Raw genomic sequence first — 72089 nt, 5'->3', positions numbered from 1 at the left:
AATATTTATGAGAGAACTTCATAATTCCATGGGAAGTAAGGGAATACTCAGGAAGTTTAAAAATCCCTATTTTCATATATTCAAACTCAAGTTTAGATTTTAAAATCACAGCAATTTGATTTAATTTTAATGAGATTCAAGGATATTTTAAAAATCGGTAAGGGCCTAGAAATGGCTTCTTATTAGATGATAAGCACATATTAATGTGACTTGATCCACTATAAGTTTTCCTAGTTCAAAATAACCCAAATGCAATTTAAGCTCAATTATACATGAAAATTACTCAAGGAATGTAGAGTTGAAAATTTTTCAATAAATTATGTATAAAATTGAGCCATTCCACCACGTTGTTGTCACAAACGCAACATGTCAAGGACACCACATTAAGAAAAATTGTGGATGAATATAGAGAAAACAAAATATAATTAATTCCAACTGCTTTTAGACTCCCATTTTTTTCTGCCTGATTAAAATTTAATTGAAATAAATTAAAAATAATAGGAAAAAAATTGCCCAGCAACCTAAGCTTTGTGCACTTGCTGAAATTTTTTTCCTGTAGTTGTGTTGACTTCAAATGGATCAGAGCTGTAAATGTTCCAGCAGATAAACACGGCATTTTAGTAAAGACCTGAGTAGGAAAAGGTGAAGAGTTTAGTCTATCCTGGTAGAGCACAAAACACTTGGGGGGGATGCCCAGGCAGGAATAATGATGGAATGGAAGGAGCAGTGCCAGTCCAGCTCCTCTCATGCTGCCAGAGCCTCTTGCAGCAGACAAGGTGTGTTTCCAACTCAACTCACACACTCCAGGACTTCTTCCCACCCAGCCCAGCCTCTTGCAGTGAGATTTAGCTCTTGGTAATTCAAAATCAACACAGCTGATTCCACTGACACCTCTTTTAATAGATGGGGCCAGTCAGCTCTCCCTTCCTTCCTTATCAAGCAGAAGCAGTTCCAGGGGTTTGTTGGGACTCACTCTATACTTGAGAGAAAGAAAGAGCTTCGTGGCAGAAACAAAGCCACCTACAGTGAGGACGAGCTGCAGCCTAATTAAACTTTACTGTCCCCAAGTGCTTTCTTGAGAATAGTTGCTCAAAATTACCTAAACTAATCCACATTCTTAAAACCCCTTGAGGTTTTGTTTTCCTCTCATTTATTAGGATTCTACCTTTCTAATTCTCATGATTGTGATAATGTTGCCTTTGATTTATGATGAGGAATCTGCATGCAAAATTTGGCCACTCAGCATTAAGGCTGAAATGCTCGTCTTCAGACAGCTCTCAGCATAAGGGATGTTTTCATCTCCTGCCCACTAACATAATCACAGAGCTCTCCATCTGACAGCACAAGGAAATTGCAAGCTAAACTCTCTATTAAAAGTTTTTGAGAGTAACCAGAGTTAGGCAGGGAAAGCAAAAGTCCACATTGACTTGTACAGCAGATTCAAGGGCCCAGAACGAAAATGAAAAAACTTTCTTGTTAATGAGAAAATATAATTGTCTATTTATATAACTCCTTTTTTAATTCTAGAGAACCTCATCAGTTTGGGCTTGACCTTCTCTTTCTCCCTATTTGTTCACCACTTAAATATTTTCAGTGCAATGTCTCACAATTAAGGGGAGTGCAAAAGCAGAATTAGGCCATTTCTAAGTGAGTAGCAATCTAACTATAAATGAGTAATAATCTACCACTTAGAAAAAGCCTTTAAGAGGGCAAAAGAGCACTGCAGTGTTGTATAATGACTGTCACAGCTGAGTTCAGGACAAGAGGAGGAGATCCCAAACGAAAAAGGGAGAATTTAGGGGCATAGATAAAATGAAATAAGAAAAATGCAGTTTGGCTGTACTGGCATTTCAATATCAGCACGTAATAGAAACTCATTGGAAATTTTCAGGGGGATTTTTTTCCTTTGGAAAATGCTGATAATGTCAACATCAAAACATTTGCCTGGACTGTGTTCTATGGCACTGCCCTCCCCAGAAATCAGACAAGGCAGGGAATTCTGCCACATCCTGCACTGTTCAGGCCAGAGCTCACCCTTTGCCCAGCTGTGTTACTTCCCTGAATTTCAGGCACTGATCAAAGATCCATTCTGCATGCCAGAATACAGAATTACTCTTGCCTCCCTTTTCCAGGCCACCATTAAAAAAACTGTTTAGGTACTCACATCCCCCATCTCACATCATCACCACGCTGTCCTGTGCCATGTGGGCACATCCACATGGTTCCCCACCCTGCCCCATGTGCTCCAAGGAGTTCTGTATTCTTGGGAACAAACAGAATTGGCCTGACACTACAGAGCTGCTGGCCTGGAGAGTTTCATACAGATGGACAGAAAAGCTGCTTCTCAGTTACTGAAAAGTTGAAGGGAATTTTCTCCCATTTTAGTAATAATAAGATTTACCTTCACAGGAAATGTTGAAATTTATATTTCCACTACAAATTTTTGTTTGTTTAAAAAAAATAAAATATTATTTTCTGCAAGAATTATTTCTTTGGTCTAATACCACAAAATTGAGCTTCTGTTTTGCTAACTATCAAGTCTGCAGACTTTTAGTCTTTCCAGAAATTCAGAGACGTTGACAAATGTGTGTTTTATTTAACTTCAGGAACAGACTATGGGTTTTATGAAGCCTGATTGATGCATATACTTGGCCCTTGCCCTCTTGTTTCATTTCATTAGTATTCCTTTCATTTTCACATGGTTTTAATGAACATATCATTCATGGCCCTATTTTTATCACAGAACAGCAGTGGTATAATTTAATATATGAGTTTAATCTAAGATGGCTAAACCATTGCAGAAAAACTCAGGCTTCTTTTAGTTCATTTTGAGTGGTTTATTTTGTTTCATTTTATGTGAAATTGTTAGAAGTATTTTAATCTAGTTGACAACAAGCTACTCTTCTGAATAAATAATAGGGTATTAAATCTTTTGCTTTGCTGTAATTACACTGGTAGGGAATCTGGTTTATCTTATATGAATGCTGCTTTCTCATATAATCATCATTTGTGCTCCAAAATTTTAAAGAAACCTATAGATTCTCTTGCTTCCAATGATCTATTTGAGAACACTTGGCACTAGAAAATAAAGCAGCTGTAAAAATTTCTATTTTATCTGCTTGGCTGCCAATTTTCTCTTCAGGTGAATCTGAGCAGTCACGTACAGGATGGTTTTTTTCCATCTCAAACATATATGACAGTGGCCTTCTGCACCTTTTCCTAAGCAATATGAGATGTGTCTAAGCATTGTATTCTGCCCCTGAAATGTGGGTTTATACACAGAGGTAACACTTCGGCTACAAAAGCAAAGCCTGGTGCCATCTGCATTAATAATCCCCCTCCAGCCTTTGCTGAGGACCTCTGATGCAGCTCTTCCTTGTGCTCTTACAGCCTCAGAGTCTGGCAATTGAGAGCATAATGGAGAAGGTAAAGTGGAAGCAGTTGTGACTCTAACTGGTTTATGGACACCCCTGAGCCCATTCGGTTTGCTCACATAGAATGAACAATTTGTAGGGAAAAAATGGAGATGAGAGACAGAAAGAGGATAAACAAAGACTTATGCATCCAACAAACTAGAGGAGATTATTTTTCTATTTTTCAGCTGCAAAGAGCTGCATTCCACTACATTCAGTTTCTGCTTAGTGGGATTCTCTGTGTACTTTGATCAAAACCACAGGAAACCACTAAAAAGAATACAACTCTTTCCCAGCACCCCCTGTTGCTTTGACTGGCTTTGATCTATGAGGCAGCTGTTACTTGAAAACTTTAAGAAGCAGATGTGTAGTTAATAGCAAGGGAGCCAAAACTGTGAAACTCTGAAGATGTAAGAAAGAATTTTTGATGACTAAATGGACTATAACTTTATCTCTGCAAGACAAACACTAATATTTACTAATTTTATATAACATACCTGGCACATTAGGTTTTCTACCTAGGTCAGGAGGATAAATTTCCGTGGCAATCCCAGATGCTCATTTTGAATATCTGGGTTCTTGGGGAACCTGAATTTAATTTTCAGGTTATGAACTGACCTGAATATCAGTAATTCTCTTTTGAATTCTTCAACACACCAAGGTGTTGCAAACAGGTGCTGCTCTTTCCACTGAGATTTCTGACCCACTGTAGGGTTTTAGGCAGGTGATTTCACTTCTGTGTACCTCAATTTCCTCATCTAGATATTGAGGATCATCATACTTCTGTATGTTACTTTGAGATCTAATGATTGCAAGTGCTGTACAAACACAGTACTATTTTTCTAAGTAATATTTTAATTTTTCTATAATACCTCCACCATGTTAATCAAAACAGTTTGTTTTATTTCAAAGTGATAAGAGACTTAAAAGAAACAGGGCAGTTTGTGGGCATATGAGGTTCACATTTTTGTTATGTAATTATTTTTTGTATGAATTTATACATCTCTTTGGAGATTTCCTATATAGAAAGTCTTCCTGAAAAGTTCAGAGCTCTAGGCTCCCCTAGGTTGTAAATTTGTTTTATTTCTCTGTGCAACAGGCTGGCCTTTGGGCATCTAACAGTATTCTTAGGAGCCTGTTTTAATAATTTCAGAGCACTGATGATATTTTTAATATTTTTAAAGATGCAGGCTATGAAAAAGCCAGATATTTAAGTACCTAAAGAAAAAAAAATATATTGTGTGTCTCCAGCAGACAATCATCTCAGTCAAATTCTAGCTCTGAGTCAGGTGAGATTTGCTCCGTTCCTCCTCGAAGTCAGCGGAGAGGGAGATTTTGCCTATAATTAGATCCGAAGAGCTGGGCTCCTGTTAAGAGTTTGCTCATGAGCAGCAGAGGTGAGCTCTTGTTGTTGGCATCTTTGCTCTTCACAGCTGGGGACTGGCATTAACAAGATGTTCCAGAAATAAACAGTGCCCTGGTGACACGAGAGGGAGCAGGAACAGCAGCAGTGGTGTCCCAGGTAACCCTCCCCAGCCTCAGGCTGCACTGATCAATCAGCAAGGACCTGGAGAGCCGGCAGCCAGAAGACTTTGGCTCTTCATCCCTCTGTGATGATTTCCCCACTGCCTCATCTCTGGCAAGTTTTAGTTTCGACCTCATTAGATACGTGACTCAAAGCACTTAAGCATTAGAGCCCAAGCATACAAGCAATTAACAACAGATTTATAAATGTCACCGGCTGGTCCCCTCATTGTTGTGGCACACAAAAGGCTATTCTGAACTCTGGATTCCTTAAGGCACAAAATCAATGAGTAAAACAGTTTAAAAAATACGAGCCTATAGAGCTTTAAATCTTTGTGGTTCTTGCCAGAGTAAAATGCATTAGTTCCCTGGGGAACTGTGGGAATCACACTAAATTCCTCAAGAAAAGAAAATTTAAAAGCCCTCAGTAAGAACTCAGGAAATGCCACTTTGCATTTGATGCTTGGCCACAATAAAAATATTTATTCAGTAGAATAACTGTAAGAGAACATTTTAAGAGCTTTTCCATATACATTTTTCCGCCCAAACTTATGTCAAACTGTCAACCACCTGAAACACACATTACAAAAACAAGTCCAGAAAGTACAAGGAAACAATCCTTTGAGATACAGGAAACTTCTGAGTTGGAATTTTTTTTTTTTTTGCTGTTTCCATTGTGACATTTGAAAGTTCAGATGTGACATTAATGATTTGTGAGGGTGAACTGGCCAGCAACTCACAAATGGCTCCTGAATTTGCTGTTCCAGGAAACAGCAGGCAAAGGGAAGCAGCAGAGTCTGTCAAAAGTTCAGCTGTTTGATCTGCTGCCTGGTAAAATCTCCAGGCTCTATGCCCTGCTCTAACCTGTTTCTTATTACTTGTAGCTGAAGCTATTTTTGAGTTGGTCAACAATCATATATTGGGCTGTTTGCTACAGATCTAATTGAAATGATACTGGTACTGGATCTAGTTATGTTTTTTCCTTGGAAAAGTGTTTGCCTGATCTGAAATAGGGGTAATGTGGAGGCCACAGTGTGATACATTTCAGCCCTACTTTGCCACCTAATACCAGACTCCTGAGATTAGCTTTTCTCAAATGATTCTTTTGCTCTAAGCCACAGGCCTCAAACTCAGCAATGACCTGAAATGGCTGCTGGCTGAAAAGGTTATCACTGATACAGGTAGCCACTGCAACTGGGTTTTAGAGAAAACATTCAGTTTATACACAAAGGAACACCAAATTATACCTCATTAGTCATGGGTACAGTTTCAGTAAATGTTTTGAAATAAATATAATAGTGAGATAATGCATTTGGGCTAAATTCACTGCTGCCCCAAGTGCTGTGACTTCAGTATTGTTTGCTGTCATCAAATTCTGACCTTCCTACATCAGTATTATCAGAAGAGTTGTGGACAGTTATGTAGCTTTTGGAATCCATGGGGATTTCAGCATGTTTTGAGGAGAACACTGCAAAATACATCCAGAGAAAGATGACAAGAGAATGCAGAGGCCATTCCTTAACAATGCATCCCTGTTCAACATCACTTCAACATATCCTTGATCCAGGGGCTTACAGATTACACTGTCATATATCCTAATCTCTCCTGATTTCTTATGTCTTGTGTGTGCTGAAGTCCAAAGGTTCTGTTGTTACATCGGCCACAGAAGAGAGTGCCAGCCGGGAAGGAACTTCTCATGCTCAGGTGTCACGAGGGGCACATCTAAGCCACACTAAGAAATGGAGAGCAGTGAAACTTCTCTAACACAATGTTCCTGAACTAATGAGTCTGCTTGGGAAGCTGGTGTTCTTCATTACCTCAGATTTGGCACCTCACCAGTGCCAGATCCGTCCGTCTCGGTGCAGCGTGCACTGAGTGTCCAATGCTGGTCACAGTGATGGGTTCTCCTCACAGAGCACCAGCTGCCAGGGAGAGCTGCCTGCAGGATTTCTGTGTAAAAGCCATATCAAAACTGAAAGATATATCATAGATCAGACTGTGTATTGATGGGAGGATCCTAAATTATGCTACAGCCCATATGGAGCCATAGGGCAGGAGTTCCCAGGGAACTGGGTGACAGGAACCAACCACAGGTGTCACACAGTGTGGTCACATCCCAGGAGCAGCTGCATTGCCCCAGCTCTGTGTAAGCTGTGGGCTGGGATTTCTGTGCTGCACCGCCTTGAGGCACAGCACAGGAGTTCACCATTCCTTTTTCTCCCCTGGTGTTTGACAAAACAAATAATAGCTGGAAGTAAAATGGTTAGCATAGGTTTATTACCTTTGAGGGAAACAAATCACAAAAGGGTAAATTGAAATTAACTGGGTTGAACACAAGGTAAATCGATAGGATTATACCAGGTTCACAAAAAGGGAGGACTTTCTTCTATTCCGTGACCTTTTGTGAGGACGAGTTTGAGGAAACACACAAGAATGAAGAGAGAAGATTCTAGCTAAATAGCAATAATCAGATGTTTTTAGCAGGTGCTGTAAGACCTAAACAGTGAGATTTTGCTACATGGATCCTTTTTTTCTCTAAATCCAAGGATGGACTAGACTAAGGCCAGGTAGATGCAGGTGGCTATGGGCACCGTTTCCAAAGCTCAGTGGCATCTCATTTGCTCTGGTGGGAATACAGAAGGAAAATTTCTTCTCAACAGATAACTCATCTAAGAATAACCCCTCAAACAGATTTTCAGGCTTCTTTTTGTATGTAGATATTAAGTAGAAGTAGTTTATGACTACTGAGACAGATTTCGTTATTAGGAATTTGCATTTTAAGTTGAACTGAGCTCAAAAAAAATTCCCTCTAAAATATTTTCCTCTATTTTTAATTCCCATTTTGAATTTTAAATTCTTGATTTCAGGTCACCATCTAGGGCAATTTATACTATGGCTTCACAATGTGTTGTAGCAATGACTACAGCTGCAAGCTTGCCAGACCTATTGCTGCAAGCAGCAGTTGCTGCAGTATCTACTCTATTACTAAAATCTGATTGAAATATGAACTATGAAATGATGACTATGAAATATAAAATTGTCATCTGTGCAGTGAATCATACTCATTTTCATAAATATATCTGCTCATATATACACCAAAATCGCGGATGTTTCCATTCCTGAAATAAGATTCAACTGCTATGATACCTTTTAATGTAGCCAAACAGTTGTTTGTTTCCTGAAGCTAATGGTGAGTCAAGAGTAACATCAAGATGCAGTTTGGTAAATGGACGAATGCTGGGTTAGAATAAGGTGATTAATTGTACAGCAGAGGTCACTTGTAGCTCCTGGGAAAATACAGTCACTAAGAACAAAGACAAAGAAATAAATCCCATGTTAATGAAACCTCCCACATGTGCTTTGGATGCACTCTGGATGAGTTATGGAAAAAGTACAGAAAGAAACTGGGAAGCAAATAGTCTGCTCCTTGGAGGTCTCAGAATCTTGATGAAATGCAAAAAAAAATGAATTCAACCAGGAAAAATGCCAGTTAATCTCAAGGAAAAGAGTTCATGTTGTACATACTCACTGTGATGGACAAATCTGTGAAGGAGTAACATGAAGGACTGAGAAATTGTTGGAATGCCTGTGCTCATGCAGCATGAATAAGGAGGCATTGCTCATCTCCATATAACTGGCAGAAGAATACATGGGTTTCTAGGTAGCTCACTGCAACAAACATTCAGTGTAGGGCAGAAATAACTACAGAGGGATTTTTGTATAGACAAAAAGGGAAGGTTGGAATGGATCAATATTTATAGGCTGGTGAAAAGAAGGTTAAGTGGTTGAAAGCAAAGAACTTGCCAGCAGTCTACAAATGGGAAAGCAGCAAGAAAGGAGAGGAATTTTTTAGAATGTTCTAAGGCAGAAAGAAGGAAGAAATTAAAATTTAAGCTGAATACTATGATAAAAACCCTGATACAGAAATGAACTTGTAAAAATCTCCCAGGGAACTATTTGAACCTCATTGCTTGAAGACTTAGACAGTCTTGACTAAAGATATTCATTTCCATTAGTATCAGGACATGACCTTCTCACCAATTCCCATTAATCTGCGTTGTGTAAGTGCCTTATGAGGCAGCAGCAAGGACTGGGCTGGCTGTTAATGCTTGGCTGGGGGAAAATAAACTCCAAATAAACACCAAACAAATGCAGTTCAGACCCATGACAGGGCCTGGGACCAGTCCTATCTCCCAGATGAGTCTGTATAGATCTACGCTGAGGGAGTATCCCCCAAAGGCTTTGAAATTCATAAGTCATTTGTATTAGAATAGGATCTACAGTAATTAACTTCCCTATCTATAATAACTCCAAAGTGAAATGAGATTTGAAAAATAATGTCTGTCTTTCCTGTTGGTGAGTTTGCAGATTGTGGCTTTCCTTCTGGATTGACTTTTTGATAACTCAATGACTTTCTGTCCTGGTCCTCAGGGATTTTCTTCATGGGAGCACTAAGTGTCTCACTGTCTTTGCCTGGGCTTCAGACAAAGCTTCTGACTGTCACTGTCTCATTCCTCTTTTTCCATACTGTGCCAGTGGGACCATCTTCACCAAATAGGATCAGTGAGTTCCTTGGGAAGGAGCAGTCTCTCTGTGGGCTAGATGGGTCTGTCTTGAACACTCTTTTAAGGAATATTCTCAGACTGAAAATGCCCAAATCAAACATTTACTGTCCGTTGCAACCTCCCGTACTATCATATCCCACCTCTAGTTCAGGCAGGTTCAGATAAAATTAAAAGCCTCCAGATTGTTTGGTATCATATGTGAAAGTAGTTGTAACCTCAAATCACAGATAAAGCAGATAAAAAGTATTAAAGCCACTGCTGCACCTGGCACTGACAACTCTGTCGGAAGACACAGTTAGGTGTGTCACCTAAAGATGAATCAAACACAGATTTCCCACAGGAACCTTTGCAACCTAATAAGAAACATAAGGTGTGGGAGGAAGTGTTTGCTGTTTGTGTTCACATGCCAAGACTACACTGCACGTTCACATTCACATTATTATTAAATGTAGTTAATAAAAGTCTATGCAATTATATTCAAAATCATTCGGGGTGAGCAGCACAGAGCAGTGCAAAAGAGAATCACTGTTCTGGTGTTTTTGTGTTCTAGACAGTTGAAGAGACTGTTTTCATAGACAGCATGTTTTTAGTTTTCCAGTGTGTTTTGCCCTGTAAAAATATCCCCTGGTTTGTTTTGTTGGGGATTTTTTTAATGTCACTGTGGGAGTACAGTATGTGCCTGGGAGCAAATAATGACTCTTAAGATGATTAACATGTTATTAAACTCTGGGATAATCGCTGTCCTGTCAAGTGTCAACTCATGCATTTCATCAGCCCCATGTGACAGTGCTGGACTGCTCATTGCTTTCTTTGACCTAAGGAGAGTATTTTTCATGATCAGCTGCTGAATGTGACCCGTTTGGAACTGCAAACAGCATAAAGAAAACAGAAGTGGGTAAACATTACTAAGTCACCCCAAAAAAAAATACTGATTTTATACCAGTTGAAGTATGCCTAAGCTGACTTTTCATGTGGTAACGTATGGGTGGGACAGTGAACAGCTGGGGCATAACAGAGTGTGAACTTTGCAAGAAATACAGATAATTCTGCTTTTCAGACTCCTGATGAGTCACATACAAGCACCTGCATGATGAAATGGACCTGTACCATCTGCTACAAGTGCTTTTGCGCTGGCCAAAGAGCTAAGCCTGAGTTTATGCCAGGGCCTTGAGTACATGTCCTTATGGAGTTTAGTTGGATGAGTTAAGGGGTTTAGTGGGCTGAGCTCAAGATCAGCTTCTTCACTGCAAAGAACTGCTATGAAGAAAACTAGAAGTGAGGGCCTGCCCCTGCTTTCCCTGTTAAGTTGAGGGTTTATTATAACTTTCCCCACATTATTCTTCAGCCCTGTTGCAGCTGTGTCTCCACTGAGCTCTGGCCTCCAGCTTGATCCTAGACCCAAACCCACGGGCTGGCTGTTCAGCTGGAGCTGTGTCATCACTGAGGGGCCACTGGGCAACCACTGGGCTGTGTCTGACCCTGATCACTGTTCCCAGCCCTGACCCTGACACTCCTGTTTTGCCCACCATCTGGGTCACCTTCTCTTCCACACACAGGTGGCCTTTGCTACTCTTGCTTTGTCACTGTTCTGATTTCATGCATCTGAGTAACTGGGTTAACTCTGCTTGGTTTGGGTCTTCCAAGTAAAATAAGTGAAGGGCTGTAATAATTGCTTTCCAAGCTCCATCATGTTGCATAGCCAACAGCTGAAATCAAACTTGTAAGTAATGGTGTATTTTACCCCAACAGAGGAGTGAGACCAAAGGCAGATAAAGATACCCTGCAAAGTGGTACATTCAAACTACAGTTCACCTGCTGAGAGACTTTGATTTCTACCACCCTGCTGCTGCCTCTTTTCAGCTGTGAGAGCCACTGTACAAGAGAACAGTGGCTTTCTCCACTGAAAAATTCATTTGTTTTGTTTTTTGGTTTTTTCCAGGGAGCCAGCATTTAATCACTAAGATGTCTTATGCTGCTAAGCTGTGTGACAGCTTGATGCACCGAGGGATGCTCCCTACCGAAAATGTAAACAATTTATGCTGTATATTTTTCCGCCTAAAGAATCTACAGATTTTTGCTAATAATGATTTTCCTTTTTTCTTGTTACAAAACAGTGTCTGCACTATTTCCAATTACAAAAAAAAAGTGTCTGCATTTCCATTCTGGTATCAGCAAAACTAAGCAGCTCTTGTACTCTTATCTTACTTTACAATATATTTTTCTTCTCTGTGATCAAAGCAATAATATGTTTTCTTTGGGGGTAAAAAAAGGATTTGTATATCCAGGCTGCTGCTATCTCTAATAGCTAACACGGCTATTAGAGACCAAAATGACAGTTTCATCTCCCAGCTGTGTGAGGTGCAATTTCTGAAGTTGAATACAGAGGTTTATGGGCCATTTTAGAAACCAGCAGGAACTATTGCTCAGAGCCTGCCATTATATCTTAGAGTTCCACAATAGCCCTTCGTGTATTCTGATACCTTCATTTGGTCTTACTGGAAATATTGTGTATTCTAATCTACGTTCCCCTATCCTTTCCCTGTCATGTCTCCTCCCTTTATGTGCTGCTGGTAGAGCACTTTGCCACAACTGATTTGTCAAAGACTCTCTATAGCTTCTCACCACCTGACCCTGTAAATTATCCATACAAGAAGGCACTTCTAGCTCTGTGTAGGGAAGGCTTTTCCTTTTATCTTGGCACCCAATGCCAAAATAACCCTCACAGTATGGGGAAAACCACTTCCCCCGTTTGAAATTTCCAAACCTCTTCTGGATTGCAGGAGCCAGAACTCTCTTTGGATGCTGAACATTATTTATTTATCATTTTTGAAGAAAAACTGTACTTCATATTTTTCAGATGTACTTTGTGATCACTCCTAACACAAGGTGGGCTTTTCCAGCTTTAAAGAAGTGAAGTGCTAAATTTGCATGATGAGATTACAAACCAGGTTAGAGACGTGAAAGATAAAAAATAATAGCAGGCTGCATTGGAGGACCTGACAATAATCTGTTTTCCTGGCTGCCACTAAAATTTCTCAAAGGCACATTCTGGCAGCAGGGGGGAAACCAGGCAGTTCAACCACATCAGCTTGACTGTTACTTTTCAGGACCAACCTTTTCCTGGGCTATTAACCTTCTATTTAAACTTTCAATTGCACATACAGTATCTGGCACTACACAGGCCTTACAGCATTTTTGAAAGTGCTACATAATTTCCTTCCAGCTTCTCAACTAAGGAAACACTGTATTGGAGCTTTGATTAACCGTCTCTGTCAGTGAAGATACAGATTAGAACTCAAGTAGCCTGAATTGTGCCTATAAGGATTTTGTGGATGCCTTTTTATAGGCAGTACGTTGACATTTTGTACAGATGGAAAAATCTGGATTTCTTTCTCCCACTTACTGTTCTCCTACGCTCATACACACAGTCTCTCATGTATATATTTGCCAGTTGTAGGAGGATCAGAACATCACAATTACAAGAGGGGAGTATTAAACACCAGTGGTTTAGATTTGTATGTTTATTTCTCACTCCCAATCAACTCAGCACAGAGCTACAGCTGTAATTAGTTGCGATAGCAAAAAAATTTCATTTGCATATGTAAGAACTTAATTTGTGGTATACTAATTATCATCCATTCTTAGGCCAGAATCACAAAGGTATTCAGATGCCTAAGTTATGGGTTTTTGACACCTTCTTAGGTACATTCTTTGACTTTAGCTGCCAATATCTTAAAAAACAGAATTTGGTATCAGTGTCATAAAATGTGCTACAAAAGAGAGATGCATGGAATGCATGCCTTGTATTTCAGGTTGTCTCTGTGCTTGATTTGGGACACAGTATTGGAGGTTGGGGTTTTTGGTTTGATTTGGGTTTTTTTGTAAGAGAGCAGTTGCTGTACTTTTGGCAGGGGTCCCTTCTGCTCTAAGTCATGCCCTTTACCTGCACATATAAATATCTTTATTTCACAGAAGTTGGGGTTTTTTTCACATTTCAGGCTCCCTCCTCCTGCTTCTGCTTTAGATTTTAATCTGTTTCAGAACCTCTATTCCCTGTGACTATGTATTTTGTTCAACTGCCTTAATAAGACAAAAATCAAGAGGAAATCAACAGCTGCGTATTTCTTATATTCCAGAAGCCCCAGTCAAACCATGCCTGGACTTTGACACTTGAATGTATTGATGTGTTTGGATTAAATCATAATTACAGACAGCAGGGCAAGCAAAGAAAGTTTAATTAACCAATTCCTGCCTTCCATACTTGACCTGAAACCTGCTGAAGTCAGTGGGAATCCACAAAGTCTCCATCCAAAATCCCTCAGAGGCACAAAACTGCCCATTAAAACCAGTAACAGCTGTTTTTGTCTCAGCCTTTGTAATTTCTTCACTGAGCCAAAAGGCAGACTGGAACCCAGGCAACAGGTTTTACTTACAGATTTTAAAAGTTTTATGACAGAAAATGGAAACCTCTATCAATAAATTACAAACCTAAAAATAATTATTAAGTTCAGAGCAGATATAATTTTTTTTTTCATGGCTCATTAATTTACTTACAAGTCATTCCAGCTTTCTGGATTTAACACTGTGAGGAATTCACCAAATATTTAAACAAATAAATATCATATACATACATCAGTTTGGCATTTCACTGTTCCATCTGGCCTCTGCTTTTGGTTGGTAGGAAAAACAAACCTGATCTGTTGAGAGACTAATGAATATCTACTTATGGCTGTTACTTACTGGAATTATATCAACCAGATAATTCTGTAATTAAATTCTCTTTCTGTTTCTAAAAGTATTTCTTAATCACTGTATTTCCAAACAATTCTTATTGAGATAAAAATTAATTGGAACTCATATCACACCAATTCAGCTTATCATTTTTAATGAGAGTTTCACCTGCTAAAGACAAAAATAATTTTGGTACATTTTATTTGTTTTCAAGGCATGCTCATGCATTAAATGGGAGCAAAAGCAAAGATCATTAATCTGTAGTGTGAATTTGTATTGCCAACTGTTTAGCTCTTCATAAGTTAATTAAAACAGTTTCAAGATTTTAGTTTTAGTGTAGTTTAAATAGTGACAAATTTAAAAGAAATAAAGAGGCTGCTAATTAGTTTGTGACAATGGTTACATGCCTGGTTCATTGCAAGCAATTGAGAAAACAACTTCTGATTTTTGTACATTCCTCTTTAGGCAGTATTTATTGCACATGTTGCGCAAATAGAATGTTAGAGAAACTGACCACGAGATACATAAATAAGTGGGTTGTTTTACCAGAAATAGAAGATCTCCAACTGGTTTAGATATTCGAAATATTTTTAGAGACTTCTTTGAACAACTTTTGAAAGTTCATACATGTTCTATGACAGTTATAAAGATGCAAATTGCTGGAAAAATAATTTTATAATGAAAACGTGAATACTCCTCTATTACAAACAAGAGACTTAATAACAAAGAGAAATTGCATGCCTAAAGATGTCCTTCTAGTACATGCAGCCTTGAGGCCAAATATTCACATTGTATTTTGCTACACGATGGAAGTGTTATTTTGGGCTCTAAGGATGTGATCTTCTCTGCTGACTGTAAAGTTTTGATGCTGCTTTAAGGTGCAATCACTCTAAAACTTGAAGTCCAGGATGACTCTCCCTTGCTGTAAAGAGGGAGATACTGCCAGTCTGTGGAGTGTTAGAAGCTGGAAAATCCATGAAAACCTCACAAAACCCTGTCTGCTCAGCATAGCTGCTGCCGAGCGCTCATGTATCACAGGAATTTGCTCTGCAGGCAGGATTTCTGGATGTATTGCAAGCTGTACAGGTGGGTGTGTACATATTGTCTGTGTCATGATTGCTGCTAAGTTGCCTGACTGGGGCTCCTGCCAAATAAGCAAACTTTCATTCACCACAACCTGGTTTTCAGATTTAGGGTAAAAAAATGTCAAGGGCAATGTTCTCTCCAGTAACCTTTTCAGTTTCACCTGAAACCTTTAAGCACTTTTCACTACTCTGCAGGCACAAAACGCTGCACTGGGTGCACAAGCTGAACTCACAGCATACAAAGGCTCAGCAGTGCCACTGCCTGCAGCCTGACAGAAACCCACAGGACTCAGAGGGGGGTCTCCATTGACATTTCTTCACCATTATTTTCATTGTACTCCAGCAGTGTCTAAGTGTCGATTCAGAGCCCAGGCGGTTCCTGCAGTCTGTCTTCACATATTTATAACATGCAACTGACTATTCTTTGTCTATGTGTTTCTAGAAATCTGAGAAGGTCCTTGACACCAAAAACAGGTGCTGAGCACACTCCAGATAAGTCTACATCACTGAAACCTTACTCTCTTACAGACTGTGCCAAAGCTGGACTGAACAATGAACTTGTTACAAAGGGAAATGTTTGAATGGACATGGTTTGGGTTGCTCCATCACTCTGAGTTTGGGGTTGTCTTCACACTTCCTCCATCATATTTGGTGATTATACCTGCAGACATTGTGTTTTCCTCACAGTAGGGCTATTAACTGGCTACCAGTTATTCTGCGCTGAAGGTCCCTTCATCAGTCTTGAGCTAAAATAATATCTTGGATATTGGACAGTGTCTTTGCTGCTTCATAAACTAGCAAGACTAGGCAGCAGGACTGCTTTTGGCAGAATTTTCCATAAATCTAACACAGCTGGAAGTACAACTCTTCATATTCATTCTCATTACTACTATGAGCTTCCTCATTCTTAGCCCAAAGGACACATTTAGTTGAATATTTCACTCCAGTTTGCAACAGGCTAAAATTTTTCTTCAGATGTACCCAAAATTTACAGAGAATAATAATCTGACATGTATGATCTTGAAGAATCTAATCTTTTTATCAGTGATAAAATGTGGCTCTGAGCACAAAATCCTTTCCTGCATGAGATTTTCTTGTAAGCTTCACCAGCGATATTGGACACTTGGAAACATTTGAGGAGCAGCTTGACCTTGTTGCATTCAAGCTGTGCTCACTGGATTTGAATGAAAATCTGCTTAGTATTTCACTTACCCGCTTTGAAATTCTACCATGCCTATCAGTGTTTGGGTTGTCCAGGGGCAATAGCACTGCGAGTCTGACTCTGGGTTCAAAGCCGACATGGTGTAAATTCATCATCTTTTTATTGTGGGAGTTAAAGGCTGAATGATGGATTTTGTGAGCTGCACAAAATTTTAGGAGTTTTAGGATGCACTGAACTGTCAGATGATCTACATCGAGTGTGCTCAGACAAGTCTGGTTTCAAAGTATCTGGAGTGTTTCTCCTCCAGCAGGATGAGATGTTGACTTGTATCGCTTTCTCCTGCAGAATCAGGACACTCCTGCCCACCCTCTTCTTTTACTTAAGCAGATGGGATCAGCACTACTCATCCAGACAGTTCCTAAATCAACGGAACAGAGGATTAACAGCGTATGGAGCATGCCCCCTCCTCAGACCTGGCATCTCCTGAGCAGTATATATAGCCCTGGATTTATTCCATATTCTTCCATTTATCATTATTCCTGCCTGAACTGTGGCAGCTGCTTTACCATTTTATCAAAAGCATTTCCTATTGGGTAACTGAAATAAAGCAAGCAAAGAATGAAAAGAAAAGCAGAAAACCCCCACCACTGAAAAGACACGGAGGTATTTTTAAAGTCACACTGAATATCCAGGAAGTAACCCGGGAGAGAAAAGGATACAAAAGCTTGTTTGTGCCCTGGGTGAGGTGGAACAATGTACAATATGTCACAGTCTCTTACATTGTTTCTCATTTCATTACTATAACCTGAAAAATAGGAACAAAATTTACAAGTTCATGCTTACATACTCTGCTCTGGTAAAGCTGTTTCTGAAGATGGAATTCTTTGGTGTAACTTAGTTTGCTTAAGATAATTTCAGAATGTGTTGGCCCCAGTTTAAGAATGGATCACTTTAAATATGAAATTAGCCCTCATGTTCAGGGACAAGTAATCTACCTTCTGTGTATTAATGTGTTATAAATTACTGAATTTCCTAAAATGCAATTGATTCTATACAAAGGAGAAAATGTCTGTAAGAAGAATCTGCTGTCGTAGATGTTTCTGCTTTGACAGTGATTTTTGCTGGTGTTGTAAGTCCAGAAGTTGTAACATAGGAAGTTGTAACACACTGAAAGTCTTTATTCATAATGTCTAATTTCTTGTACACTGTGTGGGTGTATCTGCACATGAGACTGGAGAAATGCTTACTCAAGCAGAGTCCATGCTTCAAACTACCTTTTTTTATTAATATTTTTTTTATTGCTAGCTCTTGTATTTGCTAAGCAACACCAATTAACTCTTACTCAAAATACCATTCCCTCAAATAAAACTGCTTCTATACGCAGTTGTGCCATACAGCTTGGGACACTGCATTTGCCACATGATTCACCCAGGAAAGGCTCCTGTCTGGCACTGGATCCGTGCAGGTGCATTAACCTTCCCATGTCAACCTCTGCCTAATTAGTCTTAATGTCTAGAAATTTCCATTTGGTGTTAACAGTGTTTTCCCACCATGGTAACCAGCAATCTAAGAGCACACCTGGTCTCATACAGATGAGGCAGACTTTCAATCAAAATCCTGGCAGCTGTTTGGTACATAGTAAGTGTTGTGCCTCCTTTATCTTCTTCTGTATTAAAACAGGGGGACATGAAATGAAACTGAAATATAAATTTGCCCTTCCAGTGTCTTCCCCAAGTCTGCTAAACCAGTGATATCCCTACTGGCTTTGAACTGAGCTTCTGAGACCAGAGTCTTTGATATGATCCTTGCCCTCTCAGTCACGCTGCTTCCTAGAGGAGTCCGTGTCCCTGATCTGCTGACAGCCAGATTGCTATTTTTTCTTCAGCATGTTACTGAGGGGAGAAGTGACATTATGCTGTTTGCAGTGGGATTTTCTCCCCCACCCACCTTTTAAAATTAATTATTAAATTCGATGCCAGGGACAAATTATTCTTGGGAGCTGAAAAACTGTGATCTTTCTAATAGGCTTGGATTATTTCCAGCTGGTTTTAAGCACCTTTCTCCATTAGCTGGAGAGGTGATTAGCATGAAGAGCCTCCTGAATGAAGTGTGTTTTTACCATCCAAAGTTAGCTCTGGGGAGCAGGGCAGCCGAGCCCGGCGCCAGGCCTGTAGCAGTAGCTTGGCTGTGCCCTCAGCCCATCGCCTTCTCGCGAGGGAATCGCCTGTATTCCCTGTTTCAGTAAAGCCAGGACATCTCTGCCCGCACACTGTGTCACACTGTGTCACCTGTGGGAAGTGCCGAGGGGAGCCTATCCTAGGGACAAGAAACCGGGATTAGGAACGCTGCGGAGCTGAGCCCCAGCCCCACACCGCTCTGCTGGCTCATGCATTCTCCTTTATTCACAGAATCACGGAACAACTGGGTTGGAAAAGATTTCTGAGATTATCGAGTCCAACCCGTGACCCAACACAACCTTGTCAGTTAGAGCATGGAAACAAGCGGCACATCCAATCTTTCGGTAAACACCTCCAGGAACGGCGGCTCCACCACCTCCCTGGACAGCCCATTCCAATGGCTAATCACCCTTTATACGAAGAAATTCTTCCAAATGTCCAACCTAAACCTCCCGCGGAGCAGCTCGAGGCCGTCTCCTCTGGTCCTGTCGCTGGCTCCCTGGGAGCAGAGCCTGACCCCACCCGGCTGCACTCTCCTGTCAGGGAGTTGCAGAGAGCGATAAGGTCCCCCCTGAGCCTCGTTTTCCCCAGGCTGAGCCCTCCCAGCTCCCTCAGCCGCTCCTCACTGGACTTGTGTCCAGCCCCCTCCCCAGCTCCGTTGCCCTTCTTTGCACTCGACTGCCGTAACTCGATGCCTACACGGCAGCGCTGGCCGAGCCCCGACCGAGAGCCGCCCGTGCTGTTCCAGGGTCACTCCCTCGGAAGCGAACAAGCCCCAGGCAGCGCCCGGAGAACGCGGCGGTGCCGCGGCTGCGCCTCCTCGAGCGACCCCGGCTGAGGCGGCGCTACCGGGCCCGTGACACCCCGGGTTCGGCCCCCGCGCTGTGCGCTCCGGGCTGGGGCCCGCGGGGACGCAGCGCCCTCTCCCGGCAGCACTGCCGCGGGCACGGGCCGCCGCTGCCGAGCCGGGCAGGATTCCCGTGGGGAAAATCTGTGTAATTTGCGCTGTGTGTCTTAATTACGCTCTCTTTAATTAGTCTCTGTTTATCCACTAGAGACGGGCCCGCGAATAGGGCGGGCAGCGCCGCCGTCGCTCAGCGCAGTCCTCCGGCCCGCCGGGGGCGCTGCGGCCGCCGGGTCCCGCCCTGTGCCGTTGCCCGAGCGGCGGTTCCCGTTCCGGGCGAGGCGGCGGCGTTGGCGCTGGGATGGATCGGGAGCTGCTCCGACAGGCGCTGAGCCACCACGGCCCCGCGCTGCTGTCGCTGCTCCGCGCCGAGCAGCACGACAACCCCGACTTCCGCGGGCTGCTGCCGCCGCCCGGGGCCGCCCCGGAGCCGCCCCGCGGGGCCCCGCCGGCCGCCTGGTGAGGGGCGCCGGGGCAGCGGCCGGGCGGGCCGTGAGGGGCCGTGGGGCGCGACTCACCGCGTTCTCCTTCCCCCAGGAAAGAGAGGGCGAGCATCGACACCGAGATAAAGCGCTTCATCGCCAAGAAGGCGGATCTGCTGTTCGCGCACTCGTGGAAACCCAACGGGCCGATCGAGGACACGATCGAGGAGAATGAGGGTGTGTGAGGTGGGGGGGTCACTCTGTAAGGGCAGCACTTGACTTAGCGGTACCTTTAAAAACAGGCTGAAATTTTTTCCTATTGATTTTTATAGGTTGTGTGCAGTCTTCCTGTTAGCACAAAAAAAATATATATATATTTTCGCGTGTTTTGTTGTCAAATATTTTGTGATCTCAGGATGTCGCTTGGACCTTTTGTAACTGGCTGTGCCCTTGTTGCAGAGTGTTACGCTGTCATGCCACCCCTGGAGAGGTTCATGGAGGTGCCCAGGGAGGAGAGGAGAGAGTTGTTCTTCCGCGACATCGAGCGTGGCGATATCGTGATTGGGAGGATTACCTCTATCCGTGAATTTGGCTTTTTCATGGTGTTGATTTGTCTGGGAAGTGGTGTCATACGGGAAATTGCAGATTTGGAAATCACTGTAAGATACAGTTTTGGTCAGTACTTCATTTTTGATGTGTATTAGTTGCCTCTTGCATCTCTTAATGGAGTGGAACGTGTAAAGGTGAAACAGCTTTGGGATGATGAGTAGAATCTGACTTTGTGGGCAGCTTGTGATAGTTCGCTCAGCTAGTGAACACATCTTGCTATGACCCACACTGTTGGGTTGAAAAGTTCATAGTCTGTGGTTGCATGAATTTTTACTTGAACCAAGCCATATTTTAAGAATCACAGTTCTGATGTGTATTAAGTTTAAAATAATCTTTTCTGGCTTGATCTTGGGGAGCAAGAAAACCCCAACCTTTTGGCTTCACATGTAATATTCCTGCTCTGTTCTGTTGCAGGCCCTGTGTCCTGTGAGGGATGTGCCTCCTCAAAGCAACCATGGAGATCCTCTGTCTTACTATCAAACTGGAGACCTTATTCGAGGTGAGTAGCTGCAGAAGTTATCAGGAATTGGTTGTTTAGGGTTTGAGCCCTTTCTGTAATTTTATCCTACCCTTTATTATTTCTGCAGCTGCGCTCAAGGACGTTGACCGTTACCACGAGAAGCTTGCAGTGTCGCTTTACAGCTCGGCTCTTCCACCCAAACTTTCCAGCACAAAACTGGGTGTGATCACTTCTGATGACTTCCCACTGCATTATAAGTAAGGATGTGCTGCTTGGCTGCACTTGCTGGGTGCAGTCAGGGTGTCTGAAGAGCATCTGTGACAGGCTGGCTGTCCCTTAAACTCGTCAGTGGGGTTTCTGATTTAATTGGATGATCACATCCTCCTTGTTGTTCTTCTCTTTAGCATACTTGTGTCTGGATATATAGGTGTCGTTGGCTTTTTAGCTTCTTTCCAAAACTATAAGGAAAGGAAAAGGCAGAGTGAGATACCTGTTGCTTTTGGACTGTGTTAATAAACAAATAAAAAAAACCCCCAAACCTTGGGAGACTGGAATAGGAATTCTTAACATTTTAAAATTCCCTTTAGAAGATGGGGACACAGCTATCTCTGTAATATTTGTAATGTTTTTATATGTCCTGGAGATACCGAGGTGGGTGCCCACATAGGTTTCAGAAGCTCATTTGGGGTAAAGGACATAAGGGTAGGTAAATAGCAGGAAAATACGTGCCTGTAGAAGAGAACAGTTTGTGAGCAGTAATACAGATACGGTATAGGCATTTTTGTTCTAAACATATGCATGATGAAATAGGGTGTGGAGCCTGAGGTCTCATTTGTGTACGTTGGTGCTGTTTTTAAGGCGAAGCCTGGAAGTTGCCAACACAGGAGAGACATTCGAAGAGGTTTTGCATCGTTCGCCAGGATTCGCTAATCCATCATTAGTTGAATATTTAGCAGAAAAACTGGGACTAAGTGAGTCAAATCCACCATCTTTGCTGAGAAGTCTTCAAATGTAAGTGATTTTTACATTGTTCCTCTCCTGTAGCTCTGTGGAGATTATTCTAATCCATTGAAATAGACTTGTGAGTTGGAATCCTAGACCACTTAAACCTTTTACGTTTTGACTTGCATGACTGCAGTGTACATGTCCTTAAATATTTAAAAGCAAACTCCTCTAGAGTAAGAAATTTGCATTTGAAATCCTATTGCTCTGAATAAGTGTTCCAGTTTGGCCAAATTTAGAAATATATCCTCTGAGAGAAGGCACAACCATCCCTCCCCCACCGGGTTTGGGAAAAGATAGATTTTCCTCGAAGGAAAGTGAAGGAGATAAAACTATTTATTTACCAAACACATGGGAAAAGGAAAATAATGCTAAATAATAAAATCTCTCGCTGTGGAAAAAAAACCTGGGAAAAGTGTTAGAGTCCTCCCTTTGGTCTCCTTGGAGCTGGGGCTTGGGCCGGGGCCAGGCCCTCTGTGCCCAGTGGAAAGTCCTCCCAATGTTCTCTGATGTTGAAGCAGTCCAGTAGAAAAGGGAGAAAATCCGAAATTCCAGGGAAGGAAAAGGAAAGTTCAGCTCTCAGTCTCTCTCTGGAGAAAAAGAAACTGAACCCTTGGCCAAAAGCTGACTGGAAAGCAGCAAGCCGGGTGCCTCCTCCCTCCCGTGCCACAGCTGGGGAAAAAAAGTTGCTATCTCTGTGTGGCCTTGAACAAGCTGCAAACTGCTTTGAAAAACTTCTGCTCAGTTTTTTCCTTCCCCCTCTCAGGCTCAGTTTAGAGGCATAAAAAGGCACAAAGTTAATTTCTGGGCATAGGGCAGTGACATGGGATACACATCATAAAGTCACCCCAAGACAATAAGCAACACACCTTAACCACACACAATGTTTGATATCAGATACTTAAGGAATGTACTGTGTAGCTTGTCAGCTTCGGTGGATTGAAATGCAAGATGTTTAGGTTTTAATGTCTTCTGACAGATGTTTATTCACAATGTTTATTTTAGTAATAGGTTTGACCCCTTTTGTAAAATGGAGTCAAATATATGCAATGATGTTATGAGCCCTACTTATATTAAGCCCAAAGCAGGTGTGGACTTTGTAGCTTTTGTTAAATCTACTGCAGTTGTTCTGGTTCACTTCAACACTTCTAGAATGGTTTGGGAAAAACTGGTTTCAGAAATATGAAAGAACAGACCTGACTGAGGGAGAGCAGTACGGCATGTACAAATAATATTTCAGCTTATTTCAATTGCACTTCAATACTGTAAGCTTAACTTTGTAGACTCAGCCAGCCAGCTTGATGTTTTTATTTGTTTATTCCTTAAAGTAAAAATTTCAGTGAAGAAGATTTTGCCCCTGCCTTGAGGAAAAAGCAGTCTGCATCTTGGGCCTTGAAATGGTATGTGATATTTCTTGTCAGAGCTTGTTCCTAGGTTGGATAGGGTTACAGGTTCTATTTCTTCAAAGTAAACACCCATTGAAACAGTTTTTCCACTGCATGTGTAGCGATGTAACCAGGATCTTACTGAAGGTAAACCTATCTGCCAAGTGGGAATGTAACAAAGTCCTGAGATCCAGTTCCAAAATGTGTGTCAGGTTTAAGGGACAAGTTCTTAGAATATTTATAATATCCTGACCCATTCTAGAGTTGAGGGCAAGGTTTGTGATAACACCAAGTACACAATTTTCTGTTTTATAATTGAGTGTTGAATGACCTCGTACTCATAAAGTCATTTAAGCCTCAAACTGTAGATGCAACAAGTGCACTTGTTGTCTTTGGAAAGTTAAATGGAACGGCAGCCCTGGATATTTGCTGTTGCTTTTACACTGTGCAGTGTATTTGCAACATCGATTAATTGCAGAAAAGGTTGCTTATAATGTTAAATTTTAATTTTTAAAAAAAGTCTATAGTGAACTGTTCTGAAAATCAATTTACATCAATTCTCTTCTAGTAAGTTAATCTCTTAGAAAATGTGCGAGAAATGTTCAGGTAATACGAAATGTAAAACCTCAGGATGTTTGTATGAGATGAGCTGGTTTCAGTGTGCACCATCTGCCCATGTCACCTTGTGCTGTCGCTCTAATGGGGATTTTTAGCTTTGGACATAATTAAGCCTGTTCAAGGTTAATGGTGGTAGGTCACTCATAAGTTTGTGCAGAAAATTGCTTAAACAAGAATTCCATAAATGAAAAACAATGTAACATAGTGGCACTGTCTGCAGAAATGCTCTCGAGTGCCTTAAGATTTTGGATTAAAGATAATACATTTTTGTGGAATTAGGTCACCTAATTGAAATGCCAGTGTAAAATACACAATAACAAGGTCAGGTTTTATTACCTGTCCCTTGTTTGTAATCATAATTTGTGAGTAACAGAACAATCTGCATAAACTAACTGTACATATATGTTCTAAATATTTTTTCTCCAGTGTGAAGGCTGGGGTGGATTATTTTAAGGTTGGGCGCCACGTGGAAGCCATGAATGAGTACAACAAGGCTTTGGAAATTGATCCACAAAATGTTGAAGCTTTGGTAGCACGTGGAGCTCTGTAAGTCTGCTTGTTTCATTGTTTATTCCACTTTGTGAAAGAGAAACATCACTGTTTCACATGCAATTTTTGTTGTTCTAGATATGCAACAAAAGGAAGTCTCAACAAAGCCATAGGGGATTTTGAAATTGCTTTAGAGAATTGTCCTACCCACAGAAATGCAAGGAAATACCTGTGTCAGACCCTTGTGGAAAGAGGCGGGCAGTAAGTGTTGGAGTTGTGGGTTTGGTTGCTTGTTATCAAGTTTTCTCATAGTGTTTTTTTAAATACCATTCTAGTGAGAACACAGAATGGCATCTTTCCTTCCTGGCTATGTGTATATAGAAAAAAAAGAAGTCCTTGGAAATAGCCCTCTTGTGTAATTGGTTTACACTTTGTCCTCTGTCCCAGTTGAAAGCCTGGCAAAATATTTGAGATTTAATCCTCGATATCCTTTTTAGTCCTTGATACCCTTTCACTGGTAGGATACCAGGCTTGCATAAAGTCCTGTGAATTGTTTTAATATATTCCAAAAAGTTGAGGATTGATTGATTGTTTTTTTAAAACGTTTTGTAACAAAATGATGTTCCATTACTCTGCTGAAATATTGATGAACCACTCTAATGCAAAATTTTAATTTTGAGTATTTAGGGAATAGGTTTCTTTTATGCCCTGTGTTAAGAAGAGAGAATATTTTTGAAACTGGAATTGACATTTCAAAGAATAGAGTTACAGGTCAGGATTAGGAGATGATAAGGTCAGAAATACTGTTTTGTGTTGTTAGTGAGGTGAGCTGAGATGATAGAGGGGGTCTCAGAGGGATGCAGTGGTGGTGTCACAGTGCAAATAAGAAATACTTGCAAATAAGACAGCCCTAAAATAAGAAAAAGCGGTCAAAATCTGTGTCCTAACTGTATATGAATTATCACTTGAATTTTAGGTTGGAAGAGGAAGAGAAACTGCTAAATGCTGAAAGTTATTACAAAAAAGCCTTAAGCTTGGATGAGACTTTTCAGGAAGCAGAAGAGGCCTTAACAAAACTCCGTAAGCACATGCAGGTGATTCTTTACTTTCTTTTCATATGGTGCTCTCAGTGACAATAAGTGAACATCAAAAGTCGTATTAAATCCTTTGAACAGGAAGGGGTTAAATTGATGGTTTGTCTTATTCTCTGCTTCCCTACTCCACAGTAAATCTTTTCTAGTGAGCATTATGGCTGTACCTACCAGAAGAAAGGTACCTCTTGGTGACTCCACTGTTTTGGGATAGTAAAGAAATGCCAGACAGTGGAGACAGGGAAAGAGAAAAGCAGGATAAGAATATCCCATCACACAGTGTTATTAATGAGGTTAACATAAAACATTCTATGAGTACAAATGTTCAAAATGTAAAACACTTCCACGAGCCAAAGAAACATTGTTACCATAGTCTGGCCAGACCCTTGGTCCTTGGGGTAATTACAGAGAGTAATGCCAGGCAAAGCTGAGGCACAGGGAGCTCACATGAGAGGGAAATTGAAAGGTAATTTAAAGGAAAACAGCAGGAGGTGGAGGGTGGGTGGGCAGACAGTTTGAATATCTCAGCTTTCTCCTCTGCTGTCTGGTGGTTTTTTTCTCTCTTCCCTTGCACGCAGCATGTTTCCCAGGTGAGCCTGCTGGGTCTCTGTGCTAATCTGAGTTGTCATCTTTTCCCTTTTATTTACCTCCTTTGCTTGTGTTGTCTTCCAGAGTGAGTCAGAGTAAAATAGAGCACTGAGGAACAGGCTTGTGTTGTTCTGTGCTTCTGCATGTGAGGATGTACACAGGCTGGGGTAGATGGCCTTAGTCAGCAGTTCTTCAGTTGGTGGAGCCATAATGCTGACAGGATGTGTGGAAACAAGGGGGAAGAGGAGATAGGACAATCTTCATAAAACTGAACTACACCAGAGATAAAGATGTGTATGTTATTTGAGCAGTACCTGCATTTGGCTGCTGTAGAAAGAGGTGTCAGTTAAAATGATGAAGAATATTCTCAGCAAGTAGGAGATAAATGTTACTCTTTTGACATTCTCCTGCAGTCATTGATGCAGCAGATAAAGAACATGACAGCTGTTGTTTGTTGCTATGCATGGCCTTGGCTGCAGTGAAGGGTTTCCTTTATTACAGCTGTTAAGACAGATGCTGACTTTTCAAAACTATAATCAGACTTTCTGCTCAGTCTGGATAGAGCTACTCTGTAAGGCTGTAAGTGGCAGAAGTCTGATCTCTTATGGACTTAAGTAGTTTAAGGATTATTTATCTGCTTAGATGCTTTCCTGCATTTACCTGTAACTTAGTACATAAGTCTGATACGGTCCCTGCTGTGTAGAATGGCTGAAACAACTCTGTGGTGTGTTTTCCTGTAATACTGATTATGTGTTTTTCTCCAATGCATTTTCCTCTGAACGGAACTGTTGTTGCTGTGTCTGCCGTCTGGTTCTGCTCATCACCACCAAACCCCTGGAACTTGATTTCTTACGTAAACTATGCATCAAACTGCTCTGTGAAATTGTTACAAAACGGTTTGTATTCAAACATGGCCAACTTGAATTCATCTCCAACTGGGTCCTGCCATGTTTTTCTTGTAAACTACAATAATGATGACACTCTCCCTCAAACTCTCCTCTGTGTTTCGGTTGTTTGGGGGTTTTTTCCTTATTTTTCTACATGTTGGTAATATTGGGGATTTTTTGCATATTCTATCTACAACTTTTGGGCTCCATGCTTCCTGGTGTGCGGGATCATGGGTACCACTGCAATGACTGGTCAAATATATTTTTTAATGGAATGAAAACTGCAATATGGTCCTTAAATTTAAACCTGACTGTCACAATGGCCAATGCCAAATTCCTGAACAATATTCCTTTTTGGCCTGGGAATCCTGGTAAAACATTCCTGGTGTATACATTTGGATGGGGTTGAATGGGGGAAAAATACCTGTGTTAACATTACTAATGTAATCTTTTTTATGATGCTTGGGTTCAAAAAAGAAATCTTTGGAAATGAGGGAGAAACAAGCTGCCAAAGAAGAGAGACAGAAAGCAAAGAAAATAGAAACAAGTGCAGAAAAATTGCGTAAGCTCTTAAAAGAAGAAAAAAGGTAACTGTTATATTCAGTGTTCTGGTTATGTGGCAATAAGTGCAGATGAGACTGTAAGCAATCCATCTCAACAAGCTGTAAGCTGGGGAGAACTTCTCCCTGGGTAAGCTGCTTTTCCTTCAGAATGATTTTGTGGACAGTGTCCTTTAGTGCATATAACCTTTAATGGAGCTGTGTGTGAAAGAGACATTGGTTAAGGAATACTTTGCAGTGTGACATATTTGCAAAGTGTAATGCCATGTGAAACTGGGAAAGATGTCTTTTATTACAAAATGTTCAGTGGATTTAATCCTAATTTTTTGATCAAGAAATGACATTTGAAATGGTCAGGCTCAGTTTCTGTTCCCACCTTATAGTCCTAACTGGGGTGTGCAGATTTGCTTTCTTTCAGTTTTTGCCTGACACTGAAGGTTATCTCACAGGTTAATTTTTTTTTTTTAGGTTGAAGAAGAAAAGGAAAGTATCGACGTCTTCCTCTTCCTCCTCTTCTTCATCCTCCTCTTCCTCCTCCTCCTCCTCCTCATCATCATCAAGCGATTCATCATCAAATGTATCAGTTTCTTCTTCCTCCTCTTCCTCTGATCACAAGAAACGTAGGAAAAAGCGTCGGCATAGATCTGAGTCTGCTCGCAGCTCCAAAAAAAGCTCATCTAGAGCTTCTTCCCATTATAAAGATCAGAATAGGAAAGAGGAGTGGTATTCCCCTCCTGCTGATACCTCTGCTTCCTTTCTTAACCAAAGTTTTGAAGTGGAAAAGCTGCTGGAAAGGCAGGACAGCGTAGCGTGCCCAAAAATGGAGGTAAAAGAGAAAGACAGACCCTGTTCTTTTTCGAGGACTTCAGGTGATGATGAAGACACTTTTGGAGGTAGGTCTGAAGATTCAAGAGATTCTTACAGTAGCTCCAGAAATCAGCCAAGTCATAGCAAAATTGAAAAATATGGTAAACCAGAGAGATTTTTCTCCAGTTGGAGGGGTTCTTCAGGTTCGTATCATAAGTCAGATTATAAACCCAGGATGCATTATTACAGGAGATTTGAAAGGGATGGAGAGTGGAGAAGAGAGCAGTTTAAGAGACATGGCTCAGGTCCAGACAGGTATTACATGTCCCCTGGGTCTGACTATTCTGGCAGGTCAGGGGGGAAGTACAGGTCATATTCTAGCAGCTGCTCACATGAAGGTGACAAAGGTTATGATAGTGACAAGCACCATAAAAATGAAAGTGAGTCTAAGAATAGAAAAAGAAGTTATGAAGAGACTGACAAAACAAAGGAACCAGATGAAGAAATGTCTTTAAATGGTACAGAACAAACAGAAAGCAGTGTTAAAAGAAACCTGCCTCAGAACTTAGTTAACATATTCAATCAGATAGCTGAGTTTGAGAGGGAAAAAGGAAGTAAGCAGAAGAAACAGTGAAGTACCTGAGAATACACTACTTGGATGAGTGTAGTTATGTGAACTTTTAACTTAGTATCGAGTGAGGAAATACACACAAAGAGTGAGAGAAAGGCAGATTTTTTTCTGTATTCCGAATGTGAAAGAATTCTAAAAGATCATATGGTGGAAAGAGTTGGAAGAATATCTTACATAAAATATCAGTTATTATTTAAGATACAAGTTTCCTGTGCTCTTAATTTGAGGTGTTCCTGTACAATATTGTGTCTGATGGGCTGAAATCCCTTGATACCTCTGGGTGTAGTTTAGCTGTGCTCACATCAAATACGCACTTTAACAACAGATGGGCTTGGTTTTTCTTGTCCTTGGGGTACAATTGACTGTTGATATTTTTCTATAAGACTTAACTTCCAGCTATAGAAAAGGGATAACTGAATGAAGTCATGTGCCATCAATGTATATAGCCCATTTGGTCATTAAATTTTCTTAATTTTTCTTAATTTTTTGTGTCTGAGTTTTTGTGAATTTTGCTGGGATGTTCCATCCTGCTGCACTGTTGCATGTGCTGTCTACTCCATGGAATCCTTCCCTGTCTGTGAAGGCAAGTGTATTGCATGTTCTCTAAGAGTAATGTAAAAAAACCCAACTTGAAGTAGAAGAGCAAGTTTTACAACAGTGTTTATTGCCTAGGTAACAAGTGTGAACCCTTGGTTTGAGCTTTGGTGGGGATTTACTTTATAAGCGCTGGGAGGCAGCAGTTGCGTTGCTGAAGAAAAGGTTACACAGTTTACAGGGAGACCTGCAAAGGTGGGTGGCAGAACCACACAATGACAATTGTACTTCAGCTGCAAATTTTCCAGGTAATTCCATGGATACAGGTTAGTTGCAGAAATTAAGAAATCTCAACTAGTGTGGCCTTCAAAAAATGACTTAAGACTTCTTGCGTTTAGAAATCCTGGAGGTGCTGCCTCTGCTGGGTGCCTGTGAACCAAGAGCTGCTGCTTCCTCAGGGGTGGGGATAGGCAAGGTCAGCTCCACGACTTTGGCTGATGAACCCTGACTAAAGGCTGAAGTTTTTCTACTGGGGAATCTGAAAGAAAAAAATTTAATAATTAGATACAGAAATCCCTGCATCTAAAACAGAGCTGTCAAGGGTGGCTCACAATGAAGCCACCCAGTAGCCATGGTCGTTCCAGGGGAAAGCCCCTGAAGAGATCTCTGTAGCCATCACCACTAAATGGCTTCAGTAATCCCTGGGAATGTTGGATCATAACTGGGTCAGCATGGTACAGGCTCTATTTGAGCATACATTGAACAGTGGAAGAAGGTACCAGTAAAAGCATCAATATCTTCTCTATTTAATTAGGAAGGGCTGTTCACACTACCAAGTGTAAAACATGGCTCAAAATTGTGCTTTTATAATATCAAACCACTTTTTTTAGTTAGAGCACAGTAAACAAAAGTAAATTTAATTATTCTGTAATTACTGGGTTTTCTAAACTGATGGATGCTGAAATAAACTTCCTCGTGCTAGAAAAACGTAGTAAAAGGACAGAGTAAGGAGAAAGTTTTTATAGAGTCTTCAGCAAGTAGAGACAATTGAGAAGACCTTCAAGAGTGAGGAATTCTTTCAGTTAGGGACTAATTTTGCTGGTTTAAATGTGATCTTAAAATCTCAAAGCAACCCAAGTGTGTTAGAACTTACCTGGTAGGAGGTAGTGAGTTCTGTGGGGACTGAGAAGTTTGACTACCACTAGGAGAAGCAGCTGTAGGAAGCTCTAAATTGAACTAGAAAATTTGGAAAGAAAAAACAAGTTGATCTGATGGTTGTATAACAGAATTGGCATATCAGAAGCATTTACAGGGCTTGGGATTTGAAGAGATGTTGAAAGCAGGTGAACACTTTCCTGTTTTACCATATTGTGAGTTGTCCTTGAAAGACTAATAGGCTGGAGCTCTCACTCAAGATTTTGGTGGCAGTTAACTGGAAAGCTCACCTTGTCAAAGTACATTTGAAAGGCTGCAGTTAAACCAGGATTTGCTTCTAGAACATCAGCTATCACTTGGTTGATGGTTCTGTTGAAGCCTTTCAGTTCACGAAGATGAATGTCTTTCTCTTCCTGTGTTTCTGTTCCACTCTGAGACTGAATTTCTCTGGATAGTCTGGAACACTTAACACAAATATTTTTAAAGCACTGTTCTTATGAAAATACAACACTTTTTCAGACACCTGCTAAGTTTAACCCACAGAGTTTAACCCCCACTACTAACTACCTATCAGTATAAAGTCAGACGTTCTCAGCAATAAACACACAAACCTGTTTTATAACCCTTGCTAGTTTCCGCTTCTGTTCTTCAATGTCTTTCTTCAGCTGCAGAATAAGAGCTTGTTTTTCCTTCTTTTGCTCTTCAAAGAGGGCCTGCTGCTTCTGTACTATGTCAAAGTGTTGTTGCATGCTCTGGAAATTCATTTGAACAGTAGTATTAGTTTATAAAGCAGGTTTGGTATCCTTTCACTTTTTGTATTTGTGGAAGGGTCTGCTGTCATTACTACTTCTAAATGTAGCTCAAGCAATTAGTGCTAATGTTAACTCGAAACTTTCTGCCAGTCCAGCTGTTTGGTGGATACAGACCTGGACAAACCAGGTAATGTACATCATTGTTAAAGGTACTGTTAATAAAATTACAGGTACATGTTTTAAGATGTATCTCATAGTAGCTACAAACTACCCTACCAACTCACCAGTGAAAGCTATACTAAAAAAACCCCAACATTGTTTCCTGTAGGAAAAGAGGGATACCTTTGACTGGAATGAATAAAATCAGCTCCATAAGGGCAACTGGGTTTTTTAATAAATAAATAAATAAATGAATAAAATTTTAAAAAAATTAAAAGCCAGGAATGGGTTTGCTGCAATACCTCATTATATCCAGGACTTATTCCCTGATGAAGATCTGTGTCCCTTTTCTTTACCTTAAGAAATAACATCTCTGAAATTAGAGCTATGTCCTGTGGTGGTAGAATAAGCAATAGGAATTATTGTTGACTATAGGCAGTGAGTCAGGGCTTAGAACAATCATGTGGTATATGACCACATGCCTTTGCTTTCCTCTGCCTAATAATATAACTGAAATGTCACACATCAGAATTAAGTGTTGCTCTTTCTTAAGGTCCAAGTGGGTTTTTGATAACCAGGGGAACCATGAGTCAGTCCTTGCTGTGGAGCCTGAACACAAACTCTTGTTTGCCTGCATTTAGTGCTCAGCCTGCTAAATTACAAGTCAGCTAAATTAATCCTGTTTAACTGAGGCACCTTCAATGACAGTAAAACTGAATTTGTTCAGTTTCAGTTTTTGTATTATTTTAGAAAAATCCTGTGTGGATTTTAATCTGCAGTGCTGGGCAGGATGGTACAATAGTGGTGTGTGCTGCTGCTTTAGTGGCTGCCAGAACAGCAGCTGTCAGTGCATGTGGGAGTCTGAAACTTCTAGCTGTATGTGACTAAACACCTGAAGTTTTGGTGTGATTGAAGAAAATTCAAATAAGCACTCACTTTTTGAAAGGGGAGGTAGAGCCTTCTAAAAATCATATCTTAATAAAAGAGTAGAAAAAAAATTGTACGACAATTTCCTATTTTTCCTTTAGGATGACTTGCATGGATTTACCTACATGCTGCAGTCTTGTCTGACTGGAAACTTTACTTGTATTTTACCTGGAGGTTTTCCTGAAGTTCCTTGATCTTTCTTTGTTTGTATCTGTATTTTTCATCAGCATCCCTTTTATCCTTTTCTAGTTTCAATTTTTCCTCAAGTTCCTCACCTGTGATCCCAAACAATGAGGCAGCATTATTGCTGTGTATACAACTAAATTTTCACTTGAAAATAAGTTGCACTTTAAAGTAACTGCATCTCAGAGTATTACTATATTGGTGTTGGCAGTATTTCAGTGCCTCAGGGTTTGAGGGGTTTTTAAATACTCTCTTACTAATTCCAATACACTGTGAAAAAGTAACTGGCTTCATGAGGGAGAACGTTTTAAGAGCTACTAGTTCCAGAGCCAGCAGAGGGCACAAAAGTTAAATAATAAGTATTATTTAGAATTAAGTTCTATTTTCTATCTAATTTCTATTTCACGTACTTTTCAAGGCAGTCCCTGAGACAGAATTTTTGTAGTTTCTGTTCCAGTTTTTAAGTACACACAAGCTGTTTTCCATAGCTGTGATTTCTTTTTCAGCTTTGCAGATCTTCGCATCCAAATCATCACCTTCTTGTTGAAGTGCTTCCTTTTCCTGTGCAGCCTGAAAGCAAAACCAATATTTTAGGTGACTGCAGACATACTGAAAATATTATGATAATTATATAGAAAATATATATTATACAGCAGTATTTAGGGGTTAAAACCACTTGAACTGAGATTTGGGTGACTAGGGACCTGGAAGGAGGAGTTATTTCCAGTACAGAAGTTCTTTGAGGTGTTTCATCCACATACATTCATTATGGGTACCTGCATCTCCACTGAGGCTCACTTAGTCCTGCCCAGCAGCATCTACACCCTGTACTCTGTGCCTTCCACTGCTGATGTGAATCACAGCATATGCTTCACCTCTGCTTCCTTCACCCACAAAATCCAAGATTTGAGATTGTACATTATATAACCACTGAGAGACTGTTAGAAGTCATTCAGTTTGGGAATCAGTCACTTGTAACTCCTCATTGATCTGACCAATAGATTTAAGAAACAGCCGCCAGGTGAAGTATTTTCTATAGCCCCTGGGAAGATTTGATATGGTGAAAAATCTCCATAGGTGTAGAGGCTATTTTATATACCCACAGTGACCACACGGCTTCTGCAGAGGGTCTTCTGCTGTCCTGGATCTCACAGTAGCACAAATACCATCATTAAGAAGTTTAACATTTGAGAATAAAAAAAATATGAACTTCAGAGCAAAGCTCACAGCTAAAAGTGTGTGGCTTTAACAGGAAATCAGAGAATTTGTGGAGATCAAAACTAACAGATTCTTGTTCAAGAACCAGGGTATTGCATTATGGATAAAGACTGATTTTCTCTTTTTTCCAGTGAAAAGCTGAAGTATACATAGGTAATTGGTAAGTGAAGGGGGAAAGCAGACATTTTTCAAGGTATAAACCCCATATGGTAAAATGAATATCTGGAAATAACTGACAGTTAGAAAAACTTAAGGTCACATGAGACTCCAATAAAATTGTTTTCAGTTCATAGTGGATTATCACTTGACCAGTAATTCTTGTGGTTTTGTAAATTAATGAGCACTAAAGTGAAGTTTTCAAACTGCTCAGAATTAAGGCTCCACATAGATTCTTGTGAAACTTCTGTATAATTTAAATAACCAATGGTGTCAGATAATGTACAACAATTAGACTCAAAGTAAGCAGTAGGCAAGGAGGTTGTCTTAGAGCCCAGGGAAATCTATAGCTTAAATAATTGAATTATAATGAATTATGTTGATAAAGTACCTTAATTACATAGTAGGCCTGACTTTTCATCTCCTCTCCTTCAGGTGGCATGGAAAGAGTAAAAATTTCGTATCTGCATTTCAGTCTATCAATTTTCCATAGACGATCTTGAAATTCAGCACTGATTTGTTTGGGGAGAAAATAAATGGGTTGAGAAAGTGTTTGTCTGGTAGTGTTTTGTGGGCATTCTTGCTGCAGCAGTTTAAATTCCTGTTATTCCAGCAGCCTGTACTAGGAATTGTGCTGCTACTGGTCTTGCTTGCTTTCTGTGTTCTCCCAACCACAAACAGCCCTTGTTCTGGTTACCTACGTGACTTTTGCAGTTCTTAATGGAGCCAAATCTGTTTTGACATCCCAGATCACTGCATCCTGGGAGCCTGTGCCACAGTCCTTCCCCACATGTACAGGTCTGGCCCTTCACTCCCAGAGCTGTTCCAGCTGCCCCCTGCTGATGGTACCTTAACATTCCTTACTTCCACAGAGTCTTGATTTGGGGCTGTTTCTGGCTGTGCCTCACACTGATCCAGCAGTGGGAATGTTAAGGTACCATCAGGCACACTAAATCACTCTCATTGCCGTTGTGTGGGGTATGGTCAGCACGGCAGTTCAGCTGCTGAAGTGTTCACTTTTGGCTGAATCTGGATACTGGGATTTCAGGGCTAAAACCATCCCAGATACTTTGCACTGATTGTTACAAGAGGGAAATGTTATTTCTGTGTTGTTGCTTTATAAGAGGGTGCGTATGTAACGCATGAGATTTAATTTGTTACATAGGATACATAATGGAAAGCTCATTAGTTAAAAAGAAGAAAAAGCTCAACCAAACAAAAGACACCACAAAACAAACCAGTTGTACTGTTTGAATCAAAGAAATTACAGTTTTATCAAGCAGCTGGGAAGTAAACCCTCTTTAAAAACAACTTTTCTGTTTCATGTACTTTGGCGTGGCTCCAGACACATGGCTTCACATGTCCAGAATAATTTGAAAAAGGCAGTTACATACACACTGTTAACTGTAAAAAGATGTCTGTGACTGAGGTTTCCTCTCAGTTCTGCTGAGGATCCTCACTCACAGCAAGGCCACTGATCTCCTGTTCACTGAGGGGTTAAAGCTGCAGCCTTGGGGGGTCACAGAAGGGGTCTCTTGCTGGCCTCAGCTGTCTTGGTAGATAACTGAGCAAGATTTATTTAATTTTCAATTTCTCTAACGGTGAAGCTGAGTAAAATGCTTCTCTTTTTAGTGTGTCCCCATAAAAAATGTACTCAATGAAAGCTACGAGTTTAATTTCTGTAAGAACAGTTACCTCATGCGATGCCGTTCCTGATCCAACAGTCGTATCTGGGAATCCAGCATTGCCTTATGGATCCTGATTTCCTCAGTTCTTTCTGCTATGGCTTTCTTTAACTCCAGTTGTTGTTTTTCCAGTGTTAGAACTTTCTCTGCTTTATTACACAGAGTATTTTGAAGGCGCTTCAGTTCTAGTTTTAAGAGATTATCTTCAACCATCATCTCCTAATAAGTGCCAAATGGTATCAAAATAAGAAATCATTGTTTTAATTAAGATTATTTATAATTTAGTAAGGCAATATTTATTCATTATTTTACCTTTAATATATATACAACTGTAATACTCCTTTTGCTCTGCATTTAAAAATGTTATCATTTCCTCATTTGCCAACAGTTTAACATGGTGAGTGTGACAGGGGTAGATTGTTTCCTGAATGGTTTTACACAAATTCATCAGACTTTCTAATTCAGGCTGAGTTTTGGGTTATTAGACTTTTCCTTCTACAACTTTTTGAGTTTAGGTGGTTTCAAATAAAATAAGAGACCTGACAAGGAGCTTTCTGGAACAGTTAATATCTCTCTTGAACCATTAAAACTGTCTTGGAGTATATTCTAGATTCTGTAGGCTTGCAATTCGTGTTACATGAGCAAATTTTGTATACCAAAGCTTATGAAAAGCAGCAAATGGTGAACTTCATTAGCATGGAAGTACTTTAAATCATTCTGTTAAAAACTCGTATGATCCCAAACTTGAGCGATTTTTATCTGAGTACTTTTAGGACATTAGCTTCTTTTGTTCCCCTGAATTTTATCCTCAAAGAAAAGTTCCATGTTTAGGGAAAGAGTTTTCATTGAAGAGGAAGTGCACCAGTTAAGTCAAAGTCAAAACTCTTTCCCCTGCTACTTAGACTCTGCTTTTTTCTACTATGTTAGTGCTTCCTTTAGGAAGGGTAAAGCTTACTGCAGAAAAAAAATTGTGCAATAATTGGAGGAGTGGGAACTGTATTTTTCTGCTTATCAAAATGTGAGGAAAGGACTTACACTTTGTTTCTAATTCCTCAAACTGGAATATAAATTGATTCAAACCATCTGTTAGAAAAAAATGCTTAGTGTTTAATAACAATACTGTGCCAAACTTATTACTAGGCATCACAGATTGAGAGTAAAAACTCTGTGTTCTGTAAAGACATCCCTGAACAGTAAATGTATTTTCTATTTTAAAGGTAATTGTTTCTCAGGGGAAAAAACCCCAACATCTCCACTGATCTGGTGGATATTGTGGTATAGCTAATGTGGGATTATACTGATACTTCATCAAACTTTATGCTGTATAGAGAGGAGAAGCAACACTTTGCCTAGTAAGATAATAGTGATGAAGATGACTTCAAAGTTTGGGAAGGAAGTATAAATTAGAAAACTACCGAAAGGGTTCTTATGAATGTAATGATGTAGCACTGTAGAAAGCAGATGACACCCCAAACAAACCAAACTGTACTGTATTAGTAAAGTTGCAAAATAATACTGTACCTGCTTAATGTGTTTTGCTTTTTTTAACTCCTGAAGCGATCTCTCATTGAAAAGAGTTAGTTCTTCTATCTTCACTATCAAACCACTTGCTGTTTCTCTTGTCTTATCAATTGTTCTCTTGGTGATTTGGACATCATTCTGTTTCAAAATAAGTTATATTGAACTTATTTCAGTGAATGTAAATTGCAACAAAAGCTACCAGTTAATTTTAAATGAGAGGTATTTAAGTCCTGGAACCAGGAACCATCATCATGATGCATCCATATGCTGCTCTGCAAACTGCATGGCATGTCCTCATGCAGGGTACTGCACGGGGTCTTTGGACAACTTTAAATGCAACTGTACTTACGAATTTATGAAAAATATAAAAGTAATAGCTTCACAAAACAGCATTCTCCTATTTCTGCATGGGCCAAATGATAAACTCAGACATTTGCAAGCAGTCAGTCTTGATGAAAGCTCAGCTTGTCTTTCCAACATTCAATGCTTGTCTTCATGCTAAGGTGTCTCACTTGGGCAGTAATAATCTATTTTTCTGGAAGCTATAGGGAATATATGTTTTCCATATGGGTTACACAAAGTTCAAATAACCTTTAGTCTAATACCAACTTCTTAATTACTAAGACCCAATCTACTTAATTCACTGAGATTTCTAAATGATACACAGTCAAAATGATGTTCTAAGGAAGTTACCTGAAGTTTCCTGCACAATGACTGTAGAACATCATATGCCTTTTTTTTTTCTTCTAAGGTTTTCTTACGCTCAGCAACTTTTCCTTCCAAAACTTGTTTTTCATCTGAATTAACCTCCCCTTCTAACCGTGACAGCCGTCTCTGTATTTGCTGAATATAAAAATCCTGTTAAAATAAATTTTAAGGGAATTAATAGTCTGAGATAAGCAAAAACCTTGGATCTAAGTGTTGGCTTTAGGACAGTCACCCAATTAAGCTATTGTTTTTATAGTAGTTTCTGGCTTATAGACCTCATTAGCAAAATATCTTAGATGACTGATGAGCAGTGATGGTTTGGGGTAATCTTCTAGAAGAGTAACAAAGCACACTCAGCACAGGCTGCTGTAGGGAGGCTTACAATGGAGTTGCCATCTTGTTGCTAGCAGTGGGTGCTGATATAAAAGAGCAAATTTTCAAAGTGGTGCATAGGAAATAGGCACATAATCCAATTAGTAAATAACAGGATTTTGGCATGTACCTCTTGTATTGCTTTAAAAATATACCCTGAGGTGTCTGTGTTTCAGAGGGATCAAAGTATAGAATGGGTTTTAGGAATTAGTGGGAAAAGCAGCTGATCCAAAAAAATAATGAAAGACCCAAGTACAAAATGTAGGTGATACTTTGGCAAGTTTCAGTAATTTCAATTTTATCTGTACATCTAGAGACAGAAATAAATTCAGTCTTCAAATGATACTGCATAACATTTCCAAAATGGAAAACTGTTACAGATTACAGAATTGAAGCAACGTGCTATCAGCGGACTCAAGAAACAACCATAGTGTGAAAATACATTCACATTTTACCTGGTCATATATTAATCCTTGTTGTTTTAACAGATCTGCATCAAGTTTGCGCAGTCGACTCTTGAGATTTTTAAGCGATTTTTGACCTCCCTCAATTTCTGCCAGAACAATCTTCTCCTTATCCCTCTGCCCTTTTAACTCCTGAGTCTTCTTGAAAAGTAGGTCCTTTAACCTACTCATTTCATTTTCTTTTTCCTGGTGACAGATTGATCATTAAGTAGAAGAAAGAAGTAATTAATCACATCAGAATTGATTTCTGAATAATTATTTGCTTTTATTAATCATATATAGAAAAAAAAATATTACTATCTCCATTAATATGAACATGGAATTTTGTAAGTCTTCAAAATGGTTGGCAAAAAAAGTATTTGACTTTTGAAGGAGAAAGTATTTTTTATTCATTTCTTAAAAATCTAATCCTACCCTACAATTACATGACTTTTTTTTCTCAGTTATAGAAATGCTACTCTTTTCAGCCTTCCAGAAAACTAAATTCCTGTCATTCTTTTCAAAAAACCTCCTTACAGCCTCCAGCATCTGTGAATATTTGAGAAATATAATACAAAGCTTTTCAATGGTTTATTAAATCTTGTAACACTGTGTGTGCACATGTATGTACATGTGTGTTTATCTAAAAACTACACTTTCTAAAATCACTTCCTTTTTCTCAGATGTAAGTTGCCATTAACACCTAAATCAGTGCAGGAAATGAGGTTTTAGTAGGATAAAAGAATGCCAGACATTTCAGGTAACCTGAAATGGATTGAAAACAATGAAAATTGAGATTATTTCCTTTTTATAACCCTAATAAGGAAAACAATTTTATTCTTTCCCTCCCTCCTTTCACCTCTCCCACGCAAGTAGCCAAAGACCTTCCAAAGCTCAGGCCATTGAGCATGCCAGTTTCCTGTGAGGTACATCCTAAAACAAGTGATGAGATTTCCCTTTCCTGTTCCAAAGGACTCATTTACATTTAGCTCAAGTTTGGTACAGAATTTGAAGATGTACATTTAAATTAATATGCAAAACACCTGAGAACTCGCTTTTCTACATTGATTAATAGTGTGTTTATTCTTGATTTAATATGTATGTAAGCACCTTGCTGGCGTAAATAATGGTGAAAGAATTTAATGCCTTCACTAAGGGTTTGTAATCACATTGCCCATTCTACCCAGCAGAATTTTTTTGTAGTTGAACTTGCTGTAGGTGCAATTCCAAAGTCAAAACTCAGGATGTAAGAGGCAAGTGTAAGTTTAATATGAAAATATTATGGAGTGTAGCACACGTCAGTGAGCTTTGCATCATGCGTGAACAAAGGAAATTTCTTCAGGAAGCAAACTGGTTTTTAAGCATGTGCCAAATGCTGAGCTGTATTTCTGAAACTAATGACGATGAATTCATCCACTGACACTGGTTCATGATTTGACCTTCTCCTCATGGTCTTTATTGCATATCTAAATTAATTTATTTAACAGAAATTGTTGGTCTCCCTTTAAGTGAGGTTGTTAACAGAGATAAGCCATTCAATAAGCTTCACTGTGCAACAGTGTTTTGCCACAAATTGAAGAGGGAGAAGTACCACAGAACTAGAGAGCAAAACAGTGACATTTCATCCACATTGTTCCTATAAATATCTCTTCACAGTAAATTAACAGATGCAGCAAATAGCCATGTGTGTCTAACAGTGATGGAAGGGAGGCTTCTGACTAATACATTACAGACATTGTTCAAGAACAGTTCATCCTAGCTAAAATATTCCCCTGGAGCTGTGGAGCTGCCAAGCTCAATGTCATCTTAGGTTATCCGCCACAGACACGAGTAAAGAAACCCTGCTAAGGCTTCAGCCACCCTGGAAACTGTCTTAAGGGGAAACAAATGAGGTTTTCATTTTAATGAAATGCTACACCATTAGAAATTGTTTTTAAATTATCTGAAAAGCCAAAACAGTAAAGACTGTGATTTAAGAAACTCTCTATAAAGGAAAGACATCCTGTCTGTAGTTTCTCAAAGTATATTTAAAATGTGTGATTAATGCCTGTGGAGTTAAAAAGTTTGAAAAATAACATTCAATCTACTGCAAGGCATTATTTCACATGCATGCTACAGGAAACACAAAACAGGGAAGGAAAAAAAAGAGCATAGAGTGGTATGCACAAATACAGCTTGGCTGTCAGTTGTGTGGGACAGCTGCTGTCACATTAATTTAAACTGGTCATTCTAGAGAAATGAAAGCTTCAGCATATCCAATGCTCAGTTGTCCAGAAAAAGGTAAACAAATATTTGTCATGTTCAGTCAGAAGTAGTGAAAATACTTTAAGAGAATTAGTAGCAAAATGACAAAAGAGTATAAGCATTTCCTGAAATGCAGGAAAGTTCAGAAGATTGCATTACAACACTGCATTTATTCAAAAGCCCTTTACAGCTTATCAGATGATAACAAATTTTTATTCCTATACTTAAATTTCCAACCTAAGAAGTGGGTTTTTAATTTTATAAAAGTATTATTAGGCATGTTAAAAAAATAGTCACCTTATTATAGCTTGTATATGCCATTTCCCAGATCAAAATCTTTATTCACGAAAATGAAATCTGAAGTGAGCCAGTTATTACTTAATAGTCCACAAGTTAGATGTGTCAGAGTATCATGTAGTAGAATTAAATAATGAAGAGCAGACTAGGCCAGCCAAATCTGATTAAAAGATTCCTAAATATTTTTTGAACTGTTTGCCAAAATCACAGCTCTTTGGAGGTTTATAAATTTTGGTGGTGTTTTACTAGAGCCATGAAGTTTTTGGTCGCAGTGTTACTGAAAAGCCATCCTGACAAGAGTCTCACTTTTTAACAACCTTATTGATGGGTATCAGACCCCTGTATTAATATAGTCTGAATTAGTAGGATCACTTATTTTCCTCCAGAGTTTTCTCAGCACAGACATATCCACATGCACATTACTTCAGTGTTTGATGAAATAGCTACATGTCATATTAATACTTTCATTTTAATAGAAAATTCTAAAATTAAAGAGATCATTTCAAAATATAAAGCTTGCAAATACAAATGACTCCTCTATAGAAACCACAAAAAACATTTTTACCTCGACACTTTTTTCTTCTTCTTTCAATATTTCTTCAAACCTCAAAGCTTTCTCTTCTGAACTGAGTGACTCCTCAATCACAAGCTTCAGTTTATCAGAAAGACTTGCATTTTTTTCATTAAGAAGGTGTAATCTAAACAAAATGACATAAGTTAAATGAAGGTTGCCTAGACAATGCTGCCAAAAGGAAGCAGCAAATCTGACTGAGCAGTTGCCTCAGTCTGAACTTCAACCTATGATAAGCAAGGTCCTGATTTTTTTCACACCCTTTAAAAACAAGGATTACCAGGAGTATCTTGCCTAAATTACCCAGTGCCAAAAACTATGCAGGACATGAAGTAACCAGAAAGTTAGAGGCTTCAGTCATCAACATTATTTAAGGTTCTTTGCTATCTCAAGGATTTGATTGTATTACTAATCCTTACCAATTATATCTTTAAAGGTCTGGTTCTTACCTGGCTTTTTTCCCCTGAATTTCTTTCTTCAGATTGGTTACTTGTGTTCTCAAAGATTCTAGATCAGAAGCAGTTCTGTTCACAATGGATTTCAAAGCCTGCAGCTAATAAATTACAAAGTCAAGCAACTGAGCTCTTATTTTCTTTGGTACATGTTAAGATATTTAAAATTATATTTTCCTATTTATTGGAAAGTATTCCATTACTTTTAAACAGTGCTCTCCAAATGAGGAGTGCTGAAAATTCTGAGGCACTATAAATTGGCCCAGCCAGTAAATTCAATAGACTAATTTACATAGTATGAGTAGTGGGAGAAAATAATAATTAAGAACATAGAAAGAATTATAGAGGTGCTGTGGGCTGCAATTCTTGTCCAACAGCATCTGTATGAGTGGAACTGTGGTTTTATAGTGCAGAGCTGACTTTGCTGAGGTTCTCTGTGAACATGGATAACATTATGTATCTAATAAACATTTCTATGTCAAACTTTTCGGGACACATCAAATTATTTTGATTAAGACATCACTGTGACAAAAATACACAGATATTTAATTTGGTAAAATATACATAACAGCATATACTTATTAAACAGGATAGGAATACTTTACAATCAGTAGCTCTTTCATCTTCACAGTATCACTTAACAGCATAATTGTGTTCACTTTCACAGATGAAGAAACCTGATCAAGGGCATGTATAGCAAGTTTCTTAGAGGTCACATGTTGTTGGCTGAACTGTCTCCTTCTTTCCTTGTTTCTCACATGCATGCCACAAATGCTCTAATAAAGGGAGACTGTTCTATTATCCCATCATAGAGTATTAATTATGGAAAAACTTCAAGCAAGAATCTCACAGCTTGAGATGAAAACTGACCAATTCTACAAACCCTCAAGCTTGCATGAATTATAGGGTAATCTAATAGCCTATACCTTGTCTGAGCTACCTACAGTTTAATTAGGAGATCAGTCTATGAACCACCTGCTACAGAAAAGCTATTCAAAATTAAGGCAACAGCAGATGCAGGGTTTTTCAAAAATCACCAAGCTTGCTGATTAGGCCAGTGTTACCATTTTCTTGTTAAGAAAAAAACTTACTCAGATAATACAAGTGTATCTCTTTTCAACAGAGCCATGAAACTTGAATTACTTCTTAGAAATACTTCTACAGGCATTTAAGTAATTCAGCAGTGCAGCTCATTCCCAGATTTAAGTGCAGAGTTAAGTATGGACAGCATCAAGCACAGCTTGTTCACAGGGCAGCCCTGTCCTACTGCGTCTTGATTAGAAAGCCATGTGAAAACACTGGGTGTTTTACCCAGGAACTGTAACCTGACTACAAGGCCCACCAACACACACTTCTGAGAGCACTGACCAGGAATTGTTTGGAATCTGGAAGAGATTTCTCTCATCTTTATGTAATACTGCAGTCTGTGTATGCTAAAAGAAAGAAGCCTCCTGAGGCATCTGACAGTGTTAGACCATTTAAGAGAAAATTAATCCATTTTACACCTACACAACAGAGAATACATTCCAATCTTTTCACCACTCTCAATTACAGGATTAAATTGAGGGTTCAGATCCAAATAAACAGGAGTAGGCTGAGAAAAGCAACATTTTGTTGAATTATTAAGAGTCTAGTATAAAACCAGAGAAAAGGAAATGCTATTCCTGTATTTCCTCCATCTGGTCCTCAGTTATAGTTTCAGTTTGTTTTCCTGAACTCTTTGGTCACCCTTACCTCATCCTGCAGCTGAGTCCTGCGAGTATCCTGAGTCTGGTACTCCTTTCGGAGGTTGTTTGCTTCCCGCTCAGCAGAAGAGATTTTCTTTTCATATTCCATATTATTAACAGTTTCATTTACCAAAAAGGAAGTCTTCTCTCTCAGCAAAAGTTCTTTGTTTCGGATTTCCTGTTTTATCTCTGCAATTAGCTATCAGAATAAAAACACTTTAGATTTGCTTCCATTAGTTGTGTCAGATTAATAAAGGGTACAATCAGAAGATCAATTCCTATTATGATTACTATTTGCCTGAGTTCAGTTATCATTCCTAAAATTACTTTGTTCCATGGATACATCACAGCAAACACTACAACTGTTTTGGACTGGAAACTTCCAAAATATTCCAATAATTTAAAAACAAAAAGACACTGTAAACTCCTATGAAAATAAAATAATTATTGATTGATTGAATTGGGGAAAAAAAGCTAAGCAAAACTTCAGGTAGACTTGAAACAGATGAAATTCAACAGGAAAATTACCAGCATTAGTGATGCTTACTTTACCTGACAGGTTTATAACTATTCAGTGAAAATTGTGCATTTTGAAAGTTCAAGTAAAGCATTAGCTAATCATAAAATTATAGTTTTCATGTTAATTAAAACCAAAAAACCAACAAGCAACAAAACAACCCCAAAACTCAGATATGGATCAGTTACAGCGGTTTTACCAAAGCACAATGATCAATCTCCTGATCTCTTTTTTGCATCTGTTGAATTGCATTCTCCCACTGCCTGATGACTTCTTGCCTTTCTTGATGAACTCTGCGAAAATCTTCAGCTGCTCTGTCAAGCTCCATCTGTTTAAAAGAAAGCACCCCCATGATTTCTGATGTTAAAAATGTCACATATAAACAAGGGATCTCTGAGAACCTTAAGCACAAACCTGAGCTGTCATGGTTTCTGTAAGCTCATTATCCAGAGCTCTGCGCTTCTGATTTGCTTGCATGGTCAACTTTTCTATTTGAAGGGTTAATGCCTAAAATGAAAGGATATGAAAATGAAGTATTTGAAAATAAATAAATCACATCGTATGAATTCTTGAAGCCCTGCTACAATCAGGGGTTGGATTATTGAGGCATCCATTTTATTGTGTTTTAGAGAACAAAAAATTGACAGTGTAGCCTCCCACATTTTCAGTCAATACAAATGGCCATAAGAACCAGAGCACAGCAAGGCCAAAGTAACCCTCCACAGTGTGTAAATGTGTGTGGTGTCTGTGGCATACAGCAGTGAGACTGTTTGTGTAAACTAAAGTTTCTGGGTTAAGTATTCAGTGAGTAAAAATCAAATTTCTCCTCACTCTATTTAAAGGCTAAAAAGAATCATAACCAGGGTTACTTATCTCTAAATTAATAATATACTCAGGAACTCACCCTTATAAACTCTGAGCTTTTGACTGGAATCTCTCTTTATACAGATAAATATGTCTATATCTTCCATTATTCCAGGTAGCTATGCTGAAGTAGCTGTACTTTGTTCTCAGCAATATTAACAACTTCAGTTCTAATGTGAAATCCTACACTATTCATCCGTACTTGGTGTGAATTTTTGAATAAACTCCTCTTAATTCAGTGGCAATGTTTTCTAGACTTTACAATCTATCTGTGCACCCTCTCAAAAAAAGTTAAATTTTACCCAGATGAACAAGCAAATTAATGTCTTCAATTATGTTTCTCATTGTTGTAAAACCTGTTCTCTCTGAACCTTAAAATGAGCCTCATATGGAATTGCACCGTTGTGCTAAATGGAAACCAGTTTCAAAGCAGTATTGTATAAAATCTTGTCTTCCTTTCATCTCACTTGATAACATAACAAGGTCTTCAAGTGACAAAATGGTTCTCCATTTGGTTTCTGAAAATTGCTGTCTTTGCTACTTACTCCTAGTTTCCCTTCATCTTGCTGTGCATACTTCTGGATTGCACTAGCATCATTATCTGTACGATTTATTTCCTTTATCCAGCTTTCCAGAAGTTCCTCATCACAGTTCATCTGTTGTTTTAAGTTTTCCAGCTTCTTAGTGGTTTTATTTATAGTGTTCTAATAAAATAAGAGAAAATTAGAGGTTCAATATCAAATGTCTAATATTCATTGAATAGTAATTGAAGCAACCACTTCAAGCTACTGTAACAATTCTACCCACATCTTGCCCACAGAATTGATAGTTTTCTTTTGTGGGTTGTACTTGAGGAATGCTATTGGACATCCTGGTCTTAAAGAAGAAACAAGACAGTAGGTTGCCACAAACTTAAAATGCAAATTATTTTAAACAGAAAAGTCAACCTCCGGCAAGATACACCCACGTGCAGGGTGTTTGTTCCACACAATAAACTGATCTGAGGCATCAAAAGGTAAAGGTTCTCTCACTCATTAAGGCCAAGTTGTTAGACCCTTATCCTACATATCAATTTTCAAATGTGACCTCTTCATGTGATTGTGAACAGACTTCCTGACACAAAAATGAGAGAACCTAGATCCAGCTGAATAGTGTGACTATTTTCATCCTGCTACCCATTCTGAGAGACTGGAGATTACAAACAGCCTAAATCAGAAGAAAAAGAGCAAATTAAAAAAATTAAATAATTAATAGAAGGAAAAAGAGACAGTTCCAAACCCAGAAAACCACCTGTGATTGGGTAGCATTAGATTACTTTGTAACTTACATTTTTGATATTGAAATCATGACCCAAGTCATGATTTTATGTAGAGTAGATTTATTTTATGTAGAGAAGATTTGCCACTGACAATTTAATTTTTAAACTATTAAGAAAACACATGTGAGCATTAGAAATACGATGATATGGATGTGTGGCTGTGTATCTGGCATTAAGAACAGAACTCTTTCAATATCTAATTATTATTTGCTAAGTCTTGACCATTCTATGCAAGGAGATCCTCAGTGTCACTCACCTACACAGGGGAAAGTCCATCCAGATCATCTATTACAGTTTATAAGCTTTAATTTTAATTAGCTATTCTTAACTTATACTACTGTTGCTGTATGTGCAAGTGAGGACAAGCCATAAAATTCTGCAGTATAGGTGTTCTCTTCCAGAAATTTCAAACCTTACTTCTTGAATGTTCTTCTTTTGTCTCAAGGAAGCTATCTCATCTTTCAGTCGTTTAATGTCGTTTTTGAGACGTCCATATTCTCTCTCAGCAAGGGCTTTAAAGTGATGTTCAGTTTCAATTTCATTCTCTTTGGCTTTGTAAAGAGACTGCAGAATAATAAAGTTCAGTATTTTACAATAAACAAAAGGCATACATCAACAAACCATTTTTTTTACACAAAATCAAATCCCAAGTCAGACATGGAGTGATTTCACCACGTAAATGAAGGAATTTTCAGAGAAAATTTATTGGTTTGATTTTAATATTTCAAATACATGTATCCTTATGTATACATATATATACCTTGTATCAAGTATCCACAGATCAACATTTTATAGCCCTAAAAATTCAATTCTAAGATTTTTCACTCAAGATTCAGGATCTTAAACTTTCAACATCAAAATCCTAGTCTCTTGATCACCACTGACTTTACATCAGATTCAGGAGGCACAGCAAAAAAAAATCTTTTATTGTTCTGTGCTGAGACTGACCTCCCCTGCTGGCCTAAAGCAGTATTTATGTATTGTCTAATCTTTCTTTTAATTCAAATTAACACTTGAATCAAGCACCAAAAAAATTAAGAAGTTGTTCAATGACAGGGGAGTTTCTTAAGACTTTTTCACCCAGGATATTTTATCTGAAAGGCATAAATCTTCATCTCAAGACTCTTTAGAAATCTAAACCAGCCCTTTTGGTCAGTTAATTCAGAGTGTAAGACTTAGATCTTGACCATCTCACTTCATTTTTCATGTCTGTGAATTAAGTCTTCACCAGCATTTCACAATTAATTCTTCACCATTATAAAAATTATAAATTTATTTTTCTCTTACACTAGTGTTTTCCTTGACCAACTTTCTTTTTTTTTATTAATACCTACAAAAGTCCCCACTCAGGAAGAATTCTAAAATTCAGCCTTCCTGGCTTTTTCCTACGTTCAGTAATTTGAATTTGGATGGTCTTAATGACCATCAAATAAAATCACTGAGATACATAGTTTAACTTTTGTTTCTTGTGGAAATCCTGGAATAAAGGCCTAACAAATCTCTAACAAAGCTGGCAAAATATACAGGGACAGCAGCCACAGAGAGATACTCAGGTAACAGGTCTGTTTCACACAACAGATCTGCTAGAGGTGGCCATTTACCTGAGAGAAGGTTATCTCTTGTCTCACGTTTTTCAAATGAGACGTCATTGCTTCTATGCGCTCCTCAAAGTTGGTCAACTCATTCTGCAGGTTCTCTTTTTCCTTTAGCATTTTCTGGAGCTGTTTAAGAGTTAGAATCGTCAAGCTACTGTTTGCGGTTAAGTGCTTATTACCTGCAACTACCTAAAAATAGTCATTGCAATTATTAATGAAAAAATAACGTAAGAAGTAGATACTACGTTCCTCCAAAGCAGAGCAATGAGGGATTTCAGGAGAAAACCCGGAGCTTTGCTAAGGAAACGCACAACTCGCACTGCTGCTCCCGAGGGGCTCGGGGGATGCGGGTGCGCGGGTCCCACGCTTGGAGGCGGAGATCTCCCTGCCGATTCCCCGGGCAGCTCGGCGGAACTCGTGGGGTTTCCCTCCATCCCTCCATCCCTCCCTCCCTCCCCGGCCCCGGGGAAAGGGCGGTCTCCTCTCCCTGGCGGCCGCGGGCCCGCGCTCACTTCGTCCTCCAGCGCCTTGTTCTCGGCGTTGGCCACGGGGATGGCGAAGCCGGGCTCCCACTGCAGCTCGGCCAGCACCGAGGCGGCGGAGGGGCTGTACAGGCTCTCCATGATCGCGGAGGGGCCGCGCACAGGCAGGGCCGGGGCTGAGGCGGCTCTGGGCGCTTGGCAACGGCGGCACCGCGGCACCGGCCGGGAGGGGCCTCGGGCGGCACCGCCCCCGCTCCTCCCGCGGGGACCCGCGGGCCGGGCCGAGCCGAGGGCTGTGGGCTGGGGCGCGCTGGGCCCGGGGCCGGGTGGGCGCGGCGCTTTGCGGGTCAGCGGACCGGGCACGGGGCTGTGCCGTTCGTGGCCGTGCTGCAGAGGGGGTGTCAGCCCCACAGCCGCTGGCAGCGCCTCAGAGCCGTCCGGCTCCGCTGCCAGAGCCGGCCCGAGCCACGGCTGCACCGGGACTGGGGCCGGTAGAGGGGCGGCTCATCTGCCGCTGGGGACACCAAATAGGTCTGGGGCTGACGCCTTTGGCATTGTCTTCACAGCGGCTGGCTTTCCTGAGCCACGCTGCCTTCAGGTGACCATAAACACTAATGCTACGTCCTTGTGAACTTGCCTGTCACCTTTTGAACCCATCTGTTCTTCTGGGTTGCAAATTACCCTGTGCCACTGAGTTCCACCATTCACAGACGGAGACAGACACAACACTCTTGGCAAGGATCACAGAGTCATAGAATGGTTTGGGTTGGAAGGGACTTTAAAGATCATCTGGTTCCAACCCCTGCCATGGGCAGGGATGCCTTCCACTATCCCAGGTTGCTCAGAGCCCCGTCCAACCTGGCCTTGAACAATTCCAGGGATGGGACAGCCACAGCTGCTCTGGGCAACCTGTGCCAGTGTCTCACCACCCTCACAGAAAAGAACTTCCTCCTAATATCTAATCTAAACCTACTCTCTTTTAGATTGAATCCAGTCCTCCTTGTCCTATCACTACATGCTCTTGGAAAAAGTCCCTAAAAAAAGGAAGGGTAGCCTTGATGCAGAAACCCTCTGTTGGTGACAATTGTATGGCTAAAGCATCTGAAAAGATATTAAAGGAATGAATCAAAGCATGATTCAAAGGTGCCTGAGCCAAACAGCAATAAGCACTGACAAATGTTTGGGAGGTGGTTTGGAGGAGCAAGGAGTTTGCAGTGAGATTTGTTACAAACATGGGCCCATGGCAGGCTAGCAACACTGACCACAGCAGAAGATGTTGGTCTTGCTACATATCTATAAATGTATTATGGGATATTTTCAGAGAAGAAAAGTTTGCTGAAGGACAGTGAAAGTCAGGCCTGATGAGGACGCACCAAAAGGGAGACTTGCAGTGTTGTGCAGATTATTACTGGTCATTTCACTGATCATGCCCTGGGAACAGTCCTGCATTATTTTTAAAGTATTGAAAGAAAAGGGAACAACAATGTATGAGGGCAACAGTTTCTTAAAAATAAAGGAATGGTACAGGGTTCAGTGCCTCAAGCTACCTGTGAAAAAAATATAGATGTCATGAGGAAGATCTTTTTTGCCTTTTGTCTTACCTGGCACAGTTGAGTGTGGATGCTTGTAAGAAATGCTTAATAATATTTTTGAAGAATCAAGGAAAACGTCATGTCTTGAGACAGTAATTGGCAGCAAGCACCCTTCTGCCACCTTCCTGTTTGCCCTCTGGGGTGTATGAAGTTGTGATGGCCAGTGTCCTGTGTTTTGATCTTGCTGTACACTTTCCCAGTCTGCAGCTCAGTGATGATGTGTCTCATTGTGAGAATGATGTGCTGAGTACAGTTAGTGTCTTCCAAAGGGATGTGGGATGATTGGACCTACGTTACCAATGTGGGCAAGACAAAGATGCAGATGATCTGCAGGAAGATGAAAGATAGCTGAGATATATGGCCTTTAAGAAGAAGGGAAACTTCTGTAGGCAGAAAATTCAGACTTAAGATATATATATTCCTGATTCTAGCATACGTGGAGGACATTTCTAGAAGATGGACATGTGTAGATAGGTGGCTTTTCAAAATGAAATCTGAGGACCAGCAGCTCGCAGCACTGTGTCAGAAATGGGGATGAGCACAAAGGGATTGGTGTAGAGGTGATGCAGGGGTGTGATGACAAGGAGGGAGCCTCAGCTGCTTGGATGGTGTTGGGTGAGCACGTGGCCTGTGGAGGACTGGGCCTTTTGACCCCCTCAGGGGTCTCATGCCAAGAGCCACCTATTTCAGAGTGCAGTGAGGTGACCTGGCTCAATGGAAAGGTGGAATTCCAAAGACACTACAAGCTACTAGAAAGATAGCAGAGACTACAATGTCACATCGCTGTGTACACATTAAGGACCCCTTCCTTTCCTACTCAAAATAGAACCACCTATTACTCACTGCATGTGAAGAATAAATGCAACTTGCCTTGCAGGGATTTTAAGTTGACACCTGTAATTCACTGTGGCATTGCAGTGATGAGCACCTGATAATCTTGTATTATCCTAGCAGAGCTTGTGTGTGAAAGAACATGAAACCATATAGTGCCTGAGAAGAAGAAAGCAAATTATTGGAGAACTGTTATTAGGTGAGCAATCAGTCCTGTTCACTAAGCAAGGCTTCCAGTGAAAAAATGGTACTTTATAAACATGTGCCTTAATGTGTGCATGACAGAAATCAAATTAAATCAATCTTAATGCAGTTAGTTAAATTACATACCAAACTTTTGAATTTTTGTCATCATAAGTGTTCACATATTTTTGAATCCAGATTTATACTTAGTGTCTGAAAAGTATAGAGTGTTACATGAGTAAAGAGTATTTCAAAATTTTCATGGAAATTCCACCCCCCTCACTATCTCTTGCCTGACGCTGACTAAAAATATCTCCGTGATATGCTTTTGCTCGTATGGTTTCTCCCTTCTCCTGCCTGTGGAAATGTGTTCAGTAAATGCAGACCTGTTTGCCAGACGTGCTAATCCACCAGATGGTGCTGCGTGTCTGTGGATGCAGGGGGGTTTGGTTGGTGTCTCTTTTTAAAATAGCACCAGTCAGTTATCGACTCCTCAGTTAAAAAGGAATATAAAATTTCTGTTCTTATATACGTATATATATATACAGAAGGTTGTTTTGTTTTATTTTTAAAATTATATCTCTTATTTTTAAAGGTGCTAGAGGAACAGAAGTACTTGTAACATGACAAACTGATTTCCTGTTAACATTCCTTTTGGGTTGAATTTTCACTTATGCAGACCACTGTGTCCATTTGTTCAAAAGACTTAAATTAAAAACTGCCGTTTCTGGCCTTTAAAATACTTAAAGCTCCTCTTGAACTTGTTAAAAAACATAATTTTCATTTGTTTATGCTTAATCTCCTTAAACTGTTATCTGTGTGAAAATAAAGATTTCAGTGATGGATTTCTTTCTAATACATGATACTTTTTTAATATAAAATATGGGAAAATATTTTTTCCTGACTGTACGTTTTAGACATCCTCTGAAAAAAGCCTCACTTAAGGGATTATTTGATTATTTTTAACTAACCCAGTATAGCCAGTTGGTGTCAGTTAATCATTGTTTATAATCAATTTCCCATGTGAACTCACAAGTGGCAGGGTGTTTGATAATGGGATGTAATGGCTCACACTGTATCTTCTCTTTCAGATGGGTGCACTAAGGCTGCTGGCACAATGGAAGAAGCAAAAATAGGAAGAGAGATTGAGGGGACCACACAAGTGAGTGTGAGATCAGGACATGCAGGAAGTCTGAAGGATGGAGGATCTAGCATGATAATGAGTGAAGTATTGACTAAAAACTTAATGTCTTTATTGAAAGCTGGATCTCATGACTTGGGTAGGAGAAGCACAATTGCATAAAAAGGAGAATTGCTTGTAATTTACGTCTGATGTGTTATCAGTTATGTTTAATCTATTCATAACCAGTAAATAATATAAATTAACAGCAATTTAATATATTGATCTTGGGGGGAAAAAAAGACAAACATGAGCCAAAATCAAATACTTTTGAAGTTTGAGGAAGTTTAAATTTGTTCTCTTTACCCTGGTCTGTGCTTTCTGCATAGTTGTGCTGGCAAAGAATGCAGTATTGCTGGTACAGTGCAGTGGCTTTTGTGTGCTGGAGATGGGTGCAGAGGACAAAAACCCCATCCTTTTGCTGCAGTATTCATTTGAAAAGTTGCTATAAGCCAGTATGTGCCATAGGGTAATTTATTTTACTTGTAGGACCCGAGTTGTCAGCGAGCACTGGGAGGGCAGCTGTGAGAGCAATGCCTTTGGTACAGGCAGGAGTGATTTGTGGAGGGGCAGAGCAGCCCCTCCGTGCCCCGCCCGGCAAAGGCGCTGCCCGGCGGGGCGGGGTGTGCCTTCTCCAAACACTGCTCAGAAAACGTTCGTGTAAAACCATTACCAGATTTTATTTAATAACCTCCTAACCCTCTCTCTCTCTCCTCCTCCTCCCCTCTGTTCCTCTAATGCCTTTTACAGCTCTTGCTGCACAGCGTGAAACCTCAGAGCTGCATTCATCAATGACTCACACCCTTGCTTAGGGGCCAATTTTCATGGAAGCTATACAGGAAAATTTTGAAATGCACCTATCTCATGCAGGGCACAAGATGATTTCTCTATTCATTACTATTCCAAAAGGACTTGTTGTCCTTCGGAAATGTTCACATATTACTTACATTTGTGCATGCATGCATACATGTGCAGAGCTAACTTGCCTTTAGATTTGAGTGGTCTAAAAATACAAATGTATTGTTATTGTCATTGATGCTAGTCAGCTGAAGGGTGACTAAGGGCCTGCTTACTCTGAGTGAAAGCAGATAAATGCAAAGGAAAATGCAGCATTGTGTGTTAGGTGAGCAAATTCTACAGACTCAAGCACAAAACTTGTTAAAAATCACCCTTTTGTTTGATGCTATGTGTAGCAGCTTTCTGAGGAATTTGGGAGTAAAGCCAAGGACTTACTCTGAGAAACAAAACTGCAGTTTTGCCTCTGAAAGCTTTTTGTGTAGGTCAACGTTATAGTACCTTTCTAAAACCCTCCAAAAAAACATGTTCCTTTCCCTTATGACACCATGAGTTAACTCAAGTTTTTAACTTTGAGGGGAAAGAGAGGTAGAATCGTAGTAATTATTATCCAAAATGACCTTTCAGTTTAAAACCCATATGACAGGAGGGGAATCGTTACTGCAAAATTGCCAGTCATAGACAACTGTGTTCTCAGGGGCTGCTAATTATATCCAAAACACTGCTTAGCATAAAGCAGTTTATTTATGCATGTAAAAAGTAGCTTACATCCCTAAGGAATTAAACTAATTTCAATATTTTACTGTAAGTTGTCGTAAAAATTGTGTCATGCAATGATAAATCAGAAGTGGTAGGAAAAACAGGGCGAAATATACTTTTGCTTTTCATAATTTTTCCAACAGGCATTTCAAATTGTAATTCTAAAAATAGGTTTTCCTTCACTTTGTTTCTTAAACAGAATGGAGAAATCTCTTTCTGCAGATCAGGCCCATCCACTGACATTAATTTCTACCTTCTGTCTGTGCAGATGATTTCCTCAAGAATGTGTTAAAGATCGGATTTGGTTTTTCCTTATTTGTTGATGTTGTTTTGCTGAATGAATTTTGCTAACAAAACTTTTTGCTTGACAGATGAGCTTTGTCCATGGCCTAACAAGAGGGCATTGTCTTACAGGAATGCACAAAATTACCAAGCTCCACATGTATGTTACATAGATCAGAAAAATTCATGGCCCTGTCAGAGCCAAAAAATAGCAGTGAGTCCTGGGAAGGCAGTAGTGTGATCCTTGTTTTAGAGATGACAAAACAGAGGCATGAAGAGGTTAAGTAAATTCCCTCACATTGCCCAGAATACCAAGTAGGAAATTAGAAATTTTTTATTTTGTGTTTTATTTGCAGGCATGGCTTTAGCACCTTTGTGAAAGTAGTGGCTGTTTTGTTTACAATGGGTTGTCTGTATCCAGTTCTTCCTTCCCAAAGTCCATTTGTGCTGTAGAGAATATGTGGGGATTGTGAATGTACTCGTAAGTAGCATTCCACAGTTGAACTAATTGCCAGGCCAAGTGAGGGACCACAGTAAATGGGTGAATAATTTGATCCAAGATGGATTTGTACTCTACCAACACAGCCTGAAATCTTCTAATGCTTTTGGATTTGACTGTGAGCTGTTCATTGTTGTTTGAGCCTGTTCTTTTCTATTACCGTATTTTCTCTGGATATCATTTCTGTGTACCTTATCTTTGTATAAAAGGCCACATCTTTACCATATTTCCAGGGAGTAGTCAGTAGAGGCATAAAAAATTTACTGCTGTAGACCAAAATATGACAGATAAAGGTAGTGCATTACAAAGTTCTTGCCCTCAATCATGCACAAGGCTCTCTATGCTTCTGTGAGCAGTGGTACGAATGTGGCTGCACTGTAATGGGAGAAGGGTTAACAGCAAACCAAGACATTTCCTGCAGCAAAAAGAGATGGAATCTTCTCCAAACAATTACCTTTTATGTAATAAACAATGTCAGTGGTCAATAGAGGGAGTTTTCTTACCCTAATCCCCTTCCATTTAGCTTAAAATAGAAGTGCTATTAGTTTGACTAGCAGGTTGATGTATCCTGAAGCCTGGTCATACCTGGCTGCATGTTAAATTTAACTGCTAGCAGAAAGGTTGCTCCAGTAGCTTTTGTCTATGCTTTCCTTGAATAAAATACAATGCATGCTAGAGCTTCAGTGGTGTTAGGTGCTTTTGTCAGATGTGTCTATTGATATGCTGCAGCCTTTTTGGAATATAAAGTGCATTGCTTTTTATTACAGATTTTATTGGCATCATGAAGTTGTGATCAGCTTCTCCTGTAGTTTTAGCTTCTATTGGCTCTGAAAATCCAACTCTAATTACTAATGGATACTTTCCAAAATAATTTCCTTCTGGTAAAGGATGCACATAACCTGTTATCATTAGATATCTGCTGGCAGTACACATAGCTTTTGCTTTGGCTAACCCTTAAAGGAGGGGAAGGTTTGAAAAAAGAGAAAAGCCAAAAGCCATTTTGGCTCATGTGTGCTCAAAGTACTGAGGAATTTAAAGATTGCAACAGCGTATCTGTCCTTCTACATACCAGCTGTGGCTTCCAGTGGATGTTCTGTTTCTCATGGATGCTGTGAGATGTGACAGAACAGTCACACAGCTGAGTATTCCATGGCTGAGCAGCACTCAGCTCAGTTACAGGACACAGGAAAACAGAGCTTCATGGCAGCATGTTTTCTTTGTGTTACATATAAATAGCACCTCTGTCTGCTGTCCATTCTAGTGGAGTGCAGTGTGATCCCTTTTCTGACCATCAGTTTTCTTGTGTCTTCTTTTTTGCTTCAAAAATATGTTTATTTGAAGCAGAGTTGAAGTATAAAAAAATAAAATTGCAGCACAAGATTAGAAATGAAGAAAGTTAATCCTACTTAATATTATGAAAGGTTATACGCAAGAGCAGTGAAAACTGCAAATCCATCCTTTTTATTTTCCTTTAATATATTTTTTAATTTTGTTTTGGTTTTTGTTTTTATCACTTTCTTTATAAACAGTGTAATGGTAAAGCAAGGGCAGTGCCATGGAAGGCCAGAGGCCTTCCAGTTACAGAAGGGTGATCAAAGAGAAGAGCCTTAGCCTGACCTTAGCCACAGCCTTTCCAGCCCTTTGCTGAAATCTCAGGCAACTGCAATTTCTTCTGTTCCCTGCTTGTGTTTGTGAATTCTCAGTGCTTGAATCCTGCTGCTTCTGGCTTATAAAATCCTGTGTCTGTAGTAAGTTTCTTCATTTTCGTTCTGGTTTTGGCACTACTGAAAGAATCTGAACACTTTTAACTCTTTATTCCTTAGCAGTTCTGTATTTTGTGGAAGGAAATTGGCCTCCTCCTGCAAGCATCCATGGAGCCAGAGAATGCCCCAGAGTTGTCAAGGCAACAGCTTTTGCTTGGGGAGCTGCAAAGGAGAAAGGGACAGGAACATCCTCCAGAGAACCAAAGGCTTTTGTGGCAGGGCACAGGAACATGTGCGTGGTCCCTTTACTGCAAACACCATCTATGGGTGGGTCAGGGCAAGTAGGAGCTACTCACAGTGCAACATAATGAGGTGGAGCTGCTGAGAACAGCATCCTGATGTATGCTCAGGTCTAGAATCACAGGCCCAAACTGGGCTTCTCTTCAGCGTGTTTGTTCTCTTGTGCAAGGCCACATTGAAATGCTGGCATAAATCAAGTGGTTTTAGGCTTTTGGAAGGGAAAGGAAGCTTGGTTCTCTTTACTACCTAGAACTTTTAGCAAGAAAAGCATTCTATTTTAAAATTTTACCACTGTTCAGTGCTCCAGAAGGATGTCTATTCATCTAACTACTAATGGATTCCTGTGGTGATCTTGCTTGCCTGTGCTGGGAGATTTGTTTCTGCTGCTGGACAAAGCTTACAAACAATGAACAAGGTCCTTAGCTAGAATAAGGCACAGGGCTCACCTGAACCAACAGACCTATGCTACAATTTACCTGGTGCAGACTGTGGGCTGCATGAATTCAACACAGAAAATGCTATTGCAAGAGTGCTAGAAATGCATATACCTAGCAAAAGTTCCTTCATTCTGACCCAAGGATAGGATCCAAGGATTCTGTCTGCATTGTTGTATTTCTGGTATTTCTTCTGCTTCAACAGCCAACAGTTAGAAAATCTTACACCTGTAAATTATAGTCGGAATACTCAGTGCATATTTCTATGGAGGCATGAAAAATTACGCATGTTCCATTAGACATAAATGAGGCTATCAAGGGTTTAACAAAGTGTTTTGTATGGGGAGATCAGATGGCCCCAAGACTTGTTGCTGTGCTTAGTATTTGGTACTCAGTGTCACCCTCTTCATGCAGTAGTTACTTGATATGTCTGAAGTGCATATTTGCTGTCATGTTACTGCTATGTGCATAGTAAAATGCTATATAGGACATAGCATAATCTTGTTTCATATTATGATCCTGTAATTTTCTTTAAAAAGATTAATCTTGTAAATACTGTAAAGTTATATTAGTAGTTGTGGTAAGCTGTTTAAGATTTATGCAGCAGCATTATTTATATTTATAGCCAGTGACCTTGATACCTTCTACTTAGTTAAGATATTTTTATGTTACTTTGTTTCTTTATTTTCCTTGGCCTTGGGGAAAAAAGAAAAAAAGCACCCCAAACAAATAAACCAAAAAACTGTTAGATTTTTGATTTTCAAAAGATATTCCAAATTTTTACACACTGTGATACACAGAGATTTTGGAGATTATTTTAACACTTATTACCATTTCATTTAGTCATTTAAGTCATTAGGGTGTGAGTCAGGTATACGTAGAGAGACAGGACATTATCTGTGTATTAGCCTCTTTGAAGTGCATTTTATTGTTGTATCAGTCATTGCAGAACAAGGTTCTGAGCCTAAGAGCACAGATGAAAATATATACAATCCCTTTAAAAGGTGGAATATTTGAATTTTGCTTGCAACATAGTTGCATGAAATTATCACTCCTGTCATGTCAGCTGAAATATCAGAAATCCTATTTCTAATCCCTTCCATGTAATGTGGCACAGGGACATAGATACATATCAGCACAAAGAAAGCACAGCCTTTCCAACAGACTCTGCAGGCTGCCTACAATTCAACCCCCCTTGTCCAGCCTCTCCACCCACTGGTTGAGCCTCTTGTTGCCCTTCCAACACCTAATGCACTCCTGACACAATGGAGGGAGGGCAGGAGCACTGTGGTGAAAAATCAGACACTGCAGACAAAAACTTGACAGACTGTCTTCCTCCCAGTGCCACAATATGAACTGGCCAAGTGAAAACTGATGGCCATTATCCCGTCTCACTGAATGACTTAAATGACTTACAGCCACATGCAGAGAAAGTCCTTTGGACTGTTTCCATGGGGGTTTTAAATTTAATTTGCATTATGAGATGTACAAGGTAGGTTTTTACAGCTGGAGCAGCTTCACCTTTCCCTGAATCCCGTGTAAAGTAAGGATAATTTCACTGAAATCATTAGAGTAACTTCATTATCAAATGGATGTTGGGAGAGCACTTTCATAGTCCTTATAGGCAACTTTCCAGTCATTGCTCCTCTATGCTCATGATAAGCTCCTATTTACATCTTCTCTGAGGCTGAGGTTTCTGGGCATGCTGGGCGCTCATCCAGCACTGTACATCTCAGGAAAGATGGTTCCTTATGGATTGTTCAGTGTTGTACAAGACACAACCTGATTCAACAACCAGGAGTCTCATGCACCCAAGCAACTTCTATATTGAAAACAATCTGGAAAATGTAGGTGTTCTAATAAGCACAGTGTTGTATTTACAACTGTACAAATGCTGCCTGAGATTCACTTGAACATTTTGTCTTTGACATTCCAGGCTAGTACCTATATCCTGGGATGCCGACCATGCCTCTCTTTCTTTACTTGTCACAAATCTTGACTTGAGATACTTTTCTCTCTGAAAATTTCATTAAAATTGATAAACTCCAGGGAAAAGTTTCAATTCAGAGAACTGATTTCTTGATGAATTCCCAGCAAGTTCTTTACAAGAGCTCTGATAAAAGCAACTGCTCTCTGCCTCCCTGCTCAGTGACTCCTGCTAATTCAAAAGTATATCCATAGGCTTGAGAAGAGCAGATGTAAGAGCAGAAGCAGCCAGAGACTAAGAAGAGAGGAGAGGGACCAAGAGCTGTGTATTTCTGTAATTGTTGTATCACATGGGCATTTGAGGCACCAAGCCTGGCTATTCCCTGTTGTGTGCTACAGCTTCTGGAGCCTGACCTGACCAGTAAATCCTTTAATTACTTACAACTGGGTCATACTTTTATACATGTTCAAAAGCCAGGAGAAGGCTGCTTGGACCCACTCACAAGTTGCTGTCAGTGTGTACAGCTGTTAGAAAGCACACATGGAGCAGCCAGGAAGTTATGACTTGGGAGGCAGCAGAAGATGCTGCTTGTCTTGTATTTATTCCTAATGTAGATAAGATACTGTAAAGAGCAGCAAGCCAAAAAAAATTCAGATTGTTACAAGTGCAACATACCAGAAACTGCTTTCTTCCCTTTGCAGGGGAAATGTATTTAGCAATCTCTTCATGTTTATTATTTCTGATGGAAGCAAAATCTCACCACATAATTAGCCAATATTTCATATACCTGAATCCACGTTCATCCTTCCAGAGCATCCCCTATCTTTTCTCCCTTCCTTGTCTTTTTTTGGAATTTGTGGTTAGGCAGCATTTATAGTAAAATAATATTTTTATGAATTATTACTTGCAGAAAATCAAATAATATGTGCTCTTTTTCCTTTTTTTTTCATCTTTGTTCTGATGTGCTAAAATCATGATTTTTGGCAGTTGAGCACTCTGTTGATGAAGTCTGAAGTGCATGACAATATGAGCAAAATTCATTATCAAGCAAAGAGTGTAGTGAACTTTGCAGCAAATCATCACAAAGTAATCTTGCTTTTCTCTCTGGTCTTACTCTAAATGTGATTTGCACTCTTATGGAAAGAAGACTTTGTGCTGGTTTTGATGTTACATACAAATAGCCTTGCTTTGTAAAATTCCCATTATGCCTGTTTACATTTAGCAGCAGCGCTATTGATTCAAGCTGTACTGATTGGAAAGCAGAAGTCTTTAACGCTAAGCCCCTTCAAAGTTTTTCATACATTTGTGGCATTTTTCCAGCGTTGCTCACAAAACAGCATAGAGATGCTGGAAGGAAATGCTCCAGCTGCAGGGATAAGTGGAGCCAAAAAGTAACATCCAAATAGAAATTATCCAGTTCGTGATTTCACTTTGTTCACCAGATGTTTGTCATGTGACTTCAGCATTAGGGAACACAAGAGAGGAGGATGTGTTGGTGTGGTACTTAGCTTAAATCTAACACAAGGGGTCATTGCTCAGCAATAGATATACACAAACAGTTATTGGCTTTTTCCATTTTTTTGAGAAATTCCTTGCTTTATCATGATATTGATTACAGCAAACTATGTCCTCATGCCAAGTTTTGCTTTGGTTTCTCAATTCTTTTAACTCTGAAAGGCTATGGAAGCAGAGCAAGATACACTCCAGATTAATTGTATAGTTTACTCTGGTTTGGTTGGTAATGTGCCTCTATGAAGACCTGGGTTAGTGATGTTAGCAAATCATAAAGAACATTATTCTCCACTCCTAAGACTTTCAGATTTAGATTTGTATCTTTTTCCTAGTTTTAGCACTGGCAGTCACTTGATTTAACTGCCTCCAATATAATGTACTTAAGGGAGCATTTTTCATCTTCTCTTAGTTAAGAATTAGTTGAGGCATTTCAAAATGCTCAGAATTGAAAGGACAACTTAGAATTTTCAAGCTGCAACCCTTTATCAGCTTTGTCAACCATCTCATACAGTGCAATGCTTCATCTAAAATCTTACAATTTTTGCTCTTATTAACCTCACAGGATGGCTGATGCAAACTTTGGCTGCTTTAGAAATTAAAAAGTCTCTTGAAATGTCCATTCTAAACTTTTCCAGGGTCTGTTTATAGCTACTTATTCTCATAATTGAAAAATTATATGATGTATGCCATAGAATTTCTAAGTGAATTTGGATAAATTAATCTCTATGTCTGACTTATTCCAAAGCAGGAGTTTTTCCCCTCCATCCTCTCCCACCTGGATGCACATTTTTGTCTCTTGCTGCCTCAGGTATTTGCCAGTTCGTTTACTGATCTATGTCAGTACCTTTCTGTGCTTGGTTTTGAAGGGATATTTTTATGCTGGAATAGTGAACTAGGACAGCTCAGCAAGTGGCCTGGGGAGCACATAGAGAGGCAGGGCCTGGAAGTTACATTTTTGGTTCAGCTTGCTCTGGAACTACAGCCTCAATTCTAGATTGATAAAGGTATGATAATTCTTTCTTTCCCAACATTTTGAATGATAATTCTTCATTTTCCAGCATTTTTAACAAATTATCTGTTCAGATTTTAAGTTCTGCAGATCAAAGAATGTCTTTTAGTGACTTGCACATTGACAACAACAGTGGATCCCCACATTCAGATATCAAGACAGTGCAGATACATGATCACCACAGAGCATTTTGATTGCTGACCTTCTACCCCCCTTTTTGTGTTGTGCTGCAAATGTATCCTGCTTTACTGAAGAGAGATTATATTCTCTGCCATTTTCTTCCAGCTTATTATTTATCATTATATATGATAAAATGTGAATTTTTGATTAAGTCAACTTCATTTTTCATTAGTTCAACAGAGTAGATTTCATTAACCATATAAATTCCCATTTGGCTTTATTACATGAAAGTTTCTGACTTGTGAACTTCCTTGACCTACTTAGCAGTCCTAACAGCAAATAGCATTGATCCTCTTCACCTATTAACCTCTGAAATGTGTGATATTGACTTACAGCATAGATTTTAATGTAAGATGAAATAATGCCACCTATTATTTTGGAATTTGGACAAAAAAATGTGTATTTTATAATAGGTGCTTTTATGTGAAACAAAGTGTTCTTAACATTTTTAACAATTTCTGAAAGTACTGTCTCCACTGTTCACTATAGTATTTTGCATACGTCTGGGATTTCTGGGTCTGTTTCTCAGAGCAGTGTTGAGAAAATTTCATGCTTTCACATTTTTCAGCTGTAATACTATTTACTTTGAAGAGAACTGAATATCCTCTAGTATTCTGCCAGGTCCCTCTCTATACTTCCACATTGAGGTAGTTTTATTTGATCCTTTTATGTGAAAGATTAAATTTCCTGTGTTGTATGGTGAGATACCAGTGCTTATTTTCAGGGAAGTATCTCATGGAATGTTCTAAATTATTTGCACCCAAATCCAAAATGCCAGGAGCCTTTGTTTCAGTAACAGAACATCTGATTTGCTCTTGTGGTTCCAGGGAAAGTCCATTCTCCAGTATTTACATCTGTCCTCCATCTTTCATTAAGGAGTCAACCTCTTACTCAGAAAAAAATAAAAATAGTTAAGATTATTAATATTCCAAAGATAAATGGATAAACTTACATTGAGTCGATTGCTGGGAAGTTATTGACTGAGAAATTTTGAATGTTCACTTGTTTTCAGGTACATGAACTTAAACTAAACTTAAGGTATTTATTCCAAAACTTTATGCAATATAGTTATTCTTGACTTTCTGAAATGTTCGTTTAATTTACTATATGAATACTATAGGTACTATAATACTATAGCCTGATCACACTTTATATGTTCAGGCAAATATCCACTGTCTCCAGTGTAGAATTTTACATTGAAATAGGAGTTTTGACTGAGGAGAGGAAGCTGAATCAGTCCCACATGTTGTAGAGACTTAAAATCAGGAATTAATATGCAGCAGAGCTATGACAGTGGCTTTAATTCTACTCACATTAATTTTCACTGTTATTATTAATTAAACCCTGAAAATCAGGGATTTAATGGAAACTCTGACAGACCTTTAATTATAGCATTTCAACAGACTTATAGTGTAGGATGTCCTCTACTAGTACACAGGACATTCTGTACTTGAGAGGGTATAAAAAGAAGTCATAGTTTTTAGTGTACTTTATGTTCAGAACATTTTTTAATTCTTGATAGGCTTTTACTCAGTGTTGTCTTCTGCATCCGGGTAAGTTACACTGAGTGAATACTTTAGCTGTTGTGTTCAAGAACCGTCTGGAAACAGAATCTTAAAATTTTTTTAATGCAATTGCTCATTATTGTTCCAAACCATCTGTCATTGTTTTAGGAGAATGGGTTTCTCACAAGCTATTTGTGTAGCAGAGTGCATTATGCTCAAAGATAAGTCTACAAATTAAATGGAAGAATGACCTTTTTTTTTCCTGTTTGTCTACCATGTACCGTAGTGGGGTCCTGACCAGAATTCCTATGTGTACTTCTAATATAAGCCATAAATTACAGTCATTCATCTCACGTGATTTGTATCACTGTGTCTCAAGTCTTTGCATTGTGTGTGGTCCATTGAGGCTTCACGATGAACTGCTTATGCCATGGCTGCGCAGGGTGAGAGTTCTATCAAAGTGATTTACAGCTATGGAATCGTCAGGAGGGAGAGGAAACTGGAGGGAATAGTCAATTATTGTGAGCAGCAGTGCTCTGTAATGTTTACTACATCACATTTCAATTTGTCCAAGCATACAACCATATAAGAAGCATTTTTGTGTGTGGAAATCAGTATTATACCCTACCGGCTAATTTTTACAATTTTACCACAGATTTTGCAACATACACTTTCCAGTAAAGAATGTTCCTGGATTCACAGGGATCTATGATAATTGAAAATGTCACTGAAGATCGGAGAGAAATGGATGTAAGGTTCTAACCCTAGAAACTGTGAAGGAGGTACAGTCTAAAAATCTCAAAATCAGAGACAGATTTGATGTATTTGTAGCTATTCACAATAATTATAGCTAAAACAATCAATGATTATGGAGAAGCTGATTAATGAGTTTTTGAATATTTTTGATTCTAGTAAAAACTGGTGTTTGATCAGTTAGCCACCTGTTCTCTTGGTTAGATCACAGAACTGTAAGAAACAAGGGAAAACGTGTATGTTCTAAAATTAATAGGGGAAGGGGTTTGAGGATATTCCATAACAGAAAGAATTTCAACTTTTCTTGACTAATTCTGAGATTTCTAAATTTGTATAGTATACAATAATGTTTGGATTCATGTTTGTTTTTATATGAACCACTTCTAGAAACATTTTAGGCAGCTAAAAAACTACTTTTTGCTACAAATCTAGTGAAAAATGTGTGTATTTGCACTGCATGTTCTATCCAAATGTACCTTGCACGAGGTATGTTTAACTTAGTTCACTTTTATAGATCTACATAAGCAGGAATGTGAATCACTGAATAGAACCAATCTCTGCATTAGCAACCACTACTGAGAGGAAACACTCCTAAGAATTAAAAACTCATGGATTACCTTAGGGCTGATAAACACAAGTGGCTGTGATCACAAGTTGTTCTCTGAGATCCCAGTCCCAAGCACTCTGCTTGGCTTTTCTCACATGATTACCCTGAGTGAGGCAAAGGTTGCTGATATGAATAAAGCTTAAACAGACACACGAAGGCAGACCTATCTTCTTCTCCATGCTGGCCATGCACAGAAGTGGCTTAAAAATCAGTTTAAGGTCTTGAGTGCTGGCTCAGGGGCTCACATCAGCACAGGGCAAGATTTCCAGGTCCAGAAACCAAAGAGGGACCACTACTCTCTGTGACACCTGCCAGAGCGAGAACCCAGAGCTAAGCACCTCCTGCTCACCCTGTGTTCACGTGAAATGAAGAACCAGAATCCAAATTTACATAAACAAACTATTACATTGATTCTTCTTTTTCTCTACTCAGCTTTGTAATGAACCCAGAAGAGTTTCTGAGCTCTGCAGTTTGTTTACAATCTATGTCTATTTTTACCCCTACAGATGGTTTTTCATTCTCCTATCTATCCAGAGCCTTTCTTTTCATGAATGGACATTTGAAGTACCTCATAGTGAAACCATTTGTTCTTAACTAACAGCCACATGTTCTCTCTTCTTCTGTTACCCTACTCTGGCATTTATTCCATCATCTTCTCAATCAGTTAAGAACAGAACCTCAACTCTCAGAAAACTAACCTTACCAAAAAACTGGATTATTTCTGTGAACTGAAATATGGAGATAGAGGAAGAGCAGGAGGGCTTCCCATGGTGGCAGGGAGATGTTGGATTTGCAAGGCTGTAGTGAGAAACAACAGCCTGGGGGGCTGACCAGCACTGCACGTCTCTGGTCACTCCTGAGAATGCAGTGTGAAATAAAATACTACCTATGGCAGAAAACAAATAAATATGCATTTGATGTAAATTTAGGGAAAAGCTCCTCCAAAATAATTGCTTTGAGTCATTAGGAGAGCTGCTTTAGTGTAAGAACTACAGAGACTTCTTCTTAGCAGGACCAGCATTGACCGGCTGGGTTTAGCCAAGCGCTGGGGATGTCAGCTCAGGACCAAATTGTTGTTAGCATTAGGAAATTGCCTGCTCTGTGGATGGGCTTAATGCATATTATACAGTGTGGATGCAAATTTAATGGGCTTGAAAATAGAGAAATTGAGCCTGAAACCTGTAGGGCATGTCCTTGGCCCAAACTAACCCACACCACTTCTAAGCAGTCAGTCTAGTCAGAGAACTGGAAGGTATTAAACCAGTGGCTGATTAAAATCGGGACCCCTGTTACCTAAAAAGGAGCTTTGGCTGGGCAGGTGACAACAATGGCTTTTTTGTTTTGTTTTGTTTTGTTTGTATTAGTATTTATTTCAAGGAGCAGAGCAGCCATCCATTTAAATGCACACGAAATACAAACCCAAAGTGTTAAAATGACATTTGGAAATAGCATAACAGTACAGAGAATGTTAAAAGAATGCAATTTGAGAAGTTGTCCTTCCTCACACAGTAATGGGATTGCCACTGTTGCTCAAACAAGAAAGTTTTATCTTAAAAGAGCAAAATAATATCATTAACAGAAAATTAAACTTAAAGTCACCATGAACTATGGACTTAAAAGACCTTCAAGAAATGAAAACCAATTGTCTGTTGGAAAACCAGGAGGTCAAGTAGTCATTGACCAACCAAAAGCTGCACCGATTGCTGAAACGTACAGTACTTTCAAATCCAATTAACTGTTTCAAGCAGACAGTCCTCATTTTCTCTTTCATCAGGAAGGGAAATTTGCAATCATATATTCCAATGAAAGTTAAGTTGTTTTGATCTGATAATTGTCAGATGTATTTATCTTAATTTGTAAGTTTTTAATGCTAAAGCTCCAAGCTGTTCAGATATAACAGAAGTACTGGGAAATGAGGTACAAAATGCTGGAATTCAAATTAACCAATAAATATATTTTAATATATATCAGCAGGACTCTAGAGGATTCCATTAATGTTGAAAAATAGAAAGGATTTAGGTTAATTTGGTAAGAAGGCAGGTCAGAACGTTTACAACAGTGGCATAGAATTGTATAGAGATGCAAAATTTTTCAAGAGAGCAGAATTTTTTCAAAAACGCTGACTCTAGCTGTCACAGCCCTGCCTTGGTTAAATCCAGTGGAGAGATATGAGGACTTTCTAATTTGCTTTCCCTCTATTTTAATAATAGCTGTGCATAAGTAATTTATGAAAGGCCAACCAGGCAGTGGGCAACAGAAAATTAAACTCATTTTATCTGAAAGCAGGTGGATTTCTATATATCATTAGCATGCATAGAATTCTCACAATGTTATTTCTCATACTGATGGAATGTAACCAAATAATATATGAGTTTTTTGCTTATGCACGAGTGAAATTTTTAGATAAAAGTGCCAGCCCCAATGGCAATTTTCTGCAAAACGAAAACTAATTCTGCGAAGCTTCTTATTACTGGGAAGACTCATTTGGCTTGCATTAGAGACTGACATAAGTGACTTTAGGATTTTACTAACAGATTAGATGAGATGTGCTATATGCAGTAATATCATTAGAGAATGTAGCAGCAGAAGCAGAAGAGTTTGTGGCACTTAAGGACACTGGTACAAGTAAATTGTTTTCATTTAGGACAAGCTTTTAAATGATTTTTTTTCTCCAGATGAGAATATGTTTTAGTTTTACGTTTCCCTCACTCTTCCCCAAGACTTAAAAAAAAAGCTTCTGCCTGAATTATTGCTCATATTAGTTCACCCCCTGATACCAAATCTATTGTATATGCCTGCCTTATCATCTGTATCACTTCGAGAGGGGCTAGATTTTTATGAAGAAAACAATACTAAAACGAAATAAATGTATTGTCAGTTATTATAATCTAAATAAGGAGAGAGAAGCAAACCTATTTCTCTACTGGCTGTATTCTCACTATTCATTAACAGAAAGACATTTGGAATCTCTCTACATATCATTCAAAGTATTTTAAAAGAGCAACAGATACACTGCAATCATTTGACTTACACAAATGCAGCTTTCCTTTTCTTACCTCATAAAAGTCTGTTAGGAGTTTAGTTGTTTCTAATTATTATACCAAAAGGTACATCCTGCATAAGACTTTTTCCACTCTTACATCTTGTTTAATAATAAATGGCATTTGCCAAGCAGCATTTTTCTCTGAGGCAAGAAGGACTGAAAGACCATGCTAATTCCTATCCCATATAATATCATTTTTTATGATGAGGATGAAGGTGAAACTTTCAATCTTTAAATTTTTTTTAATTCAAGAAGCAATAGTAGCAGCTACTGGGTGTTAGCAGTAACTACTCTTTCATGGTTGTATTGGTTTGTACTGCCAACTTTGGAGTTTGCAATATATTTTGTTCACATTTGAATTTCAAAAAAGACAGAAGATATGTCTGTGTTGTTGGAACCAATAGCACTGACCCAAGTCATATGACAGAGATAGTCCTTTGTAACCCTGGCCCATGTGAGGTGACTGTGTCCAGCTGTTCTTAAGCTGTTTATTCAGTTTCTTCTATCAGCACTCATGTATGTCACACTTACATGACTTTTTATATTACATGACTATTTTATTTGTTGACTTTGATAGCAAAGTTTATATTGTCCTCCACAGTCAGTACTTTTACAGAGCTATCTTGACTACCAAAGGCCCTAAGGAGCAGGAAAATAAAATCCTGAGGTAAAGTGTATGGGTCTAAGTGTCGAATGACTGTGTTTACCTCAGTGAAGCTAATCTGGGTATACAGTGCTCTGCTAAAAAAGCTGAGTTTGACCCAATGTAACCAATATTGAAACCAGACTTGATAGCAGAGAACTGTAAGTTCTCAGGGGAAGTGCTGGTGTTGGCCATGGTGAGGCAGATGCAAAATACTTCTGCTGGAGTCAGTAGATTTCCTTTAGACATTGCTCAGCACCAACAGGGGCAGAGCTTGGCTCTGCTGGGCCATGGACTCAGCCAGTGCATTAAATCTAATGAGGATTAGAATTCCAGTGGTAGCAGTCAAATGGATACATTGCAAGGTTCTTTACACACTTTGGTTCATAAAGTCCCTCCCTGTTGCACTTGCTGCTGTTAGCAAGAATGTAAAAGAGAGAGAAGAAATAACTGAAGAAATATAAAAAATCTAAAACTTCTCTAGTGAGTTGCATGGACACCTTGCCAGCATCTGCTGAGATCTGGCTCCTGCTGGCACGGGAGAGCTGATACACAGGGACAGGAGTATGTCCTCATTCCAAATCAGCCCTTCCCCACTCTGTGCCACCTCTCTAACAAATAAACTGACCAGTGGTAATTTTTATGTGATGCTAACACCCAGCATAGAAACTTAGGACAAGACTATCTGGAGCATCTTAGACCACTAAATCTGTTTCTTGCAGGGAATTCAAGCTGTGTCACATAATTCTGACCATAAAATATCTGAAATTCCATCTTAAAGCAAGTTAGGTTCCCTGCCCCCACATTCCTTACTGGAAAGCTGATCCAAAACATCCCTCCACAAAAAATTTTGACCAACCAAATATAACAGCAAGTTTGTTCCAGTGCTGTCTCCTTCCTGTTTTAACTTTGCTCTAAGTCAAATTTTATAGAAGGCCTGCACAGTAGATCTGGAGCTCTGCCCTGCTATTCCATAGACTGCCCAGATACTTCCTGAGTCTTCTGGAATTATCCAGTTGTACATTCAAGCAAATATCTCTTCAAAAAGCCAGTTCAACTCCTTCAGTGCTAGGAAATCCTTTTTCCTATAGAATATTCCCATTTTCTAGCAGCCTTCTGATACATAAAGAGAGCCTACAAGAGAGTCACAGAGGGAATTTTGACAAGGATGTGTAGTGATAGGACAAGGGGGAATTGCTTCAAACTGTCAGAGGGGAGGTTTAGATTAGGTATAAGGAAGAAATTCTTCCCTGTGAGGGTGGTGAGACACTGGCACAGGTTGCCCAGAGAAGCTGTGGCTGCCCCTTCCCTGGAAGTGTCCAAGGCCAGGCTGGACAGGGCTTGGAGCAACCTGGTCTGGTGGAAGGTGTCCCTGCCCATGACAGGGGGGTTGGAACCAGATGATCTTTAAAGTCCCTTTCAAGTCAGACTGTGCTGTGATTCCGTGATTTACCTCTGATGCTTTACATCTTTGTATAGTGAGGGTTTCAGCAATTACAGCCTTAACTGTGAGACTTTTGTAGGTAGCACAAAGTATTTAAGTTTATTATAACAGTGATCAGAGCATCAACAAAAGAGAGAAGTGAGAAGAGAGTAAGTAGATAATATGGTGGAAAAACACCAGAATAATTTTTCATTGCAGATGGACTAAAAGAAGGTGTACATTTTTCTCAGTTTGCATCTTCTTTCTTATCGTCATATTTTATTCCCTACTCAGAACATCAAAGTCAAAACAGGCACATGGATATGTCTCTATTTTCCCCCCTTTTCATTTAAATATACAACATTTGAGGGCATTCAACTATCTGCTTTTTATTTGCAGCCAGCAATCAAAAAGTATTTTCACTGTATTATTAAAAACTGAAAAATAAATAGTATATTTTTAATCTTAAGCGTTTTAAAAATGGAAGGAGATACCAGTGAGTGTCAGTAAGTCTAGCTCTAAGTTGCTTGTGTTGACATACTGCTGAAGGCTAAAAACAGCTTATACAGATTTTATTTGTTTATAGGGCAAATCATAAAATGTTCCACTGAAATAAGTAATGACAATTTTTGTCTACATAAATGTGCATGTAAATGTAATGATGTTTGTTGTCATTTCAACATGACTGCCATTATTGAAATAGAAGAGCCAGTACTAATTCTTGCTGTCATATTTCTTAAAAAATGAAAATAAGGCATTTAAAGAAGCGTCAAGGTTTTCAGTGTAGATCATTCATCTCATGCATGCTCTTAGAGTAACACCCTCAGCAAAACAGACAGACAATAGCTAACTAGAGTTCTGCTCTCTAATCTTTTTAAGAAACATACATTTGAAGATATTTTCCAACTTCAGAGTGTTCTGGAACTCAGTGAGACCTCAATGAATAAGATGTGAAGTTTTGTAATTGTCTTAAAGGTTGTGTAACCTGGGCACAGGGTAAAAACCTGCAAAAGTCTGCCTTTGATCTCATCAGCCAAAAGAAACCCTTGTCTTCATTTGACTGAATACTTGGGTGTGCCGTGCTGAGCTCTCTCTTGTGAGGGAGAGAGCTCACCCTCCAGTGGGACTATCTACAGGATAATAATTGACAACAACATGCAGGCCAGAACCCCCTCAACACTGATCTTCTGTGTGATTTGAACATAGCACTGTTTTTACAAACTCCTTGGAAGTGTGTTCCTCTCCTTCCCTTCCCTCATTAGTCCTTGGCCATGGCCAATTGGCTGTAGCATGATTGGGAACTCCAAAGTACCACTACTAGATAAAAATGACTATTTTGAGTAGGTTATATGGCTGAGTAGATTTAAGAGTTGAGAAATCCTGACTTCTAATCTTTCGTCTTCCACCAAAGTGGCACATGAGCCCAGGCAGGGGTGGGCAGGGAGAGTGGTGTCGCCTGTTTTTTGAAGCAACACCTTAATTTTTTGTGCCCAAGTAGCCATGACTTTAAAAGGCCTGACTATTCACACAGCTTGAAAACAATTTCAGCTTAAAACTGCAAGCATGCAGTCTTTGAAACAAGATGCCTCACGTTCCAGAAACAAAAAGCTGACTTTGAAGCATTTCCTTTTCTCCATGCCTCAGTTTCCCCCAGGTTCCAGCAGGATGAGACAGAATCTCTGACAGGAGGGTAGAGAAGGAGACTGATTTCTTGATATCTCTTAGAGACTTTGAATATGTGAATGATACAAAATATTACCATGTGTTTTTCCATTCCAGGGACTCGCAAAGTCTTGTGCAGTGGGACAGGCAGCAGTCCCTGCACCACACTAGAACACATTCAATTACTATTTCTGCAACGTAGGGGCTCCCTCTACCCTGTGACTTTCTGGAGCAGCAGAGCAGGGTCAGGGATACAAGGCTGTTCCCCTCATGGAGT

The 72089-nt window shown here is 39.5% G+C and overlaps 2 protein-coding genes across 6 annotated transcripts; one reads left to right on the top strand and one right to left on the bottom strand.

Annotated features, from left to right (window-relative positions):
* Positions 1-19861: 19861 nt before the first annotated feature.
* On the top strand, positions 19862-29592 carry TTC14 (tetratricopeptide repeat domain 14). 5 transcript variants are annotated; one of them, XM_082288071.1, is made up of 12 exons: positions 19862-20020; positions 20099-20220; positions 20443-20642; positions 21007-21091; positions 21180-21309; positions 21911-22063; positions 23383-23454; positions 24484-24603; positions 24685-24807; positions 25523-25640; positions 27590-27699; positions 28141-29592. In XM_082288071.1, the coding sequence occupies exons 1-12, from the start codon at positions 19863-19865 to the stop codon at positions 29111-29113; spliced, it is 2364 nt and encodes a 787-aa protein (XP_082144197.1). In that variant the 5' UTR covers position 19862; the 3' UTR covers positions 29114-29592. The 5 variants fall into 5 exon arrangements, with proteins under 5 accessions (XP_082144197.1, XP_082144198.1, XP_082144199.1 ...); XM_082288072.1 differs by having other exon boundaries at positions 25523-25626; positions 28141-28273; XM_082288073.1 differs by having other exon boundaries at positions 27607-27699; positions 28141-28273.
* Positions 29593-30022: 430 nt separating this feature from the next.
* Positions 30023-49131, bottom strand: CCDC39 (coiled-coil domain 39 molecular ruler complex subunit; the record flags this gene model as incomplete). The annotated part of the gene is made up of 20 exons (XM_082288455.1): positions 30023-30182; positions 30798-30880; positions 31090-31263; positions 31411-31551; positions 32806-32912; positions 33231-33390; positions 34586-34706; positions 35890-36098; positions 37401-37538; positions 38094-38258; positions 38936-39130; positions 42030-42162; positions 42485-42588; positions 44222-44413; positions 44931-45059; positions 45146-45238; positions 46141-46299; positions 47331-47477; positions 48515-48634; positions 49021-49131. The coding sequence occupies 20 exons, from the start codon at positions 49129-49131 to the stop codon at positions 30023-30025; spliced, it is 2841 nt and encodes a 946-aa protein (XP_082144581.1).
* Positions 49132-72089: the final 22958 nt, after the last annotated feature.

This window comes from Coloeus monedula, assembly GCF_965178545.1.
Source record: "Coloeus monedula genome assembly, chromosome: 10".
Taxonomy (NCBI): domain Eukaryota; kingdom Metazoa; phylum Chordata; class Aves; order Passeriformes; family Corvidae; genus Coloeus; species Coloeus monedula.
The sequence above is the reverse complement of the archived record's forward strand: the minus strand, read 5'-3'. Positions and strand labels throughout refer to the sequence as shown.

What these genes read in the sequence shown, in the direction of transcription:
- TTC14 (XM_082288071.1), top strand. Translation starts at nt 19,863, where the DNA reads ATGGATCGGGAGCTGCTCCGACAGGCGCTGAGCCACCACGGCCCCGCG. An exon ending in TTGCTGAGAAGTCTTCAAAT is followed by an intron (nt 22,064 to 23,382) that starts GTAAGTGATTTT and finishes TATTCCTTAAAG; the next exon opens with TAAAAATTTCAGTGAAGAAG. An exon ending in GCATCTTGGGCCTTGAAATG is followed by an intron (nt 23,455 to 24,483) that starts GTATGTGATATT and finishes TTTTTTCTCCAG; the next exon opens with TGTGAAGGCTGGGGTGGATT.